We start from the raw sequence: 59,581 nt of genomic DNA, 5'->3' as shown, positions 1-59,581 counted from the left end.
CATCTAAGACACTTAAGTATAGTCCTTATCCAAGAAAAAGATGGAGGCAAGTTAACACAAGAGTTTTTGTTGTTGTTGTTTTTTTTTAAGATACACTAAAATGAAAATCTCTGAGAGCACATGTCTTCTTTAGGACATGAAAGGGTCTGTATGAGATGTAACAGAACTGTATGTATGCTGAAACCTCTGTGCACCTATGACTGAGTTCTTACCTAGGAGTGAATGGAGGATTGGGGCTATTTCAGAGAGAGAGAGAGAGGGAGAGAGAGAGAGAGAGAGAGAGAGAGAGAGAGAGAGAGAGAGAGAGAGAGAGACCACAAAGGAAGGATGAAGGGAGGGAGAGAGGGAGACACAGAGAAAGGGAGGGAGCAAAGGAAGGAGGGAGGGAGGGAGGGAGGAGAGAGAGAGAGAGAGAGAGAGAGAGAGAGAGAGAGAGAGAGAGAGTATGATCAAGACAAATGGAGCTCTGAGTCCATTTTCCTATGGTTCTCCAGGCCCTCAACAATCAATCAATATACTTCAGGAATGCACCAGAGGGACTTGATAATGCACAGTACCACAGACTTTGACTTGTTAAACACCACCCCTCCCTTGCCCCTCTGCCTTCAAGCTTACTCCCTAGAGTAGCACAAGCAGGGACACCCTATGTATTGGGAAGAACCTCTAACACTTTTCCAGGGTAGAATTCTGGCTAGTCCAAAAAGTTCCCTTCTTTTTAAGGGCTGCAGGAAACTAAACAATGCAACTTTATCTAATATTGGCAGCATTTATTTGGAGCAAATTCAGCTCCTGGAGCTGGATGGTTGAGTGAAGGAGGAGTTCTACCAATTGCTCTAATTCCTTCCATTGTTGCAGCTTGACTGAAATGTTTGGTTATTGGTGGGGTCAATCCCAGGGTCCCATCAGGCATTATATCGGCAGATCCTGGAGGAGCTGGAGTACCATGTGGCACAGGAACAGGGGACATTTCACCCCTATTGTTTATGTCCATATCTCCTCCCATAGCCATCTGGCCCATCTGTATCTCTTGTTCTCTCATCAGGGAAGGTTCCCTTGAATCCTTCCTGCTGTTTTCTCATCATTTCTTCTTCTTGTCACTGCATCTCTTCCTCATGGCGCCTGCATGCCTCTTCATGCCTGAGCATTGCATATTCTTATCTATTATAATAAAGTTTATTAAACTATATTATTGATTAGACTCCAATGTTCCTGACTCATAATTCTACATAGTCTTTGCAAAATGGCATTTTCAGGATTCTCCTCTACCTCTGTTACTCAGGCACCTGTATTCATGTGACAGATCCACTAGAATCACTTATTAATTTTTCAAAACTACATTCAAAATAACGTTTTAAGTACTGCTCAAGCAATGGAAGTTGGAGGGATTTTTTTGACCAAATACTTCCAGATTCTCACCATAAAACAGTACCCATGGCTAAGACTCAACTATTTAGTAGTACAATTAAATCAGACTCACTCTTGTGCATGGTAGCAACACGTTTCTTGCAAGAAATTATATTCCCATTTCTGTGAAAAGGTACTGTAGAAAGTTATTTCCATTATGAAAATATAGCTCATTATTTGAGGGCTTGTGTATACAGGAGTTCTGATGTCAGGAGGTTGGAGCTAGTGAAGTCATTCTAGTTGAGAAGCAGAGGATGATGAATGTTCATATTCAGTGAGCTGCTTTTTTTAATACATTCCAGGAACCGTGCCTAAGGAATAGTACAGCGCAGTTATACCATTTGTTTGCCCACATCAGTTTCTTAAGCATAGGCAGAAACTAATGACATTAAATATGCCCAGAGAGTTGTGCCCAGAATCCTTTGTGATAGATACAGTTCTAAATAAAATTCCATTGACTATCAACAATAATCATCACATGATAAAACTAGATGTGAATGACAGTTCCAAGAATATAGGAATGTCCTGAAATCATAGTTCAGTGACTGAAGCAATTGAAATACAGGATTTGTGACAAGAATTAGGGTCATCACTTCTTATATTAACAAAACAAAACTAGGTATTGTAGCACAAGCATTTCTAAACTAGAAGCTTCTGTGTGGAGATGGGATTTGCAGATCAGAACTGATAGATATTCCTGGCAGGTAGTTCAGTAGTAAACAAAAGAGAACCTGTATCAAAAAGAGATAGGAAAAGACCAATACTTGACTCTGTCCTCTAACATAAATAAGCTCAAAGCTCTAAGTATATTGACACTGACCTGCATATCATTCAGAAACAGATAGAAACACACACATGCACACACAATCACACAGATCATATACATTTGCATGGTTTGTCTTCCTAGAAATGGTCTGTGATACAAACTAGAGATATGGAAATCGTAGAGAAACCCCCAGTAAAGAAATTCTTAACTATCACATTATTTTTAGAACCCTCCTGCACTTCCATTAATATAAATTCTAAATGTTTCTTTTATTGCTATTTTAATTTTTTATTGAAAATTGAATTATAGCACTGTGCCCTCCCTTTTCTCCCTTCAGTCCATTGCATGCGCCCCACATTCAAATTCATTGTTTCAATATTATTATACCTGTGTGTTTACTTGTTTATGTTAGTATCTATAAAACTCTAAATACAACTTCAGTCCACCTTTTTGTGTTTATGATATGGCTTTCCAAGGTTAGCAGTCTTCATTGGACAATCCATTAGAGTATCACCTGTAGAAAAGGCTAATATTCTGTCTGCCAGCTTCAGTTACTTGTAATATTTTGACACATGCCACTTGCATTAAAATTGCATTAATATTGCCATCATTTTGCTTTTGCACCCATTTTCTGAGACCTCAAAACAGCCTTTCCGGTGTGCTGGCTCTTATACTCTTTGTAGTCCCGCTTCTGTAGTGTTCCCTGAGGTATACACACTGGTGCTATGATGTACATGTATTCACTGGTGCTGCATTTCCTATAATCCACTGATCTCATCATTGTGTCCAGTTTTTGTGGTGGTCTCGATTTTTTGTACAAAGAGGCTGCTATGGTGAGGATTGATGTCTTCACTTTTTTGTCAGTGCAAGAATAATTTTTAGAATGCTTGTGGAAGGAATTGAGCTGATCTAGTAAACTTATCTGATAAACTTTCATGTCCACGACATTACTAGCTTCAAAAATCAGACTAGATTTATACTGCTGGCCATGATTTCTTTCAATCCCTTTGAGTGCAATCCTTCCAATTGATAATGTATTTCAAATTTCTTCCCCCAAAATACTGATGTTTCACCTAGCCTTTTGCTTTCTCTCAGGTTTAAGGGGTTGAGTGCCTTTTGCCAAATAAATCTTACAGGGCTGTCTCTGAATTCAACTGATTCTAGCAGGATATGAATTAGAAGCCTCTAACTTGAAGTTGAGTTTCTCTGGTACATAAAACAGTAGGCAAGTTGACATGCTAGGGAAGTAATTATTTGTACCTGCCAACCTGCAACACCTATAAAGTATGACAATAATTAGGACAGCCAGGTATCAGAATAGGTGCAATAAGTGACACCTCCATGTCAGTGGTATCCAAGAGGCCTTTTTAAAGACTTAATTTTATTTTCTTTACCTCATGGTTGAACATAGTTTTGAGTCTTTCATTTGGTTTCTCAGGAAAAAAAAAAGTTATTCTGAAGAGCCCAGTAATGGTCAACCATTTATGCCTTATTTGTTTGTAGGATTATCTCATTCAGGACCACTTACTTGAGTAAGCCACACATTTTCACTCCTCTCTGACAAGAGAAATTCATAAAATATAAAATAAATAAGATAAAACTAAAATATAAAATTGCTTCCTTTTGTGTCTAGTTTTATTTTCTACTTTCCATGTCTTCAGTTTGCCTTAATGAACTATTGTCTGAAATGTTTAGAATTGAAATTTCTAGTAATAAAAACGTGCTTACCTCTAACTTCTCTTTGGGGACCCCATGATCAGTTCAATGGTTAGCCTTGAGCATCCACCTCTGTATATACCAGTCACTGGCAGACTCTCAGGAGACAGGTATATCAGGCTCTTGTAAGCATGCACTTCCTGGCATCTACAACAGTGTCTGCATTAGGTGACTGCACATAGGTTGGATCCCCACTTGGCCCAGTCTCTGTTCCACACTTTGTCTTCTTATTTCTTCCTGTGAGTATTTTGTTACTCTTTCTAAGAAGGACTGATGCACCCCAACTTTGGTCTTTCTTCTTCTTGAGCTTCATGTGGTCTGAGAGTTGTATCTTGGGAATTTTGAGCTTTTTTGGCTAATATCCAATTATCAGTGAGTGCATACCATGTGTGTTCTTTTGTGGTTGGTTTACCTCACTCAGGAGGATATTTTCTACTTCCATCCATTTGCCTAAACATTTCATGAATTCATTTTTTAATAGTTGACTGGTACTCCATATAAAAATGTAGCACATTTTCTGTGTCCATTCCTCTGTTGAAAGACATCTGGGTTCTTTCAGCTTCTGGCTATTGTAAAGTAGGCTGCTGTGAACATAGTGGAGCATGTGTCCTTTTTTATATGTTGGAGCATGTTTTGGGTATATGCCCATGAGTGGTATAGATGTGTCCTCAGGTAATGCTATGTCCAATTTTCTGAGGAATCACCAGACTGATTTCAAGAGTGGTTGTACCAGCTAACAGTCTCACCAACAATGGAGGAGTGTTCCTCTTTCCCCACATCTTTGCCAGCATCTGCTGTCACCTGAGTTTTTGATCTTAGCCATTCTGACTGGTGTGAGGTGAAATCTCAAAGTTGTTTTGATTTGCTTTAGGTACTAATTGGCCATTAGAGTTTCTCATTTGAGAATTCTTTGTTTAGCTCTGTACCCCATTATTTAATAGGGTTATTTGAATATCTGGAGTCTAATTACTTGATATCTTTGTATATCTTGGATATCAGCCCTCTATCAGATATAGGATTGGTAAAGATATTTTCCCAATCTGATAGTTGCCAATTTGTCCCATTGACAATGTCCATTGCCTTACAGAAGCTTTGCAATTTTATGAGGTTCATTTGTCAATTCTTGATCTTAGAGCATAAGTCATTGGTGTTCTGTTCAGGAACTTTTCCCCTTTGCCCAGGTATGCTAGTGTCTTCCCATCTTCTCTTCTATTAGTTTCAGTGTACCTGATTTTATGTGAAGGTCCTTTATCCACTTGGACTTGAGCATTGTACAAGGAGATAAGAATGGATCAATTTTCATTCTTCTACATGCTGATCTCCAGTTAAACCAGCACCACTTGTTGAAAACGCTGTCCTTTTTCTACTGGAAAGTTTTTTCTCCTTTTTCAAAGATCAAGTGGCCATATGTGTGTTGGTTTATTTCCAGGTTTTCAATTATGTTCTAATTCATTGTCCTGCCTGTCCTGTACCCATACTATGCAGGTTTTGTTTTGTTTTTGATTTGTTTTTTTTTTTTTTTTTTTTTTTTTTTTTTTTTTTTTATCATTATTGCTCTACAGTATATCTTGAGGTCAGGTTTGGTGATTCCCTTAGAAGTTCTTTTATTGTTGAGAATAATTCTTGCTATCCTGAGTTTTTTTTTGTTATTCTAAATGAATTTGCAAATTACTCTTTCTAACACTGTGAAGATTTGTGTTGGAATTTTGATGGGGATTATTACATTGAATCTGTAGACTACTTTAGGAAAAATAGCCATTTTTACTGTATTAATCATGCCAATCCATGAGCAGGGAGATCTTTCCATCTTCTGAGATCTGTTTCAATTTCTTTCTTTAGAGACTTGAAATTCTTGTACACAGCTCTTTCACTTGCTTGGTAACACTCACACCAAGGTACGTTAAATTATTTGTGACTATGATGAAAGGTGTCATTTCCCTAATTTCTTTCTCAGCCTGTTTATCCTTTGAATAGAGGAAGGCTACTGATTTGTTTGAGTTGATTTTATATCCAGCCACTTTGCTGAAGTTGTTTATTCTGTTTAGGAATTTTCTGGTTGAAGGTTAGAGGTCACTTAAGTATCCTATCATATAATCTGCAAACAGTGATGTATTGATTTTTTTTTTTCTATTTGTAACTCTTTAGCTTTCTTTTGTTGTCTAATTGCTCTGGCTAAGATTTCCAACACTATATTGAATAGGTAGAAAGAGAGTGGGCAGCCTAGTCTAGTCCCTGATTTTAGTGGGATTGCTTTCATTTTCTCTTAATTTAGTTTGATGTTGGCTACTGGCTTGCTGTATATTGCTTTTATTATGTTTAGGTATGGGCCTTGAATTCCTGATTTTTCTAAGACTTTTACCTTGAAGAGGTGTTGAATTTTGTCAACTGCTTTCTCAGCATCTAGTGAGATGATAATGTGGTGTTTTTCTTTGAGTTTGTTTATATAGTGGATTATGTTGATGGATTCCTGTATATTGAATCATCCCTGCATTCCTGTGATAAAGCCTACTTGATCAGGTTGGGTGATTGTTTTGATGTGTTATTGAATATTTTTGCAATATTCATAAGGGAGAATGGTCAGATGTTCTCTTTCTTTTTTGGTCATTTTGTGTTTTAGGTATGAGCATAATTATGGCTTCATAGGACCAAATGTGTAGTGTTCCTGCTGTTTGTATTTTGTGGAATATTTTCTGGAGAATTGGTATTAGGACTTTGAAGGTCTGATAGAGTTCTTAACTAATACCATCAGGTCCTTGGCTTTTAGTGACTCGTATTAGTTCAGGCATTATGGGAATGTTTACATGGTTTATCTTATTCTGATTTCACTTTGGTACCTGATATCTGTCTAGAAAATTGTCCACTTCATCCAGATTTTCCAGTTTTGTTCAGTATAGGCTTTTGTAGTAGGATCTGTTGATTTTTTGAATTTTCTAAGCTTCTTTTGTTATGTCTCTTATTTCATTCCGGATTTTATTAATTTGGATACTGGCTCTGTCCTCTGGTTAGTCTGGCAAAGGGCTTATTTATCTTGTTGATTTTCTCAAAGAACCAGTTCATAGTTTTGTTTATTCTTTATATAGTTTTTTTGTTTGTTTGTTTGTTTCTAATTGGTTGATTTGAGACCTGAGTTTGATTATTTCTTGACATCTACTCTACTTGCAAGTATTTGCTTCTTTTTGTTCCAGAGCTTTCAGGTTTGTTGTCAAGCTGCTAGTCTATGCTGTCTACAGTTTCTTTTTGTAGGCACTCAGAGCTATGAGTTTTCCTCTTAGCACTGCTTACATTTTGTCCCACAACGTTTTGGTATGATGTGCCTTCATTTTCATTAAATTCTAAGAAGTCTTTAATTTAGTAATTTCTTCCTTGATGAAATTATCATTGAGTGGTGCATTGTTCAGTTTTCAAGTGTAGGTGGGTTGTCTAGTGTTTTGTTGTTGTTGTTATTGTTTTTTTGTTGTTGTTGTTGAATACCAGTGTTAGTCAATTGTGATCTGTTGGGATGCATTGGATTATTTCAATCTTCTTGTATCTTTTGAGGCCTGTTTTAAGACCAATTATATGTTCTATTTTGGCAAAGGTACCATGAATCAGGTGCTGAGAAGAAGGTATTTTCTTTTGTTTTAGGATGTAATGTTCTATAGATAGCTATTAAATCCATTCTGTTCATAACTTTTGTTAGTTTCACTGTGTTCTATCTAGTTTCTGTTTCCATGATCTGTCCATTTCTAAGAGGGGGGTGTTGAAGTGTGCCACTATTATTGTGTGAGGTGCAATGTGTGTTTTGAACTTTAGTAATTTTTTTGTTATTGTGGGTGCCCTTGCCTTTGGAGCATAGATGTTTAGAATTGAGAGTTCATCTTGGTAAATTTTTTTCCTTTGCTGAGTATGAAGTGTCCTTCCTTATGTTTTTTGATAACTTTTGGTTGAAAGTCGATTTTTGTTGATATTTGAATGAGTATTCCAGCTTGTTTCTTGGGTCCCTTTGCTTGGAAAATTGTTTTTCCAGCCTTTTACTCTGAGGGAGTGTCTTTCTTTGTCTCTGAAGTGAGTTTCCTGTATGCAGGAAAATGTTGGGTCCTGTTAATTTATCCAGTCCCTTAGTGTATGTCTTTTTATTGGGGAATTGAGTCTATAGATGTTAAGAGATATTAAGGAAAAGTGATTGTTGCTTCCTATTATTTTTGTTATCAGAGGTGGAATTATGTTTGTGAGCCTATCTTCTTTTGGGTTTATTGGAAGAAGGTTACTTTCTTGCTTTTTCTAGGGTGTAATTTACCTTGTGTTGGAGTTTTCTATAGATTATACTTTGTAGAGCCTCATTTATGGAAAGATATTGTGTAAATTTGGTTTTGTCATAGAACATGTTGGTTTATCCATCTTTGTTAATTTAGAGGTTTTTCTGGGTATAGTAGCCTAGGCTGGAGTTTGTGTTCTCTTAGGGTCTGTATGACATCTGTCCAGGATCTTCTGGCTTTTATGGTCTCTGGTAGAAGTCTGGTGAAATTCTGATAGATCTGTACTATCTGATATATCTTGTCTTACTGACTGGTGTTTTGATCATTATGTGATAGGAAGTATTCCCTTTCTGGTCTAGTCTACTTGGATTTCAGTAGGCTACTTGTATGTTCATGGGCATCTCTTTCTTTAGGTTAGGGAATTTTTCTCCTATAATTGTGTTGAAGATATTTACTGGGCATTTAAGTTGGGAATCTTCACTCTCTTCTATACCTATTATCCTTAGGTTTGGTTTGCTGGATTCCTGGAATATATTGCGTCCTGGATTTGCTGTATGTTTTGGGTTAGGAGCATTTTGCATTTTCTTTAACATTTGTGTCAATGTTTTCTATGGTATCTTCTGTAGCAGAGATTCTCTCTTCTATCTGTTGTATTCTGTTGGTGATGCTTGCATCTGTGCCTCCTGATCTCTTTCCTAGGTTTTCTATCTGCAGGGTAGTCTCCCTTTGTGAATTCCTTATTGTTTCTGCTTCCAGTTTTAGATCCTGGATGGTTTTCTTCAATTTCTTCGCCTGTTTTATTGTGTTTCTTATAATTCCTCAAAAAAAGTTTTGTGTTTCCTCTTAAAGGGCTTCTACAAGATTTACCTGTGTTCTTCCATGTTTCTTTGAGGGAATTATTTATGTCCTTGTTGAAGTCTTCTATCATCATCATGAGAGGTGATTTTAAAACAGAATCTTTGTTTTCTTGTGTGATGGAGGTATCCAGGACTTGCTATGGTGGGAGAACTGAGTTCTGATTATGCCACATAACCTTGGTTGCTGTTGCTTATGTTCCTGGGTGTGCCTTTTGCCATCTGCTTTTCTGTAGGACTACATGCACTTAATGTCTTTGATTGACACCTGTCTGTCCAGTTATCTTGGTTGTGTCAGAACTCCTCAGAGTCTAGCTGTCTCTGGGATCCTGAAATCCAGGTGTGACCAAGCTCCTGCGATCCTGTGATCCTATGATCCTATGTTTCTGAGTGTGTTAGAGCTCCTGGGAGTCCAACTACCCCTGGGTGTTGTGGAAGTGGGTCCAGAGCTGCCACCCAAAGTCTGCTCAGGGCACTAGTGCAGACCAAAAGGAACCTGTGCCACTGGCCAGGTTGGGGTTCTTGAGTCCCTGGGTGTTCAAGATGTCCCAGTTGCTCTCTGTTTGGAACAGGTTTTACAGCCTCCTCACATATGATCTTAGGTATGTTAGATCTCCTGGGAGTCCATACTCCTCTGGGTGTTGTGGGATTAAGTGCACAGCTGGCAGCCAAGGTCAGCGGAAGGCACCAGAGCTGACCAGAAAGCAATGAGAGTGCTTTGATTTTGGGCATCTCTGTCTGGGCTGAGGAAAATGAAAATAAAAACTGTTATGAGATTCTATCTTCCAATAGTCAGAATGTCCAAGATTAGTAAAAGCAAAGGGTCTCAAAATTATAGCAAGGATGATGGGAAAAGCAAATGACTTATTTGCTGTTGGTAGGAGTGAACACTGGAAGAGTCTTTGTGAAATTCAATGTGGAGTTTTCACAAAAGGAAGAAAATAAAAAATGCTAAATAAATAAAATAACAGCAATACCAATATTGGGACTATGCAATTGATACTCTATCTTACTAGACATGTATACTTACACATATTCAGTTCTGTTTCATTTATAATAGCTAGAGGTGGGATACTGTCTAGGTGGATCTCACCTGAAGTATAGGTAGTAACAACACGTCACATTTACAAAATCAAACAGTATTCATCTACTAAGAAAAATGAAATCATGATATTTGCAGGTAATTGGGAAACACTAGGAAAAAAACCTGCATAAAGTAGCTGTGATGTTGGCATGAAAATTGCCCAAGGTATCTTCTCTGCTTGTGTTTTGAGACAGGAAGGATACAGCTTAATTTACACCTACAGAATTTGCACATAGAGGAGAAATCCATGTTCTTTTACAGAAATAGTACAGTGTCACTAGTAAATGTTGCTACAAACCAAGGGATAAGCCAACATAATGAATGCATTACAAATATGTTCCAAAAGCATTGAACTAGATATAAATTTTGATGGCCGATTTAACTTATTCCAAATGTGACAAAGTTGGATAAATTTTGACAAAGATATTGTATATTATTCTAATGTATTATACAAGTAAAAGACTCAATTTTCTAAAAAGAGTTTTGCTATTGAGTTATATATAGAAACAGAGAATCCTGTAGATATATGCATAATTAACCCTAAAAAACCTCTATCAAAAAATATTTATTACAAATATATATTAAAATATGAAAGAAGAAAGCAACATATTCTCATTTATGCATCAATGCATGATAGGATTACCTCAAGTATATTATGTAAGTACAAAATTAAGAACTGATAACCAAGGCTGAAAATTTGTTGAGAATAAGTATTACAAGGCAACTCAAATTACAAATTTATTAAAGGGGATAAGCAGATGTTGCAACATTCATGCAAATATGACAATTTTAAATGGCTATTTAGAAAACCTCATCTTTATCTTTTTTCCTTTTTTAATTAGATATTTTCTTTATTTACATTTCAATTTTTATTCTCTTTCCCAATTTCCTCCCAGAAGCTTCCTATTATTTTCAACCTGTATTTGCTTCTATGAGGGTGTTTTCTCAGACACCATTCCACTTCTGCCTCCAAGCTCTGGAATTTCCCTACACTGGGGCATCAAGCCTTCACAGGATGAATGGCTCCTCCTCCCATTGATGCCTTGCAAGGTCACATTCTGCTACATATGCAGCTGGAGTCACAGGTCCCTCCATGTGTACTCTCTTGTTGGTGGTTTAGTCTCTGGGATCCCTAGAGTGTCTGGCAGGATGGAACCAGAAAATATCATCCTGAGTGAGGTAACCCAATCACAAAAGAACAACATGGTATGCACTCACTGATAAGTGTATATTAGCCCAAAAGCTTGGAATACCCAGACCACACGAAGTTCAAGAAGAATGAAGACCAAAGAGTGGATGCTTCAGTCCTTCTTAGAAGGGGGAACAAAATACTCAAAAGGAAGAAATACAGAGAAAAATGTGGAACAGAGCCTGAAGTGAAGCCCACCAAAGAATGCCAAAACTGGGGATCCACTCCATGTACAGACACTGAACACAGACACTAGTGCAGATGCCTAGAAGTGCTTGCTGACAGGAGCCTGATAGAACTCTCTCCTGAGAGGCTCTGCCATAGAAGCAGATGCTCAAAGCCTACATTTGAAATAAGCATGGAGTCCCTAGTGGAGGAGTCAGCGAAAGGACTGAAGGAGCTGAAATGTTTTGCAAACACACAGGAAGGACAACAGTGTCAACGAAACTCATTTTTATCTTCACATTATTGACTAAAATTTCTTTGATATAGTTCATAAAGCAATGGTTGCAAAAGGATATAGGTAACCACTTCTTTATAGGATAGTGATGCCCTTGTAATTCATATCCAGAGTGAAATGACTCATTCTTTCCAGAGCTCACTTTTAATTTTATCATTGGAACTTCTAGTGTTATCAATTCTAAGATACTAATCAAATTTATAAAAATGTGTATGAAGTACATTTCATAATATATAAGAGAATCAGTATAACTAAAAGGTGAATTGACATTGAAAATCTTGTTTCTGTTACAATACTCATGCATTTTATTACTAGACCTTATACACACTTTCAAATCTTAATACCATCTCTGCAACTTCTTGTTTGTGTTACCAAGGTTCTATTATGTTAAAAAAACTAAAACCACTTGAGGAATAAGGTTTATTTCAGCTGACTTTTGCAGTCCAGCATGACAGAATGTCAGTACAAGAACTCAAAAACAAGAAACTGGAGGCAGCAGCTTAAGTAGAGACTATGGCAGGATACTGTTAATTGAGCTAAAACCTGATTATCTCATTGACATCAGATAAGGCCATCCTCTGCTACCTATGTATCTAGAGGCATGGCTCCCTCCAAGTCTACAGTTCCATAAGTGGTTAGCTTTTGGAAACTCAGGGTGGTCCAGTTAGTTGATACTCTTCTTCCTATTGAGTTGCAAATCCCTTCAGTTCCTTCAGTTCATCCAATATAATATGCAATAATTGAAAGATATTAACTTTTAAAGATACTCTGGAAATTTAAAGACAATATTTTAGAGAGGGTCAACTTTGTAAATGACTCATGTATTTTAAAAAGACAGGTCCTAAAATGTTTTGATTCATAGACTTAGGGAAAGGCACACAAGATTGCATCCTAGACAAATTATTATAGGAAATACATGTCTTGCCAAGATGGAATATGTGAAGAAAGGCCAATGGTAGATTTTGGTGTGGGTACAGCCTGAGATGCAGTGGAAATCCCAGCTTCTCTTAGAACCAATTATCAGGAGAGGACCACAGGAATAGCAGAAGCTGTGGATTGAGCTGCCTATGCTTGGGAGATGAATGGCAAAGCAACAGAAGTACACTTGTCTGGGCATTACAAAGACCAGTAGTTCCAGAGTTGCAGATGTTAAATATTAAGCCATTACTCTTTTGGATTTGGGATTTATTATGATTATGACTGTGCCTTTTCTCTAGCTTTTAAAGGAAGAGACTAAAAAATGTTTGCATGGGTTTGCCTCTGATACATTTTCGATATAAAGGGACATTGGATTTGTAAACATAGCATGGACTTTAAAAGTACTGATCACAGAGACTGTGGAACTAAGAGATATAATGTCTATATTATATTATTACTATCCTAATATGAAAGTTGGGGATGAACAAAAGAGGAAAGTCATGGATTTATGGAGATATCTGTGTTTCAGATTGACAGGAGATATATTTTTCTGTTTTGTTTTTCAAAATGACTGAAACTTGAATATGTCTATTCTGGGGAAATTTCAACCATGACATTGCCTTCATAAAATTGGCCTTTAGACTACTCTGCAGGGTAGAGTTTATTTTGGACAATAATTAATATAGGAAAGCCCAGAGAAGTATAATGGTGCCAATTCCAGGCAGGTGGGTCCTGGATTTGTAAAATACAAGTTGAACCAGAAATCAGGTGTATGCACCATTAACAGTACAAATTCATAATCTCTATTTTAGCTGCTGCCTCCAGTTTTTTGTTTTTAAGTTTTTGTATTGATATTCCTTCATGCTGGACTGCAAAAGTCAGCTGAAATGAACTTTATTCCTCAAGTGGTTTTAGTTTTAAACATAATAGAATCTTGGTAACACAAACAAGAAGTTGCAAAAATGGTATTACGATTTGAAAGTGTGTACAACTTTCATATACATATGTATGGTTGTTGAAATACATTATTCCTTATAATGTCTTATGTTTCAATGACTTTTAAAAAATAAATTTGAAAGTCCATAGGTATAAGGAGAGGCCATGCATGTGTCACTGTGTCAGATGGAATGAGCCATAGACTAATGACATCACAATGGCCATTCAGCCTGACTGCTGCAGAGGCCTCAGACTTCAGTGGTTTCCCTGCCAACTACAGTCACCAGTTTGGTGATCAGGAGTAGGAGGGCAAAATACAATTTTAAGTCTATTGACAATTTCTCCCTTCCAGGCTCCACGGAAAAGGTATCTTTATAAATAAGTTGATTCTCATGATAGACTTATTGTATCAGGAAGTGTTTTCTCTTCATTCCTACAGATCATATGAACTAACTCTCAGCTCAGCAGTGGTTGCTTGAAAAGGTAGTCATTTTAGGAATATTTATTATCAATCTTCTATAGAAACATTTCTGTGAGGAGAGCTATGCTTTGAGCATACATGAGAATGGTTTCTGTAAATCTTAAAAAATGATCTGTCAAAGTTATGAGGATTATTTTGTGTGCAACTCAATTGTTGTAACCACCCTGACTACAAAGATTTTTTTTTTTAAACAATTTGGTCTGACTTCTTTGGTAGACCCCAAATTTCTGGTTTTCTTCAAATTCTTATAGTTTCCAACAGATATTTTGTTGTTTCGAATATTTCTGAGTATTAGACCATTAGTTCCAATTAGACAGGTACTACTTTCCTGACATGTTCATTTATTTTCAATTTTGTTAATCATGAAATTGGGTTGGTATTATTTTTTAACTTATCAGAAATCATTGTTTGAAGTCTATGATGATAAGCCTTGTGTGCTGTTCCTCCTGACTCTGAATCTCATTGGTCTTAAATGCTTTCTACCTAAAAGCTGTTGTCTTTAGATATTCTTTGAAAGATGTATCATATGTTTTGGGCAGAGTGATATTTCCTTAGTGTTAATATTTTTATTTTATGAACTGGGTAGAGTAAAGACACCACAAAACAGTAGCTACTCTATTATTATAGGGAAGCAGGTTATTATGGATAAGATAAAAATGTTCAGAGGCATCTGGAAGTATTTACATCAGAGAGAAGCTAGGTTTTACGAATGCTGTCTCTGAAAGAATGGAGGATACCAGGGTAGAAAATTCGAGATAATTGGGAGAGAAACCTTGCCTTCATTAAAAGAATGGTAGTTTTATAACATTTTGGGAGTTAGCTCAATACAGAAGTTGATGGAGATGTTTTGAAAGAAACGTAAATGTAAGTGAGATATATAAGACTTGCTTTTACTCCCTGTTCAGTTAACAGGAGTAATCATTGTGGCTCTTGAAGATCCTGGTAGGAGTCACAAGTCAATGGATTGCCATATGTTTCTTTTGCCAGAGGCAAGGGAAATGACTCTTTTTCCTGAACAAGTCTTAATTTTTAAACTAATGTTTGGTAAATACTATTTTCAGTTTGGGGCTTTATGTTTGCTTGTTTCTTTTTTATTGGATATTTTCTTTATTTATGTTTCAAACATTATTTCCTTTCCTAGTGCCTTGCCCCGCAAAACTCCCTAACCCATCTTCTCTCCCCTTCTTCTATTGGGGTGTTCCCTGACCCACCCACCCATCCACTTACACCTGCCTCCCTGTCCTTGCATTAACCCACACTGGGGCATCAAGGCTTCATAGGACCTGAGTGAGGTAACCCATTCACAAAAGAACACACAAAGTATGCACTCACTGATAGGTGGATATTAGCCCAAATGCTCAGAAAACCCAAGATACAATTCACAGACCACTTGAAGCTCAAGAAGAAGGAAGGCCAAAGTATGGATACTTCAGTCCTTCTTAGAAAGAGGAACTCATGGGATCAAATAGGTAGACAAAATATAGAGTAAAGACTCTTTGTTTCTAATCAACAGTAATCCATCTATACTCTATCTTGAGACGGACCAAAATTGGCATTTAAGAACATTTGGACTCCCTGAGAAATAACTAGACTTAATCATTAGGAAAACTTGATTATTTTCTTGACATCAATATATGTTAGTTTACAAAGAGTTAAGGCATTTCAACACATACATTTCACTCACATTTTTTTCTTTACCATAATGTAATGTATCAGTCATTTGAAATAAGAATTATGCAGCAGAAAATCTATGAAGAACTTTACAGGTTGGTAGACTTTTGCTGTCTTAATTAGTACTGTATACTTGCACATATCAGTGAAACTCCACTGTTTTTAGAAGGCACAATTCATAAGTGTTCTTATTTACATGGTATTTCCATAGTATTTATTAAATACTATGTATTTAATTCTGAGATTCACAGATTATCTCCTATGTTGTTTCATTCCCAATTCATTTTGCCTGTAGGCTTTTTTGGCACTCATTTTTCATAATAATTTATTTTTTGTCATTCTTTTATTGGATATTTTATTTACACTTCAGATGCCATCCCCTTTCCCCATTCCCCACCCCTTAGAAAGCCCCTATCCCATGCCCTCTTTTCCTTTTTGCACTTATACATTTTTTAAATAATGTTAATCATAGGCTTTATAAGTTTGGGATTGTTCAATCAGAGGTGTAATCCACTGACAACCTAGATATAACAACTATCTTTGACTGGTGGAGATACATGAACATCTGCCTCCCTGTCTCTCCCCTCTTTCTCTCTCTCATCACCTAGCTTCTCCTCTCCTACTTCCCCTCCTCTCCTTACTCCTTCTCTTCCTCTCAGTACTCCACCCACCTAGCTCCTCCTACATATCACCCTTCCTGTTAAAATAAAACTTTTCTCTCAAAATACAATTAGAGCATAATTATGCCAATTTGTACCAGTGAGGTACAAGATAGTCCTAATACCCAGTCCATCATTTTGTTGACTAACCAGAACCTCTGTCATCTATCCTAACTAAAACTCTTAGTTCTGAACCTGGCGTTTTCCTTGGCTTTAGAATTAATGTCAGCTGAAGACCACCACTCAAATCTTTTCTCTCAAGGTAAATAGCCAGGATTGGCTATGAGGCTATAAGTTTTCAACCCCGTCAGAAATCCAGAATGACTGCTTTAACTATAATTGTGGGAAGCACAAAGCATAGCTTCTAAAACTTAGCGAATTATAGAAACCTCTGAACACCTGGACACTCCCTCCACTCCAAAACGATGATCTTTCCAAGACTTTTAATATGAAGGGATGTTGAATTTTGTCAAATGCTTTCTCAGCGTCTAGTGAGATGCCTATGTGCTTTTTTTCTTTGAGTTTATTTATGTAGTGGATTACATTGATGGATTCCCGAATATTGAACCATCCCTGCATTCCTGGGATAAAGCCTACTTGATCTTGATGGATAATTGTTTTGATGTGCTGTTGGATTCGGTTTTCGAGAATTTTATTGAGTATTTTTGCATCAATATTCATAAGAGAGATTGGTCTGTTGTTCTCTTTCTTTGTTGGGTGTTTCTGTGGTTTAGGTATGAGCGTAATGATAGCTTCATAGAATGAATTGGGTAGTGTTCCTTCTGTTTCTATTCCATGGATTAGCTTGAAGAGGATTGGTATTAAGTCTTCCTTGGAAGTCTGATATAATTCTGCACTGAAACCATCAGGCCCCGGATATTTTTTGGTGGGGAGATTTTTTACTGACTACTTCTATTTCTTTAGGAGTTATGTGACTGTTTAGAGGTTTATCTGCTCCTCATTTAACTTTGGCACCTGGTATCTGTCTAGAAAATTGTGCATTTCAACCAGATTTTCCAATTTTGTTGATTATAGGCCCGTGTAGTAGGATCTGATGATTTTTTAAATTGCCTCTGTTTCTGTTGTTATGTCTTCCTTTTCAGTTCTGATTTTATTAATTTGAGTACTGACTCTGCACCCTTTGGTTAGTCTGGCTAAGGGTTTGTCTATCTTGTTGATTTTCTCAAAGAACCAGCTCCTGGTTTTGTTGATATTTTGTATAGTTCTTTTTGTTTCAACTTGGTTGATTTCAGCCCTGAGTTTGATTATTTCCTGCCGTCTACTCCTCTTGGGTATATTAGCTTCTTTTTGTTCTAACACTTTCAGGTGTGCTGTCAAGTTGTTAATGTATGCTCTTTCCATTTTCTTTTTGTGGGCACTTAGAGCTATGATTTTTCCTCTTAGTACTGCTTTCAGGGAGTCCCACAAGTTTTTATATGATGTGTCTTCCTTTTCATTTAATTCTAAAAAGTCTTTAATTTCTTTATTTCTTCCTTGACCAAGTTATCATTGAATAGAGTATTGTTCAGTTTCCAACTGTGTGTGGGCTTTCAGTTGTTTTTGTCCATGTCAAAGACAAGTCTTAGTCCATGGTGGTCTGATAAGGTACAAGGGATTATTTCCATCTTTTTGTATCTGTTGAGACCTGTTTTGTGACCAATTATATGGTCTATTTTGGAGAAGGTACCATGAGGTGCTGAGAAGAACGCATATTCTTTTGTTTTAGGGTGAAATGTTCTATAGATGTCAGTTAAGTCCAATTGGTTCATAACTTCTGTTAGTTTCATTGTGTCTTGGTTTAGTTTTTGTTTCCATGATCTTTACATAGCTAAGAGTGGGGTGTTGAAATCTCCCACTATTATTGTGTAGGATGCAATGTATGCTTTAAGCTTTAGTAAAGTTTCTTTTATGTATGTGGGTGCCCTTGCATTTGGGGCATAGATGTCCAGAATTGCGAGTTCCTCTTGGTACATTTTTCCTTTGATGAATATGAAGTGTCCTTCTTTATCTTTTTTTAATTACTTTTGGTTGAAAAATGATTTTATTTGATATTAAAATTGCTACTACCGCTTGTTTCTTGGGAACATTTCCTTGGAAGATTGTTTCCCAACCTTTTACTCTGAGGTAGTGTCTATCTTTTTCACAAAGGTGCGTTTCCTGAATGCAGAAAAATGTTGGGTCCTGATTATGTATCCAGTCTGATAGTCTATGTCTTTTTATTGGAGAATTGAGTCCATTGATATTAAGAGATATTAAGGAAACGTGAATGTTGTTTCCTGTTATTTTTGTTATTTGCAGTGGAGATATGATTGTATAGCTACCTTCTTTTAGGGTTGTTAGAAGATTACTTTCTTGCTTTTTCTAGGTTGTAGTTTCCCTCCTTGTGTTGGAGTTTTCCACCAATTATCCTTTGAAATGCTGGATTTGTGGTGAGATATTGTGTAAATTTTGATTTGTCATGGAATATTTTGTTTTCTCCATCAATATTGATTGAGAGTTTTGCTGAGTATAGTAGTCTGGGCTGGCATTTGTGTTCTCTTAGGGTCTGTATGATATCGGTCCAGGATCTTCTGGCTTTTATGGTCTCTGGTGAGAAGTCTGGTGTAATTACTATAGGTCTGCCTTTATCTGTTACTTTACCTTTTTCCCTTACTGCTTTTAGTATTTTTTCTTTGTTTTGTACATTTGATGTTTTGACTATTATGTGGCAGGAAGTATTTCTATTCTGGTCTAAACTATTTGGAGTTTTGTAGGCTTCTTGTATACTTATGGACTTCTCTTTCTTTAGGTTAGGGAAGTTTTCCCTCTATAATTTTGTTGAGGATATTTACTGGTCCTTTAAGTTGGGAGTCTCCCCCCTCATCTATACCTATTATCCTTAGTTTTGGCCTTCTCATTGTGTCTTAGATTTCCTATGTATTTCGTGTTAGTAGCTTTTTGTGTTTTGCATTTTCTTTGACAGTTGTGTCAATGTTTTCCATGGTATTTTCTGCACATGAGATTCTTTCTTCTATCTCTTGTATTCTGTTGGTGATACTTGTGTCTATCACTCCTGATCTTTTTTTTAGGTTTTCTATCTCCAGGGTAGTCTCCCTTTGTGATTTCTTTTTTTTGCTTTCTTTCTTATTTATTTATTTATTTATTTATTTTTGGTTTTTCGAGACAGGGTTTCTCTGTATAGCCCTGGCTGTTCTGGAACTCACTCTGTAGACCAGGCTGGCCTCAAACTCAGAAATCTGCCTGCTTCTCCTTTTTGATTTCTTTATTGTTTCTACTTCCATTTCTAGATCCTGGATGGTTTTGTTTAATTACTTCTGTTTGGTTGTGTTTTCTTGCAATTCCTTAAGGAATTTTTGTGTTCCCTCTTTAAGGGTTTCTGTCTGTCTACCAGTGTTCTCCTTAAGTTCTTTAAGAGTGTTATTTATGTCTTTCTTAAAGTCCTCTATCATCATCGTGAGAAGTGATTTTAATTCTGAAATCTGCTTTTCTGGTGTGATGGGGTGTTCAGGGCTTGCTGTGATGGGGAACTGGGTTCTGATGATGCCATGTAACTTTGGTTTCTGTTGCTTATGTTCTTGCGCTTGCCTTTCTCCATCTGGTTAACTCTCGTGCTGCCTGTACTTGCTGTTTCTGTCTGAAGCCTGCCTTTCCAGTTATCTTGCTTGTGTCTGATCTGCTCGGGGTCCAGATGTCTCTGTAATCTTCTCCAGCTGCACTGAGTACAGTGGTACCTCTAGGATGCCTTGGGATATGGTTCCTCCAAGGTCACAGTCCATCTAGGTGTGTGCTGTTTTGGGTGCTGTGTCTCCTCTAGGATGTCTCAGGATAAGGTGCCCACTAATCTGAGTGCAGTGGCTCCTAATAAGTATGTGTCTTCTGCCACATACTACAAATTTTCCTGTGATTTTTTCAGTTACTAGACTCTAAGGTTCACAGTGTTAATGAAATCTACATGTTGTCTTTTTCACAATAACTCTTGGTAGGTTGAAAAAATTTAGAAATTGAGAATCTTTGGAGATGAATATATATTTCATAATATTTTACACAATATTTTTCCTATTGTTGCACATATTATTGTAGTAATCTATCAGTCAATTAATCTATCTACCTATCTATATGTATATCTATTGTGAAAATATGGTAATTATTACAAAAACTTATGGTTCAACAACTATCAAAAATAAATTTGAAAGTCCCTAGGTATAAGGAGAGACCATGCATGTGTCACTGTGTCAGATGGAATGAGCCACAGACTAATGACATCACAATGGCCATTCCGCCTGACTGCTACAGAGGCCTCAGACTTCAGTGGTTTCCCTGCCAACTGCAGTCACCAGTTTGGTGATCAGGAGTAGGAAGGCAAAATACAATTTTAAGTCTATTGACAATTTCTCCCTTCCAGGCTCCACGGAAAAGGTATCTTTATAAATAAGTTGATTCTCATGATAGACTAATTGTATCAGGAAGTGTTTTCTCTTCATTCCTACAGATCATATGAACTAACTCTCAGCTCAGCAGTGGTTGCTTGAAAAGGTAGTCATTTTAGGAATATTTAGTATCAATCTTCTGTAGAAACAATTCTGTGAGGATAGCTATGCTTTGAGCATACAGAATGGTTTCTGTAAATCTTAAAAAAATAATCTGTCCAATTTATGAGTGAGTATTATTTTGTGTGCAACTCAATTGTTGTAACCACCGTGACTACAAAGATTTTTTTTAAAACAATTTGATCTGGCTTCCTTGGTAGACCCCAAATTTCTGATTTTCTTCAAATTGTTATTGTTTCTAACAGATATTGTGTTCTTTAGAATCTATTTATGAGTATTAGAACATTAATTCCAATTAGACAGGAACTGATTTGCTGACATGTTCATTTATTTTCAATGTTGTTTATCAAATAATTGTGTTGGTATTCTCTGTACACATTATTTGAAAGATTCCATTGTTTTGAGCAGGTCCCAATAAGAAAACCACAACAAGATTTCAACTTTATTATTACAGGGAAAAATTTCATTATGGATAAGAAAGGAAACATGTTCAGATGCAGCGGGAAGAGTTTAGAGTAGAGAGAAAGAAGGAAAAGATTTGGTGTGGCCAAGGCTGGGTTACAGGAAGAAAGAATATCAGGGGAGAAAAATGGGACTAGCCTGAGTAGGAGAAAATTTACATTTATAAGGATGGATAGGGGACTCTATAGCATAGAGTTAGAGATATGTTAGCATAGCATAGGAGTTGGAGAGGTTTGGAGAGATACAGATAACTAGATGGAGACTTTAAAATGTACAAGTATTTTTAATTCCCAAAATCACTGTTGATATCCTTATAGGAGGCACAGGTAAAGAGGCAAGAGAAGTGACCCCTTTCTCTAGAAAAGACCAAATTCACAAATACTTTTTGAATGTTGGAGTTTTTTTTCTGAATTGACAGGGATCTATTTTATATAACAGTTTCGACAGGTCAGATGAACATCAGGGTCACAAATAGAGGTCAGTGGCTTCAGTTGTTTAGAGTAGTCCGATTATACCTTCAGAAGACAATATACACCAGCTGCTCATTTCTAAGTTTTCACATTCAAGAGAGTTGCGATTTTTTATTATTGCCTCAGTAGCATATCATTTAAGTTAAGAATTAAAATTATCTTTTAATATCATATTTTAATTCATTTTTTAATTTCATACGTATACAAAATATATTAATTTTATATATTATATAATGTATACTATATATAATTATATTATATACTATATAGTATATAGGATGTAATATATAATGTATAAGTTATAATGTATAATATATAATATATAATATATAGTATATAATGTATAATGTATAATGTATAATGTATAATGTATAATATATAGTATACAATATATAATGTACAATGTATAATTTATAATGTGTAATCAATAATATATAATATATAATATATATTATAATATATATAATATATAATATATATAATATAATCAATAATATATAATATATATTATATAATAAAATGATATAATATATAATATAAAATATATAATATATAATATATAATGTATAATATATAATATATAATGAATATATAATATATATAATGTAAAATATATAATATATAGTATATAATATATAATATATAATATATAATATATAATATATAATATATAATATATAATACATAATACATAATACATAATACATAATATATAATATATAATATATAATATATAATACATAATACATAATACATAATACATAATACATAATATATAATATATAATATATAATGTACAATGTATAATTTATAATGTGTAATCAATAACATATAATATATAATATATATTATAATATATAATATATATAATATATAATATATATAACATAATCAAAATATATAATATATATTATATAATAACATAATATAATATATAAAATAATATAATATATAAAATAATATAATATATAATATAATATAATGTATAATGTATAATGTATAATGTATAATATATAATATATAATTTTTAATATATGATATATGATATATGATATATGATATATGATATATGATATATGATATATGATATATGATATATAATATATAAGACATAAGATATAAGATATAAGATAATATATAATATACAATACAATGTGATATGTAATATGTGGTTTGTAATATATAATATGTTATATGTAATATGTAATTTGTAATATATAATATAATATATAATACATAATACATAATACATAATATATAATATATAATGTATAATATATAATTAATATATAATATATAATAAATATAGAATATATAATGAATATAAAATATAATATGTAATATATAATATTATATAATTATCTGTATTATATAATATATAATATTTTAATATATATTATAAATGCTATAATATTCCTCAGATCTGCTCTTTCAACTTTATTTACTGTGTTTTAATATCAGGAACCCTTTAAAATTTAGCATGAACAATGGTCTTCTAACATATCCACTGAATATTGTTCTGTCAGGTGGAGACCTGTACTGGAGTGTTTTATATTTTCTGTACGGAAAGCCTTGTGATGGAAGACAGAGGAGGAATGCATCGTTCCTTGCTGTGCCAAGGCCCCGCGCTAATCACCAGTGACAAAAAAAAGAATAAAAGACATCTATCCTTATTTAATGATGTCTTGGTTGTATCTAGTAATCTGTAAGTATGTGCAATATGCATTCATTACTATGAGAGGCCACACTTTACTTATACCTTTTTGTTAAAGCTGACTTATGAGTATTGAAACTTGTTGGGATATGTGGACTGTGCAGTGAGACATATTGTCAAATAAAATATGTAAAATATGAGAAGCAGGTATCCTCTTACTCATTGTTTCCAAATAGACTGTAGAAGCAAGAGGGGTAATTCCTGATTATGATCCTTGCATGCAAATGACAACACATGTAAGCTTCTTCACCTCATAGTTTCCAAATTAGAATGAAGAGAGGAGAAGCAGCCACTATCCCTACTAATAGCAGCTACTAATCAGGGGAAACTGCAGGTACCAAGAAGTTCCTGGTTGGTGTTTCTGCATATACTTGAGAAAACTGCCATGATTAAATGAAGCCCTATACATGGTTGCATTGTAACTTATAACTATGGAGGTGTTTTCTGGGACCAAATCACATATAATCTCCACTGGCCATGATCATAGCCTTCATATTTTTCTAGAAGGTATGAAGTTGGCACTGTTATTATCAAGTAAATAATTTAAGGTTTGTTCTCATAAGTTCATAACTGGTTTGTGAAAAGACATCAATAATATAGTTTATTCAGTCTGGAGTATAAGCTTTGTGCTCATCAATAAAAAATATTCCTAAAGATCCACTTCAATAATTGTGAGACAATGAAGTTTTCAGAAGAGAATTCTTCTACATATTATAGATAAAACCAATGGGGTTAATTTGGATTTGAACCCTGATCAGTATTTGTAAACTCCCAGCATAGAAACTGCTAGGTAGTGTCTGACAGAAGCTGGTTCAAAATTAGTGAATGGCCTGTCTGTCTATCAATCTGTCCATTCTTCTTGTCATTTCTCCTCAACTCAACTTCAGTCCACAGATGGAAATACATTTTTTAAGAGATAGTAATCAACCCATTTGAATTACAATGTATATATATTGATATTGTACTTTTTAATTGTAGTTGGTGTACATTAGTGAAATTCACTTTGAATTTTGAAAGTGAAGAAAATTAAAATGAATCTTTTTCTTGAACGACTATATATTTGTTCCACCTCTGTTATGTAGTGATGATAGTTAAACCTATTTTGACATTGTCATTCATATTATGGAAAAAGCATTATTAATCTCATAGGAGATGATGTTCTTAATTTCCATTTTCAAGCAAGTTTATCTCTTATTAGACATATTGAAATTTGAAGCTTATGTTTATGCATTTCTTCTGAATTTTTGGTCAGATATATCCATATATATGTGTGTGTGTCTGTGTGGGTGTGTAGAATTAGATATATTTAGGTAGAAAAAATATAAGTACAGATATTTTATATGATTTAGACATATATTTGAATGTTTGCCTGTGAGTGTGCATGTTCTTTAGTAAATATTACATAATATGATTGCATCTTGACTATTACGTGTTCCATTAGATAGTGTGGGAAATCTTTCTCTATAACATCATGTTTCAAGAATATCACTCATTTGAAGTTTAGAAAGACTTATATATAATATTTTGTATCAGAGTTTATACTTGTGTCATAATGTCCCCTGAATCTGAGAGAGGTCTAGTCAGTGTGTTCAGTTTCGGACCAACATATTGGTTTAACAGTGTCCTTGGCAAAGTTGCATACCCAAGTACACACACACACACACACTCACACACACACACACGCACACAGAGTGAAGTAATATTCAGTCTATCATAAAAAAATAGAACAGTCATGATGTCATGATTTTGGGGAAGGAGTCTGTCAAAAGATAGAAGGAAAGGAGAGAGCAACAGAAAAAAAATATAATCTGAACACTTTGTATATGTATGTGAATTTTAGAAAGGACAAAATCTGTGTAAAAGGAATGATGAAAGAAGGAAATGAATGCTTCCAAGATTAATATTTCCTATGAACACTTGATAAGACAAGAATGCTTGATAGGGAGACATACTTATAATTATTTGTTTAAATTTTGGGGATAAATAATCATCTTTTTTGGATACTTGTATGAGATATACTTTGTTCATGTACTAATGGAGCCATCGTAGTGAGCTAATGTGACTTCCTAGTGTACAGACAAGGACAATGGAAAATGAATTTTATTTAGTCAGACAATATTTTTGTATTAATTTTAGAAAGATTATTACAATTAATAACGTAAAATACAAAATTTTAACTAATATTTTTGGAATGGACATTATGGGAATAAAACAAAATGGTTACCAATTAACAAAATAAGGGAAGAAATCTTGATACACATTGCTTAGTAAAAATGCCATACAACACATATGCACACACACACACACACACACACACTCATAGTATACACATTCTAAACATTCTCCAATCAGAAAACAATCACGGTAAGTCTATTTGTATGCATTGAGAAGCTCGTATCCAGTAACTACTTTCAACACATTATTTGTTGAATTCCATCTACCATTGCTTGAACTGTGCCTGGGTGATAAAATGGAGGAGTCCTCTTCTAATCTAGGGCAGGAAGAACTGGATATTTCTACAAGCAATTCCAACTACAATGCAAATCAAACTAACAGAGACACTTGATTCTCTTTCTAGGAATAAAAAGAAGTTTAAAATAAAATGTATCATACCACTGAATTACTTGTGGGTCATGGATGCTGTGGACCTTGATGAAAACTGCAGTTCCAAGACCCTTTTTCTGTTCTGGGCAACTGGAAATTTTGTGGTGACCTTTCGGTATGACCTACAGTTTGGATTTGTATTCACAACAGTATTGCTATAGAAGTTGTGGGCCAATTATATAATGTTTTATAATTTACAGGTTAAAACAATTAATCAGAATGTTGGCTAAATACAAACTCATTTTATTCTGATTGTATACAGGTTGACAACTCAAATTTCCACTTCTATGATGACACTAGTTTGTCAATAATTTCCACGTGTCAGAATATCCCTTAGTTTTTGATCTGTGAAGTTAATCAGGACTCCAAAAGATTCTTAGGGCAGAACAGAGGTAAATTGTCTTCTAGGAAGACATGAAGTCTTCTATGTAGGATGTCCATAAAACAAGAACTCACCATATCCTCCACATTCTTTCCCTCATAATGTTTGGTATTATCTAGATTTTGAAAGAATGCAAACGGATTTCTTTGGAATAATATTGTATAGTATAATTAAATTTGACCAATATCCACGATCCTTCCCGGCTAATTTGCTTAAAACATAGTATTTAATTGAACAGAATAAAAATAGTTACACGTAAAATGCTCACGTTTTTAGCCAATAGCATTTTTATCGATAAATATAGTCCAATTTGGGAACAGGACCTTCAGTGTTTACATGCAGATCCTTGTCAAAGCATCAGAAAGAACCACATTATATCACCAAGTACCCACGAGGTTTCCTGCTATGTCATTTTTTATTTTAGTGATATTAGATGTGTTGACTATATATATGTATTTGTGTAGGATGAGGAGAACAGGCATCATCCACCCTCCTGATAAAAATGGTTGTAGGCAGACTATACAGTGGGTAAGCAGTTAATGGGAGAAACAAGAATGTGCTGGACTTTGGTCAAGAATCAGTCCATTGTTTCACAGGAAGTTACCGAGAATATTAATATGAATATTCATCTTAACAGTGCTGCATGTTAGAACCATGACAAAAGAGAGTAGAAAATTCCTTGCTGAAATGCCTTTTCAGCATGGATAATTATTTTCAGAAATAGTAAACAATGTACATATTAGCTTACAGATAGAAAAAGAATACCTGATATAGGGTTGTGAGCATGGGGAAGAAAAATAGTTCACTGGGTAAGCGTTGCTGTTTGGATAAGAAAAACACTGATCAACAAGATAATGTTGGCGACTGTAAGACAGTGTGAATGTGTGAAATATCAATGAGGTCTAACTCATTCAACATAAAATCACAGTTACAAAGCATTTGCATTCTACAATCATCTTTAATTCGTCTGAGAGTATCACATGCCATAGTGTAATAGTGGTGTGCTTATTATTAATTTGTACCAGGAGAGTTAATAAGATGACTCACAGAAATAAAACACTAGTTTCTACTATCCCCATTCTTATATGCGGATTCTGTAACTCACACGAGAAAATAAACAATTTTTTTCTTAAAAGGTATTTTCCCTGAATTAAGTGTGTTTTAACAAAACGTCATATACCTTACCTGTATTTTAGTGTGAATAATGATCCCTTCTACGTGAACCTGAACTCATGCCAAGAGGACACTGTCTTAACTATCGTTTTATATATATGAAACTGAAGCTAGGAGAAGTTGTTGGCCCAGTCATAGTCACACATCTCTTGGAATATAGTCAAGTCTTGACATTCCCACTTAGCTTCCACACTATTTTTAACTCCCTGTCATACAAGTGTCCCAGTGAAACATGTCATTCAGAAGGTCAGTCATGTGAGGAATACCATCTACCCCAGAACTCTCCTGGTAGCCATTGGCTTATAATAGTTTTTATGAGCAATAATCTTCAAAGTGTTAGCATTGTCAAGACTCTAATCCTGTTTTTCACATTTAACATTACAGTTCGAAAGAACAGAAAGACCAGTGGTACTATTTTCTCAAAAGGTATTTTACTTGTGATACTTTAATTTTGCACTGATATGGGAATTGTAGTTTGTGCTTCATTTCTTTCCTAAAAGTATATTGGCTAGATTGTCTCTAAGTATGTTCATTAGCTGATCACTGGATACTGCTTTAGATTCTTTTATCTGTTGCACATTTCATTCAATTTTGAAGAAGTTCTGCACTCATTGCCTCCTGTTTATATTGGAGTAAACAGTACTCTTCAGTCTTACTTTAAAGTTTATTCCACAGATGTTACTCTACCATGTCCATTCAAACCATCTGCGACTTCCTCCTTTGAGGTCATGTAGATTTTTTTCCTTTTCCTTGTGTATTAGTTACAGAACTTAGTCTAGAGCTATGGAATTTATGGACTGTCTTGATATATCAAGAGAATTTATAGTAATGAGTTATTGTTTGTAGTTCAACTAACCCAACAATGGGCAGATTTGAATGGGAGGTCAAAAAGTTTAGTAATTGCTCAGTCTAAGAATTACTAGTGGGTATTGGGCTACCATGAAGCGAGTTTGTTTCACCTGGGCTTCTAGATAAATTGGAATCCAACAGATGGGCTGACAGTAAGAGCAGAGAGGCAAAGCATGAGTCTTCCTTCTTCCAATGTCCTCATGTAGGCCTCCTACAGAAGGAGTGGGTAAGATTAAAGGAGTGTACCATTATGCCTAGATGTGGAACTTGCTTTGTCCTGGCTGACCTTTAACTCAGAGATATAATTCCCCCAGTCTCTAGGGGTTAATGGTGGGTGTGTTTTACCTTGTCTGGGCCTAAGTTTTTATGGCCACTATGCCTCAAGGTTTCCATGTCAAGGTCCAAATCAGAAGTCTGTGTCTTCCACTCTCAAGATCTGGATCACAGGTGTCCACTCTAGTTCTGGATTGTAGTTAATTCCAGATGTAATCAGGTTGTCTACAACCTTGCTAAAACAAGTTCTGGCTGTGCTTCCTGGTTCTGGTCAATGTGCTATTACCTGACCAAGGCTTTGGTTCTGAAAAATTTTAAATATTTCCTAATCCAATAATGTATATTGCTAAGCTGATTGTCTTATATTCAAGGCTAAGATGATACTTATAAAATATTAATAGTGATTAGCTTAAAATAAGCTACAAGCAAATTAATTCTACTACATTGTGTGTTTTTATTGCATTTGAGCAGATCCATTAAAGAAGCCAAGAACGGTATCAAGACAAATTTTTCTCTGCAGATATTCACTGAGGACATCCCAAGCTGTGATAGTGTAAGTGAATACAAAATCAAAACTGAGTAGAAGATAAACAGGCAGTTTATAGAATAATGGAAGATGGAGACATAAGAAGAGTGTGGAGGGGAGAGATGAGGGGATAGATAGTAAGAATATACAAATATGAAAAAGCTGTATATGTATGGCATACGCACATGTATCTTTTATATGTGATATGTAGAAAGCAATATGAAGCAAGATTGAGCCATATGCTAAAGCAACAAAAATATTTTTCCTTAAATGACTGAAAATTATGTCTTGTAGTTGCAAGAGCTCTCATTGCTAAACCAAGTATTATTATTATTATAATTATAATCATTATTATTATTTATTAAAGGAAACATTTTTCCTATTTTTACCCATTACTCTAGTGTTTTCCTATTTTATCCTGCTATAATTATTGAAAAGTTTTGTAGTTCAAAACCTTGGTAATGGATTCTTTTTATCTTTTCTTTATGTGATATGTTTATTTCCCTTTTGTCCTTGAAGAGATGCTTTTAGAGCATAAAAACATTCTTCTAATTTACATAAATAACTCTGTTGCCTTTCTCAATGTTCTCTAGTGAGTATTCAGCAATGATCCTTCCTATATTTGTCAATTTTTTGTTGGTTTTTTTTGATTTTATGTTTATAGTTTGGCTTTTATCCTTAAGAGTTTTTTGAATCATCCATGTATTTAATTACAGTTATGATAAACCTGGTTTTTTCCTACTATTAATTAGGAAAATATTTTTGCTATTCTTACATAAAGATTTTTTCTCTGAATTTTTCCTTTTTTTTTTCTTTTTAATGGATTAAATGTAGATCCCTCAGTGTCTGTATATTTTAAAATACATAGACACAGATGACTTTAGAGGCTTCTTTATTTGACAGTTTCATATCAGTATGGAAATCTACTGCCAAATCACCTGCATGAATCATAAGATATCCCCAAACCTCTCCCTAAGTTACACATGTATTCTCCTACTCTTTACCTCAAATACATAGAATACTGTCTTTTTGACTTAATATTGTAGAGGTAACAAGTTCCTGTACTGTCCTCATGAGTCATTCCTTATGCCAATACTGGAGAACAGCATTTTCCTTCATGCCTAAATGCCTTCAAGTAATCTGTTTTGAAATTCATACCTTGTTAGCAGCAATAGCAGCAACTCACTGTTTCACATTTAGTTTATTGATATGTAATTTCAAAATTTACAGGTTTTTATTTTCTATCTTAGGGTATTGTTCATTTTTCTACGTTAAATTATTAATATGTATTATTTAACAATTATTAAAAACCTATTATTCCTCGTAGTAGGAACATGTTATCTACTATAAGGTTGATATTCTCTGCTGAGAATTACTTACATATTCCTGGTTCAAGTAACCTGGCATGTTATGATAGGGTCTTGGATGAATCTTCACCAAAATACACACACACTCACATAATCACACATACACATGTATTTACACACATACACACACAAAACACACACACACACACACACACACACACACACACACACACAATTTTTCATGGTAATAGGTTATGCCCAGTGGTTAGAAGACCATAAATAAAAACTCTGTGAAAGAGATGGCTTATTAAGTGGTTTTCTATTGTCTTGATTCAAGGTTGGTTTTGGATCCAAGGGGGCAGTTGTGCTGTTTTTTATTTAAGGCAATGTTTCATAGATAACTATAATGCTTCTTGCAAGTAGCTGGTGCCATAGAAACACTCTTCATAAACATATACCTCTTGACTCACTGTCATACACTGTGGTAATGTATTAGAATATCAGTATATCAGTCTTATTTTCTCAGATTCCTAACATTTGATTTCATGCTATTTTCTTCTTGCTGTAAACCCAAGTCTCTGGAGCAGATTCTAAATGTGAGAGGCAGTAGAGAGCAAATAATACAAGAATTTTGATTATTCTTGGAGTATTAAGTAATGGAAAATTCTAAAATATTTATTTTGTTTTCCTAGTTCTATCACCATTACGTATTTCAGTGTTAGAGTTCTGAATATCATCTAACTATGTACAGAGCTTGATAGGGAGACAGTACTCACTCATCTTTTGTTTTGTTTTAAATTTTTTTGTTTTTGTCTTTTCTTTCCTTTTATAAATTGCGGATGCTATTTATCCTGATTTTCCTAAAACTATGCATATGATGTGCATGAAAGTAAGGGTGTAAAATGATGGAAGGCTAGGTGAAGAGGAAGCAAAACGATGTGCTCTTGGATAATCACCCTCCTTGCCTGTCTGCTTCCATAATAAAAAAAAAAAATAAGGATGCTGAGCTCCTGTATCCATGACTACTAAGTCTTCCTTTACAAGACACAACCTGTTAGAGTTATGTTTGAATTCCAAGTGCCCCCATAGTTAATTTTGTGATAAAGATGGTAGACTGACAGTCTTCCAGAGTTATGTCAAGAGAAGAAAACAAGATGTTTATTCTATATTAAAGTTGCCATTACAGACTGTAGATTATAAGTAATGGTTAGACAATAACTAATTTTGTAATCATTAGCTTCAAATTTATTTTATACCATTCTTCTCCGTATTTTCCATAGCCTTTATGTGTAACAGCAACAAACATCAGTACAGTGAATGATATAATTGAGAAGTTACGACCAATGATAAGAGTGACTGTAAGTTATTTTCAAGTTACTTTGAGTGAAAATTGAATTTTGTTTTTGAGGTCCATGTATGTGCAAGTGTGTATCCATATAAATAATACAGATGATACTTAATTTTGATAAATTTACAAATCATATCTTAGTATCTACTCCCTTGTAAAGTCATGTAAGATATAGTAATAGGCGTGAGAGAGACTTTTTCTTGAATTTTTTGTTTGCATTTCCATAGAAATGAAACTCATAGCTCAATGGTATTGAGCTATACTTTTACTATCACTAGACATTAAGGATACATTGTAATAAAGTGAGATTAATTATTCATATGCACACACCTGATTTAAAGGTTGCCAATCATACAGGCAACAAGATCTCTCTCTCTCTTTTTGTTTGTTTGTTTGTTTGTTTGTTTCTTTTTTCTCTTCATTAAAATATTATTGCTCTTCCTTTATGGTACATGAATTCTCTCCTCCCCATTCCTCCTTATTTTCATTTTCCTGTGTGTGAAGGTGTAAATGTGCATGTTCTGGTGTGTTGTTGTTGACTTTAATCTTCAATAAATATGTTTGTGTATTCCTTTCTGTGTTCTGTTTCTTTGTATACATATTTGTATATTTAGTATTTCTGTTTTAAATTGTGCATGTGTATCTCTTTGTAATTCTCTCCCTCTGTGTGTGCTTGTATGTGTATGCCTATGTGCTTTGTGTATGTGTTCTCTGCATATGTGTATGTGGCTCTCTATCACTTCCTGCGAGTTTGTATGATGACTCTCTGAATTTCAGTCTGTTTCTCTGTGTCTATCTCTCTTTCTCTCTCTGTCTTACTCTTTCCAATCCTTGTGTGTTTGGTGTGTGGAGTTATGAGTGTCTACCGCTGTGGAGTTTTATCCACTAGTGTAATACTTAAGAACTCTATGGAACAATTCCTTGGTTTTAATTATGAATCAACATGGAAGTAGAATAAATGATAACTCCAGTTAGAGTATATTATCAACTTAATCACTACTGGATGTTGCTATTTCAACAGAATGTTCTATTTATATGAATTTTTAAAAATCACTCTTGTTGTATTTATATGATTTTTTTCAAATCCATAACTGCATACAATAATTATGTTATGAAACTTTTTTTGAATATGTGTCCTACATCTTCGTCCCTTCCTCAGACTGGCCATCTCTGAATGAAAGCCAATAGTTGTGTATATTCATAGGCATTCTCAAATCCTCTCTGTTTTTGTCTATTTTTCTAATGTTGCTGATGTAACCATAGCTTTCAAATATTTTTTATCAAGTCATCATAATTACTGTGAGTATATGACTCTGTGGGTTCTAGGTTGTGTACTCTTATAAAATTAAAGTTCAATATTCCACTACAGACTGGAGAAACCTATGTGAGTCATTTTGTAATAATATTGTCTTGGTTACTGTTGATGGCTGAATGCAATTTCTTATTTTACTGTGGATAAATAGACCAGGGTTCTCTCAGAGAGGAAAGGCAAGCACCCAAGGGTTGTCTCCTGAAATCAATCCTGATGACTCAAACCTGTGGTCAGAACACATGACATTAATACTGGTCCTAATAATCTCCCTGGTAGAAAGCTGGAATTTATAAATAAAGAAAATGATTAGAGTTTTAAAGACAGTACTGTCATTTTATTTGTGATGGTTTGTTTTTTTGGCTCCCAGAACATTGAAGATTACCAACTGTGGTTCTGTCCTGGCCACGAGGAAGCTCCAAGAGCACTCCAAGGTAAGTCACAGGAAAATCTCAGGAAGGACTAGCTGGGTTCTGTGGTCTAAGCCAGAAGACTCAATGTTTTTTATTATTTAGCCTTAAATATATATACACACTAAAATAAAATAAATAAACAGTATTTCATGCATTAAATTCATAATTAATAACTTTAATTTAGCCTTTAGTCCCCTGAAAACATGTCATTATGAAAGAATCTGAGGTCTGTTCATCAACTTTAAAAGGCAGATACATCTAACCATTAATCTGATTAAAGGTTCCCAATGGAGAAGTTAGAGAGAAGACTGAAGGAGCTAAAAGGGTTGGTGGCCCCACGAGGAGAGAAATTATACCAACCAACCAGAGCTCCCCAGGGTCTAAACCACCAGCCTAGGAGTACATAGGGAGGGACACATGACTCCAGCTATATATGTAAGGGAGGATGGCCTGATTGGGAATAAGTGGGGGAGATCATCTTTGGTCCCATGAAGGCTGAACACTGAGTGTGGTGGGAATCTGAGGGTGGCGAGGGGGGAGTGGGGTTGTAGGTGGGGGCATACCCTCATAGGAGCAGGAAGAGAGGGGAATAGGATAAGGAGTTCCTGGGTGGTGGTCGTAATGATGTAAGGGGATAAAATTTTAAATGTAAATATAATATCCAATAAAAAAAAAGAAGGAAAAAATTTTCTGTTAATTCCAAACTATGTAGGTTCTGTTTCATAATGAAAATTGTAAATGTATACCTATCTCTGAGTCCATGTGGAATATTCATTTCACATCTCCTGTGACCAGCAATTCCCTCACTGATTGAGATGTCATATTCAGATTCTTGGAGACTTCTAGACTGAATCACCTGCTATTCCTTCTATTGCCTTTTAAATAAATTTCTCATTAATGAAATTAGTGCTGAATAAATAATAGTAATAAAATGATCATAAGAATTTGAATAAAATTTTAAATTCTGAGATTATCAAGTATATTTGCAAAGTGATCTTTTAGAACGTAACAAAACAGTGAAGTATTAAGGCATTAAATGACCATCAGACAAGTGACAGTAATAATATATTTTTGAGATCAGAGTACATTTTTATTCATAATTTTATCATGTATTATGAAAAGAATCTGTGGGGATATTCTTGATTTTTTGAAGAAAACTGAAACTGGACTACTTTTATTTTGCTTCTATATTTATTTTAAGGGTTTTGATTCACTAGAAAATGAGCATGGCAAACTCAACCCACACAATGGACTTTATTTTCCTTTGAGCAACAGAGTATTGCTATTGAGTCCAGGCAAGTAAGGAACTCTCAACCCTTACTGTTTCAAGCAAATGAGTGCTGAAAATAGAGGCATGTGCAAAAATCATCAGGAGTTTTGCTTTTTAAAAAGAAGACACAATAGCAGTACTCAATCAGTGATAAGGCAAGAGCAGAGTGCTACTATCTTAAATAAATTTATTGATTGAAATTTGTCAACTTGATAATCTTTTAATTTTATGGCTTGTAAGTGCTTTGTACTTCATGGATGCTTCAGAAGTCTCAAGCAGTTAATGCTACTATTAGTTTCTCAGCATCATTTTGAATGTATCTTTCAACCCACAGGCCATACCCATTTATATATCCCTCAGATCTAGATTTTTCCATATTGATAACTTGGAACAATCTGGAGAATCTTTATCTCAGTGTTGCTGTAAGTCTTGCTCTGATTGCAGTACTGACATTCTATCATTGCCAGAAGGAAAGGCAAATCAAGACTTTAATCATATTGGTGATTCATCAGAAATGGACAAACTAAGGTTTCATACACCTAGAACCCCATATTCACAACAGAGCACATGCTCTCTAACATTTCCTTAGAGAAGAAATAATACATGGGAGAGCACATCAAGCACCTGGATTAAATTTCAAATTTTTCTATGTATTTCTGGTGCAGAGTCACTGTTTGTCAGAACAGTCTAAAAATTGTGTTGTGAGAAAAGAATTATTCTTACTGCATGTGAGAAATCTTCACACATACAAACAAGAAAAAAGTCTTCTGATGAGAGTTTCCTTAAAGACACTGAATTGTTCTTTGAATGTGTTTTCAAGCTCTCCCTTGGTATAGTAGATAGAAGAGAGTTTACATCAATGGCTGTTGTTCATATGCCTCTATGTACAAACATGTTTTGTCAATCCAGCTTTGTGATTGTGTATATTCCTCTGATGAGTCTTCTTAACCCTCAGAGTATAAATTATCTGATGTGATGAGAAAAGTTGTCTATTGCAAACAACTTCATCCCACATCATTATTAGGTCACATTCTTCCTGGTCCATGTCCCAACTAGAGTACTAAAACACTGTTTTGTGTCTAGAAGGTGTCCTGTGTTTTCCACAGCATGCAGTGTAAACCTGACCATTGTCATGGAGTCCAGCAATGAGAGGAAGCAATGGTCATTCCCTTTCACTGATTCCAAGAAACCCTGTCCTCATACTGTGAATGGAAATGGACTCTTTATAAATGTGGCTATCATCATAGGAGAAAAAACATATTGGACATTGAAGTGCTTGCCATGGCTAATAGAATTACTTATAGAGTGCTAGCATCCATCTTATGAGAATACATTTTCAGAATGTTTGGAAGCTAGGATCTTATAAGTAATTCTAATATATATATATATATATATATATATATATATATATGTGTGTGTGTGTGTGTATATATGTATTTACTGATATATATGTATATATATACATATATCATTAAAATATGTAAATTGATGAATATAAGTCTAGACATATAAGTAAGTTTCTTATGATTTAGAAATCTTGTTGATATCAACACTATAACAAACATGTCTTAAGGCTGTCAATGTAGAACACAGCAAAATCTGCCAAAGTGCTCCAATTGGTGTATATAAAGTGATCAACTGAAATTTTTCTCCTCGATTTTTACAGTTCTCAGCATTCATATCCTTTCTTTATCATAATATCCTTGTAAATCATCTAGTCCTTAGGTGTATAGTCTACATTGTCCTGAAGAAGAAGGAAACATGAAAAATAGCAATGCAGACTAAATCCCATTAGAAGGTTTCCTCACACTCATTTGTTTCATAACATCTTCTTATTTTCTTTTCATAGGCTATGAATATCCACATGATATTATGATGAACAACCTTCAAAAAAACTTCAGTAGTTTAAACTCAAGAATTTTCACTGCTTTTCCCCCGTTGCCTGGGCTTCTTGTGAACGACCTGTACTCGGATTCACAGGGACAGTTCATATTAAAACCCATTGACTCAGCAAGGATCCAACAGCCAAGTGAGTCCTACACCTTCCTTCAGATACCAACTCAGTTCCTTTTTTGATTTGGCATAAAACATCAATTCATGTGTTCATTTATTTGCTTGAGGGAGGGGCAGTGTAGAAAACAAACCAAAAGGAAAACAATGTGCCCAGGTCCATCTTGAGATCTCTATATTGCGATATCCAGCTTGATTATAGGGAGAACATTCCATTTGTTCCACAGATAGTTGACATAAGCTGGTATGTCAAGACACCACTATATGCACATGTGTGTGTGTGTGTGTGTGTGTGCATACACATCTTTTGTCCTGTTAGAAGATGATTTCACAGAGTTTCATGATCAAAGCAGAAAATGACCTTTGTATTTACTTAAAATATTGTATTGTGAGAGACATAGGAAAGTGATATGTATGAAATTGAAGATGATCTGTTTCACAGTAGAGTAGAAGTTACCTTAATCTCCTAGCTCAGACCCCAATCTTGGTTCTATTCACTCAGAAAGCATATTTTTGTGTGTTCTTTCCACCTGTGCCTGGATTTCAAATAGAGCTCATACTTAGGTTTTGGGACTTTTGAAAAATTTTAAAGTAACTTTTTTTACAAATAACAGCATAATTTCATTATTTTCCTCTTTACTCCCATGTGCTATGTACCCTTTTTATGGCACTCAAGCTATTGTTTTTCTAAAAAATTTGTTACATATATGCATATATATTCTATATTTATACATGCATTTGAATTCATGTGGATGTTTACACATACATACAAACACACACAAACAAACTTATGCATCATATTCAGTCCTTATCATATTACTTTGTTATCAGGCCTGACTCTTTTCTTTTAGACAAATAGTCAGTATGTTCTACAGTAAGAATTACTGTTTATTTTATATTTTTATATGACTCCTTTGTATACATTTAATGCTTGTGTTTTAAGTAGCATATATAAGATTTCTTTATGGATCAATTTACGACAAGACGTCTTAGAAGAGGAAACTAAACTTTGATCCCAGATTTTAACACAGAATGCTGGAAATAGGGTCCACAGTTCAACAAAATATTCATGTATATATTCTCATGAAGGAGACATAGTAATGAAGAGAGAAATTTAAAAATGGTTCCTCTAAAATCACAAGAAATTCAGGATAACATTTGAAGACAATAGAAAACTGATTGATGTGAATAAAAGTGAGGGCTGCCATGAAATCAGATATGATTACTGAAGCTATTGCGGGTGCATACTTCAGGAAACTTGTTCAATTAGATATGATGCAAGTTATGATGCAATTTGACTAAGACAGCATCATCTTATGAGAATTCCCAATGGCTCAAGTCTTAGAGAACACTAGATTATGTCTTAGAGACATTATTAAAATTACTAACAGTGCAGAATATAGGGGATAAGAATATATAGACACTACAGGCTGACTAACCCATTACAGTAGGGACATTATGCAATTGAAATTTAGTTTTCTAAAAGAATTGTATTAATTACAGTATTCCAGGTAATGATCTCCTCTCCTCCTTAGATGCAATGGAAAGACCTGATAAGAAAGAAAGACCTCCTCGTATAACATCGTGTTTCCATAGGGGCTCTGTGCCCCAACAGGACCAAGGGTGCACTGTCCCTAGAGTTAATAAGAGTGGAAAACTCTTTGGAAAAGAGCTCAGTTCCATTTGTCATGCTGGCAAAGTGCCCACAGCAATTCTGGTATGTCTCATATGGTTCAGTTTTGGCCTTCCCATGTAAAATCTAATAAAAATTACTTACAGCCTCACATTTCAGTGTTAATATTATGGTGGGATGTGTACAACAAAGGATTGAGGCACATAATCTGATTTTTGTCCTTGATAGCCCATGCACTGCACCTGTGCACACCATCGGTCTGATTCTAAAGAGCAAATAGTACTCTCTGCTGCATGAACTGTGACAGATATTTCTGTTTCTTCTTCTCAGGACATCCTGTCCCTAATAAATGAAAAAGGGCCCACAACCGAGGGCATATTTATCATATCTCCCAATGGGACAATGTGCAAAACTTTAAAGGAAAAGATGGATTCTGGGGAAGAGGTGGATATAAAACATCAATCAGTACATGTGGTTGCGTGGATCCTAAAGGTAGGGAAAGTCCTTGCATTATGTACCCTCAGCATTGCTGAGTCTACATGAGTAGTTTCCTTCATCATGAATTCCCGTGAGTGATAACAAATATGTATGAGAGAAATCTGGTAAGCTCCAAGGTTCCTCTGCTATTCACAATGTAAGGAATAGCAATTCAAACAAAAGTCCAGTCGGAATGAGCAGTAATGTAACTAAGTACGTTATATTTGACTTTTTTCATGTGTCCATGTGTAGTGTCACTTCATATGTGCAAACATGGTTCACCTGGTTGCATGCCTAGTCAGATGCATTTAACTAACAGTGTTCTTCATTCTCTGTCACTCTCTCTATTTTTTTTTACTAAGGGCCAGATTTCTCTTCCTCAGTATAGAGTATGTGATTCCTTCATGTATCTCTTTGTTCCATATACCAAGTAGGATCTCATGATCTGCTTGTCTATATCTCATGAAATATTGGTATCCAAATGCACGTCCTCATATCTGAGAAACAAGTATTCTTAATCACTCTGCCATACCTTTAGCACCATAAAATTGTTTTCTATATTATTATTAAAATAAAAATTCAATTACATCATTTCTCTCCTACCTTTCATTTGCTCTAAATGTGTTTCCCCTCCATTCCACATGCACTATAATACATGGCCCATTTTCATTTAATGTTATTATTTGTAGATAAAATTGAGCCCATAAATATGTTCACACAACCTAAAAAGTCCATTATTCTTGGTAGTATACAGGTTATTTCTGAGCTCCCAAACTGTGATTGGCTTAGAAATTAGGGGTCTCCCTGTGGGAAGTACTAATTTTCTCATTCTTTATAGTAATTATGTGCCTGTAGTTATTCATCTAGAAGTTAGTCTTCACAAGATTTACTCATTCCCAGTTAGTGTTACTCATGTGGAAGATGTTTTGTTCATAAAAAATTATTAAAAGGATAATATATTGTTGGACTATCAAAAATGAAGCTTTTGCCACAATTCTTGGAGGCCCAATCTCAAAGCAAATTTCCTGATCCTCTGATTTTCAATCATTCTAATGCTTTTATCGAGTGTTTGGAGCCCAAGGTTCACGAGTTAGTGTGTAATATGTAGGCAGTGGGGGTTGGAGACCAGAATATTTTGTTCTCTGTACCTTGAATAGCTGTGGTTTTCTGTAATAGTCTCCACCCATTGGCAAGAGAACCTTCTTTGATGTATGAGTATGGGCTACATTATCTATAAACATTGGCTTACATATTTATAACAGTGTTGGGAATCTTGTTCCTTTAGTGACATGGTGATAGGGCCTTCTCTAAGAGCCATGACCTCACGTGATTTCATGCTTGAGTAATGCACATGATTTGCTGCACCTCAGAAATTAGATAAATTACTGTGGTTATCTTTGTTGTAGTTACCATAATTGTGTATTTCTGGCATTGAAAAATAGTCTTTGATCTGAGGTGTGATGTATGTGTGCTAGTTTGCACAGTTGTCCACTAGAGGCACATTGAGGTAAGAAAAGATTTTTGTGCAATCCAAGCACATCTGAAAATCTGCTCTTAGCTTTACCGTTTTGATGAACGAAACTTACTGAGTGTTCATGTCAGTATTCTAACTAGGGGAAAGTTTGAGAGCTGTGAAAAAGTTGGAAGTAAACTCAATTTTAGAGTTGACTATGTTTGAGTAATCTCCATAACATATTTTTTCTGCAATATATTTTTTTCTCTCTCTATAAGGAGTTTCTGCGGTCCATCAAAGGAACTCTGCTGACTCCTCAATTTTACGACCAGTGGCTTGCTGTTACCCAAATGGTCACTGACGAAGAGAAAGTAACAGCACTGCAGAGGTAATGAATGGATAATTGTGTGAACAGCATCAACAAAATTAAAGAAATATTGACTTATACACATTAGACATTATGTATCACAGGACTAAAAATACTGACAACAAATGGTTTCAATTGTTAACCAACATGGAAGAAATTTTCAAGCAAAGGTGTGATTTGGGTCACAATGGACCGTGCTTATAATCTCATCTTTGTATTCCAGTTAAATTTGTTATCTTTTCCTCTGAATCAGGGGAAGGAAACATTTCAAGCAATATTTCAAGTATACATTCTTATTTTCATTTGAGTCATGGATGTCCATACATAAGATACAACTACTCTGTTCCCTTTCTTTATATTTACAAATTGAGTAAACTTGTTTTAAAATAACTGTCTCTTTGTTCAGTCTTTTAGAAAAACTGCCACAACCAAATGCTGCTCTTCTGCGACAAGTTTTTAGAATATTGCATAAAATTGCAAGAAACTCTTCTGTTAACCAAATGTCACCTTACCATCTATCAATTGCGATAGCACCATATATCTTATGCCTTCCTAGCTACCCCAGTGACGTCCTGGATAATGATATTGCCAAAAAGGTAATTAGACATGAACTTTATGGTTACATTTTATAAGGCTTTACAATGGCAAAGAAATACAGGATTATCCTGATGGTTTCGGTTATTTTGTTCTTGTTGATGATGGTTTTGATTTTGTTTTCTGTTGTAAAATATACATACCTTTGAATGATGTTCTTCTGTAGAGGATGAATCATTGGTGCATTATAAATAAGTAAAATATAAATGGGTATTTGACCTCACTAACTCAGTATCTTGAAATATTGTGATTTAGAATTTCATTAGAGTTATCTAGTGAGAACAAATTCTGTGATATGATAAAAATAATCCTGGGTACTCAGGTCAGGAATCAAGACTGAATTCTGATGTAATCAGTGTAGAATGTGTGAAATTCTAATTGTTTTCAAGGTAGTTTCCTCACAAAACAAATGCAATGGAATCTGGATTGTGTTTATCACATATGGTCATTATAACTCCTGATTAGTATGATCATATATACCCTTGACCTCTTACTGCTGGTCATGATCTGCCTTTCACATATTTTAATAAAGTATCCCAACTTCTACAATATTTGAATCAAAGGTTATTTTGATGCTCAGAATATGAGTTTCTGATTCATTATTAACTGACCAACTGCCCTGGGACCTGTAAAAATATTTCTCATATTGTATAAGATCAAATATCAGAAGGAAAAAACAGGGTTCCAAAGAACCTTCCAATGCGTTCCAAGACTATCCAGTTTCCTCCCAATAGACATTATTTTAAATAACTTCAAACATAGTAAACCTGAGGATCAAATGGTTACCATTACCTATGCAGAGCCATCAGAGACTTGTGACTGGTACTTCTCAGATGGAATTGCCTGTCTCTTGCTTTTTAGACAGACCATGGGTACTTTTAATAGTGGAGTGCCCAGATTCAGAGGTCATTTTTCCACCTTAGTTGTGCCTTTCTATAAGCATCCCCACCAGTATACACAGCCATTAACGAGTCAGCAGCAACCAAAGTTACTCAGGTGGACATTATGTATTACATACTAGTACTGAAAATTTGAAAACTGGAAATTATCCTCTCATTTGCCATTGCACTGTGATGATCACAATTGAACATCTGATCTCACTATCATCTAACAAAAATTCTCCTCCTAATTTTAAAACAACTGACATTTTTTCAGTATTTTGAACTCATATTTTTTACCTTCCTCGACACATAAGTAAAATGTGACTTGCAACCATGAAAAATGACAGAGATCCTGTTTTTCATTTTTTTTTTTTTTGCAACAGATTTCTCTGGTAATGTTTATGATCGAAAACTCCCCCAAAATTTTCGGAGTTGACTTGGTTGTAGTTTGGTACGAAACTTCATTTCTACATCCATATGAGGCAAAGGCTTCATGTTCACCGACTCCCCCATCTGATGACGGGAACAGGAAGGAAATGGAAAATGAACTGAACAGCTGCCCTAGTGCCAAGATATGTACCCCTCGCCACAATTCACTGATGAAAAGTCGATCTGCCCCTATTCTCTATGATGGCATTGTAGGTGTGTATACATGTTCTACTACCATAATTTAAAATTAGAATCATTTAACAATGAAAATATCATTTATAACTAACAGCAATGAAGAATGTACAAAACCATGTGAAGGGAAACTTCACTTGTGTCTTATAGATAACTTTTTGTTGTTAGAAATTGCCTCAAAATTTTAGAACTCTTTCCACTGTTACTGAGTTTATATAAGAGGTATATCCCAGAAATGAGATTGATCAATAAATTAAGGATATATCACTTAATTTCCTATATGGAGTATTAATTTAGATGTGCATAATACATAGAATAGCAAATCAACACCAAATTGGGTTTTCTCTACATTAAAACTCAGGTTATCTTGAAACTTCCTTTGTAGACCAGGCTGTCCTCAAACTCACAGAGATCCTCTTGGTTCTGCTTCCAAGATCTGGGAATAAATGCATGTTTTTCTCTTATGCAAGTCTTAAAATATAGCATAATATACCAGTGTGTGAGACATAGACACTATGATCTTAGATTTTAACTCACAGGTCAGGGTTAGGAGGGAAGCCAAGTGCTGTAATAGAAGTGCAGTCAGATAAGTTGTGTCATGAAGTGCAGATACTGCTGTTAATGTACAGTTGCCTATGGCTGTTAAGTCAGAAATTCACACAGGTGGACTAAAAGTTTTGTACTATTTTATTGCTTGACTCTAATACCTATATGCATTTTTTTCATAGCAAAAAAAGAGTTCATTTTTATACCAGAAGTATTGGCCATATACAACTAGATATCCAGTGCCTTATGAAGCAATGTCATTATTATAAGTGCTAGAATATTGATTAGTTATTTTCTGTGTATTTGTAGTGATGCATAAGGCATGCAGGATATAAAATATGAAGGGCAAGCAAGGTCTAGGTGTGTACAATTACAACAAATAATTTCTCTCTCTCTCTCTTATTTTTTTAGAAACAGATAAACAAGAAGGCAACGTGTATACAACCCAACCAGCACCTTCTCCAGCACCAATAAAAGAACAAGAACTTAGTGAATTTCCATACATTGTTTGCTTGAAAAGAATGCTGCCTTCTCCTTTACTTGTGAGTTTCATTTTGGGTTTCTAGAGCTGTCCTAATTCACATAATTTCTGGGAACCTTTGTTTTAAGTCAATTATTTCATCAAACTGATGAATGTATGGATAACCTATTCATGAGGGTAAGATCCTTTTAAAATAGAAATTAATTTCCTTGAAATTTGAGTCTCAGAATTTAATGAAAAATGAAAAAAAAGAGAAAAGATATAGTATTCCCATGTTTTGTACTGATTTCAACAAAGACCCAAACTCACCAGCTTGTTGGATGAAAGGGATTGTTGGAAGTGCCCCGCTGATTCTCCAACTATCAATTCTTTCTGCTACATTAGGCTTCCATATTGCTCTAGAGTCTACCTTTATTTCATTGCCTCTGAGATTATTCAATCTTAAAATTAATATTGTCTATAGACTTTTATTTGGTTTTATCAGTGAATTAGATATACATATTGTTCTTTGCTATATATTGATCCTTTTGTCCTAGTGGACTATATATAATTGCTATGAAATATAGCTTAGCCTATTTTAAATATGCTAGTAGATTTTTATTGTAAATATTCATTTCCTGCCCAGCATCTATTTTAGCAGTGTGCCTGTACGAGGAATTCATGCTCTATGTGAACAAGTTTGCCATGTTAGACACAGGAAGATTACTACCCATTCCTTCGTTATTTTATAGCTGAATACTGTATTCATGTAAGCAATTGAAAGTAGAGAAAACATGGAGTAAGTCTGTGTATGGTTTAACAGATTTAAACTCTGGAAGAATGATTGATATTTGCTTGAGTTATATTTTTAGTGGATATTTTATTTATTTACATTTCAGGTGTCAACCCGTTTTCCCCCTTTCCTCTCCCTCTAACCTTCTACCACATCCTCCCTCCTTCTTTTTGCTCTTATACCATTTTAATTACATCCAAGTATTAAGATCAGTTCTAGTTTGAGGGTCTTGCAATATAATAGATGCATATAGTCAAGTAACAAGCAAGACAATAAACACAAATAGTCAAAGAACAAGCAAGGCATTAAACACAATTACATGAACACTCCTGCGATCACTGTTTCTAAGGTCTTATCAAGATGACCAAAATATCTGAGCTGACTTCCCAGTCTTAGCCCAAAGCCTTTTTCATGTCTGAAGCCTACTTCCTTGTTTTAGTCTATAATTTAGATTCCTGTCTGAAATTAGTTCTTTGTTCTAGCCTAGTATTTAGATTCCTGCCTAAACTTACTTCTTTGTTCTAGCCTAAGGTTTAGATTCCTACATGAAACTATTTCTTTTTTCTTGCCTAATATCCGATTTCTGCCTAAAGCCTACTTTCTTGTCCTTGGACAATATCATATTCCTGCCAAGCAGCCCATTTCCTCTTCCTTGGCCCAGGTCAGATTCTTGCAAAGCAGCCCTAAAAGCTTTCCCCCTCCCCCTCCCACCTTTTTTTTTTATTTCATTAATAAGACTGAGTCTGTCTTAGGTTGCTTTGACAAGAATGCTTTCCTTACTTGTCATGGAATATGCATTATGAAAAACAATGCACTTCTGTCTTAGGTTGGTAAGGCTCTGTGCAGAATTTTACCTGTCCTTGGCTTGCCAGCCTGTTAATAACTCTGTCTTGGGGTCCATTTTAAGGTTCAAGCCATGTACTTTGGCTGCCACAGTGTTGATGTTGTCAAAGAAAGGCCTTAACTCGATGAGCAGGAATAAAAATATTTCCAGGATAAAAAGGGCTAGCAGGATCAAGCTATCTATACCATTCTTGAAGCTTGACCAAAATAGAAATAATGACCTCAGGCCATATGTAGTTTTATCATCTGTATCTACTGCATAAAATTTAGTGGAGCAGCATTCTTTAAATTCATAAGCTCACTATTTAAAGTTAAAACATCCTGAGAGGTGTTATAATTATGCTAACTACACTGCAAGTGTCATTTAAACTTCTTCCCAATTATAATGACTACCACTGTAAATTGTAGAACTAACATAAATCCCATGGTGTTTGGTATGACACTGGAGATGCTCCTTACCCTTAAATTCTAAACCTCCTTCCAGTAATTTGAATAGGATAAAGAACATCAAATGCCTATCTATATCTTCTTGTATATTCAACATATTCATAACAATTTTTGCTAAATTATTAACAAGTAGCTATCTTCTTGTATATTCAACACATTCATAACAATTTTTGCTAAATTATTAACAGGTAGCTATCTTAACATCTTGTGTCACAGCAATTGCAAACTAGTGTTGCTAGCAATTTATGTAATTAAACCTGTTATACCAGCAATGGTCAACCTCAATTCCCTCTTGCTTCTGTTTAAAGCTTAACTCACTTCTTCTAGTACTTGCAAGCTTTTTACAGAAGACCAAGGCTCTGTGATACTCAGTGCAATAAAAGAAAAGCTGGCTGATAGACCTCTATAACAGACATGCTGGGTTTCAACACACTAACACTATTAGAAAGTGCACTATCAATGCAACTTACAATAAACACTGTAGAAGAAATGAAAGTAATTTTAACTTAAAAATTAAAGGAGCCTTAACACGTGTGCTAATATCTGTTTAAAATCCAGATTCTGCCCTAACTTTATCTCAGCTCAATCATGTACTGGTCTAGAAATCAATCTAATATTGGAAATAACAGTCTACATTTGGAAGGCTGGTTCTGGACATTTTCAGAGACATATTTGGAAGTTAGCCCATTGAATCTTTTGTTAGCCCCTGACATTTATTGGATTTTAGTGTCAGAGTCCAACATCCACATTTATTCCACATGATATGTCTGTGTGTGTGTGTGTGTGTGTGCGCGCGTGCATGTGTAAGTGTGTATCTGTTTTTGTGTTTGTGTTATCTGTGTGTATATGTGTCTGTGTTTGGGTCTTTGTGTATGTTTACAAAATTCAGAAAGTTGAAGATCGTTGATTTAAATCTAAGATACTTTGATTTTAAAATTATGTAATGATTTTATCCTCAGATCTTATTTCCAAATAAGGAAGATTCCTGATGTCAGTTCACATGTATTTGAGATGATGCTACTAATTAGTGTAGAAAAGAAAAAGAATCAATCTTAAGCCATAAGGGGAGTAAAAAATAAAAGCAGTGCTATTTATATTTAAGATGAGTCCCATACCTCCTGCTAGGGAGATTAAGATTGTTATGTCACATGTGAAAGTAAGATATAAGAATAGTTGCAGTATTTTTCTTAAATGTGACTAGTTATTCAGACTTAATCATGGACTGGTCTAGAAATCAATCCAATATTCGAAGCAATAGTCTTCATTGTAAAGTCTGGTTCTGGACATTTTCTGAGACAAATATGGAAATGAGCTTCAGTTCTCTATTATTTTATGTTAGCAAGAGATAAAGTTGGGGCAGGATCTGGATTTAAAACAGGTTTTAGCACATGGGTTAAGGCTCTTTTAATAGTCAATTTAAAAATACTTTTGTTTCTTCTACAGTATTTAATGCAAATTGCATTGATTGTACACCTTCTAATGTGTTTGTGTTTTGAAATCCAGCATATCAGTTATGGTGGTCTATAAACCAGCTTTTGTTTTAGTGCCCTAAGTATCACAGAACCTCGGTATTTTAAAAATAGCTTTCAAGTACTGGAATAAATGAGTCAGGCTTTAAGGAGAAGCAAGAGGGTAGTGGGCTTGATTACTGTTGGTGTAACAGCTTTAATTGCATTAATTACTAGCACCACTGCTTCTGCAATTGCTGTGATACAAGAAGTTAAGACAGCTACTTTTGTTAATCATTTAGCAAAAATTGTTACAAATTATTAAATATACAAGAGGATTTAGATAGGCATTGGAAGAACAGATTGATGCTCTTTATCCTATTCAAATTATCGAAAAGAGGTTTTGAAGGAGCCAAATACCTTATCTTAAGGGTAAGTAGCCTTCTTGGGTGTCATGCCAAATACCATGGGATTCATGTTAGTTCTACAATTTACAGTGGTAGTCACTATAATTAGGAAGAAGTTTGAAGACACTTGCAGTGTATTTGGCATAATTCTAACAGCTCTCTGGATGTTTTAACGTTTCATAGTGAGCTTATGAATTTCAAGAATGCTGCTCTGCTGAGCTTTGATGTGGTAGATACTGTAGATAAAATTACCCATGGCCTGAGGTCAGTATTGCTTGGGTTCTTAAACGTGACAGAGTCTTCAGATATAGATAGTTGTAAATAAGAAGTCACAGAAGAAGGATATAAAAGTCTCAGAAGTATACAGAAAAAAGAGAGCTTTCTTGAAAACACGAATGTTAGGATTCATAATGGAGGCCAGGAAAGACAGAAAATAAAATAATGATTTGATCTGTGAAAGATAATTGTCCCAATCATAACTTAGAATGGCATGCTTGAGAAATTATTCAAGGAAGAAAGGAGTAAGTAAGAGAGGAACATTTACCAAAATGCCTTAAGGAACAGAATTGTGATTCAATCTTGAGGATTTTCTGATTCCAAGAAAACCCTGATGGTTCAAATTAGGGAAAAGTATGTGAAAAAAAATATATTTCAAAGCTAAAAAAGAAAAACACATTCAATGTCTTCTTCATTCCTCTCAGTTGTAGCTCTTTATCCATGATTACCATGGCTCTGGTTCAACTTAAAAGACGTATTTGTGCTTTAGCTGTTTGGATCTGTAATAATAGAAGCTTGTCCTTTTCCCACACAGGATATGTTGTCGATAATTGCAGAAAAGGGACAAGATTCTGATGAAATATTCAGCTATGTAAAGGAAGAATCACACTCATCCCTGAGGGATAGAATTTACAATGAAGAACTGATTAATTGGAATGAGGAATCTGTGCTCACCATAGCTTCGGTTTTAAGGGTAAGGAAGGCTTTTTTATTTTTATTTGGGCCATGATCTGAGTTTTCCACTCAGTAGACTGTGAAGCAAAGGACTGAGACATCAAGAGAAAAGTTAAGGCTCTGAGAAAAGGCATGTATAATACCATTGGGCAAAGGTACTGGATGATCCCTCCATGGCTCTTGAGCCTGCCAAATGTGTCTGACTCTTCTTGCCAGAAACATGGGACCTCATCATGGGAAGGAGAGTGAAGATCAATAACTGTAGGTAGCCATGTGTATTCAGAGCAATTTAAAGGAACAGGAACACCTGGGAGTCTTCTATTTTTCTGATTTGCTATCACTGGTACATCATAAAAGTTAATTGTGGTATTTCATGAACAATGACAGCTTTTTGCCTTTTAAATAAGCTGCTGCTTACACTTAATTTAATTAGTTTAAATAGTTGAATATTTATACTTTTTAAGGAATGGGTATTAAACTGTGAGACCTTCTTACATGTAAAACAGGGTGCTCAAGTCAGAAAGGTCACCATTATTCCAGGTGGATGTTTAAGCAAGGTGTACATGTATATTTCAACTTTACTCTCTGTGATCTTAAAGTACTGATTCAACAAATTAAATAATTACAATGAGGCATTTTCTGCCCATGTCATTTTTTATGGTTGATTATTTTCTAGAAGACATTTTGGTTCTGTTTGTTTTGTTGGATTTTTATAGTTACTGCTTATTTTTTTACTCTTTTCATTATTGTGGTTATTATTGCTACCCCTTAATTGATTAATTAATTAATTAATTTTTCATATTAAATCTTGTGTGTTACCCCTACTTCTTCACACTTCACAGAGTCTCTTCTCTTCTCCTCTGAGCAGGTTAGGGCCCCCTGGGTTTTCCTTGCACCCTAAAACATCAAATGTCTTCAGGTGTATCATATCTTCTTCTACTGAGGCAAATCTGTGAAGGGTTTCCACAGTTGGTCAACAGCTTTAAGATTACCCCCGTTCTTCATTTTGAGGAACCCACATGGAGACTTAGCTACACATTTGTTACATATGTAGCATGGCACATATGATTCAGCTTCTGTATGCTTTTTGATTGGTGGTCAGTCTCTGATGGCTCCCAATGGTTCAGGTTACTTGACGATTGGTCTTACTGTGAAGTCTTTATTTCCTTTAGGGCCCTGAATCCTTTCCACAACTCTTCCATAAGAGTCCCTGAGTTCCATCCAATTTTTGGCTGTGGGTCTCAGTTTCAGTCAGCTGCTGGTTGAAGCTTCGCAGAGAATAGTTATAATAGGCTCCTAGCTGGATGTCCCACATAGGAGCTAGCCTCCTTCAAAACAGACAGAGACTCAGGCTGTAAAGTGGAGTGCAGAACTACGGTTGCAGGTTGTAGTGTGGACTGGAATCCAGGAAAGGTGATTCGAACAGACATTAGCTTTATGTCATTGATACTGCAGAAAGAACTCAGCTTCTTTGATTCTAGTGTTAGGTAAGATCTCATAAGCTCCTGCCTGTAGGTTCAACTTGTGAGCCAAGATTCTGGGTAGGTGCCACGTTGGGAATCTCTTACAGAAATAGAGTCTCAATAAGGTTCACTGGCTTCTAGTTCAGTGCCACTAATAAATTTACTCTTGCTGTGTTCATTCCTAACCATGACATCATTTTGCTCTTATTTCATAACTGGTATTTTGCTACTGTTATAAATTATAACATGTAATGTATGGAATATCTGATATACAAAATATATGATATGTGACCACAAAAAGATTGTGACACACAAGTTGAGCATCACTGGTTTAAGTGCTATTTTCTAACAAAAATGTTTCCCTAATACTTTCTACAAAGTATATTGACCATTACTAATCTTGTTTTTTTTTTTTAAATTACAAAAGGAGTTCATTGGAAATATAAAAGGAAGCTTAATTCCTTCAGACTTATATGAAGATTGGATTAGTGTTCCTGATCAGGAATCTCTGCTTGGAAAAATTGCCGCTATACAAAGGTAATGATAGACTACTCTCTTGGGGAACTGAACAAAGATAGAAGCAATGCATTTAGAAGGTACAAAGGCTGGTATTTACAGGATTATAAACTGGAATGAAGTCCTGTTCTGAGAAGTTCCCATTGCTCATACATGTAGAGTCACTTTACAAACAGGTGCATTTCTCAAGCCCAAGAGTTGTACCCTGTCTGTAATCCCACCATCCGGGAGTCTTCCAAATTATAACTGCCATGGTTTGGAAGACAGCCTGTATTACACAGTTGTGTGCAGGTCAGTCCAGAGTATTGGTTAGAGGTCCTGTGTGAGACAAATTAAAATAAGCATGTGTGTATAATACCTGTGGGTTATTTGCTTCCTAATATTATAATCAGGGTATTGTGAATATTGTACCTGTTAAATATATGTTATCCATTAGAACATGAAGGTATTACTGAGTTCGTCTTTCTCAACCACAGCTACTTTAAGAAGTCTGGGTCTAGTTAACTTTGACATTTTTGAATCATTTCCTGTATGATACTCCATAGAATGATTGCTTAGGTAACAGGAGACTTTGGCTCCCATTTCTACCCAGGACTCCAGAATCTATGCATTACCTATAGCAGAAGCTTTTCTAACTGTACTGTGCATGGTAACTAGTGTGCTCTTTGCCCCTTATGTTCCAGAGTGTCAAAAGCATGTTACATGGATTCCTACTGCATTAGATGTTAAATATGTCCCCATGTTGTCTAGCAAGATGGTTCATTGTTTAACTAAACTGTTTTCATACAGAGAACACATATGGACTGTAACAATCTTTTACATTCTTTTTCCAGAGAGCCTGACATATTCCTCTGAGTTTGGTGGGTAGCAGTTTTATATGTAGTATGCAGAATTTCACACATAATTTTTAAAATTTTCCCAGAATTTTATAGGGAGAAGTGATTTGCAGAAAATATTTTAGGCAATATTTTAGCTGTATATTCTTATTTCCTTTGAATTCTGATTATACTATAAGCTAGTCTAGATTCATTTACTTCCATTTATCTTTGTATTTAGAGTTTTGTGAGTAACGTTACTTGTAAGACAATCAACAGTAAAATTCTCTTGTTCTATGTATAGTATTCTACTGAAGATGCCACAACGAAACTTCCTCTTGCTGAAGCGTCTTATCCATGTGTTAGTAAAAATCAAAACATCTTCCAAGAATGACCTAGACACCTACATTTTATCTCTCCGCATAGCTTCTAAAGTGCTGTTAGATCCAAAATACAAATATTTATTATATAAAAGTGAACACTCAAAAAAGGTAAGGGGATCTGATTTTCCCTTTTGGAACAACATCCTCATTGTGATCCTGGAATTGAGAATAACTCAGCAAGGCCAGTGATGTTAAAGAACACCCTAGAATTGAGTTCTGCTGGATGGGAGACGCAATGATCTATTTCAGGAAGGACTGAGAGGGAAAATTGTTAATGAAGTTTGAAGGAAGTCAAACATTTCTTTTTGATTCTCTCTTTCTTTCCTTTTTCCCCCTATTTTTTCAGATATTGATTTTAGATATTGATGTTTTAGCCAACCAAATGCTGAATGTATAACAATAGTCCATGAGGGCTACAGTGAAGTTGAAAAAATCCCAATTACCTAGTTCGTTCTTTCTTTGTTTGTTTTTTTAAGGGTAGCTGTACTTTGGAGCACACGATACTTGTGCTTCATAGTGGCGAGACTATTATAATTATGAAATATTCATCCCAATTGCACTGCTAGTCATCTAAAAGCACATTACACACACACACACACACACACACACACACACACACACATATATATATATATATATATATATACAAGGTATAAAATTAATCATGATAAGAAAGTAGACTATGTTATGTAATATAGTTTTTGTTTTTTCAGCACTAACTCACATTTACATAAAAGAGAACAGCACCTGTTTGCATTATTTCATGTATAGTTGTTGTACCTCAGATTTTCCGTAGCTCTTCATTCTACTATAAACATGTATGCACTAATATTTTTCATGCCTTTACATGTTGGGGCCCGCACTAGTCCCACATCCGGGCGCCAAAAAATGTTGAGAACGGCACTAACCCAGGTTCGGGTGCCAAAAATGTTGCGGCCCAAGCAAAATGTTGAGGCCCGGGCCGACGCATGTTTGGGGGGCCACTGGATCCCCTCCCAAGCTGCCGCTCTGGTCTCCTGGTTGGGTTCAGCAAGAGCTAGAGTGAGGACAGACTCAGACCAGACAGAGTTGTAATTCAATCCCGTTTATTCTTCAGTCTAAATCCTAAGTCTTGATTTCCTAGTGCCTAGTCCCTAGCTCCTAGTCCCTCCAAGTTCCAAGTTACTTCTTCCAAGTTCTCTTCCAAGTGCCTGCTACCTGTCTTCTCTCTGCTGTGTCTGGTTCTCTCTCTATGTCTCCCTAATGTCTGATTCTCTACTGTCTGCCTCTGCCTTTTATAATGTCTTACTTCTAAGCCACGCCTCTAAGTTACACCTTTAATCATGCCCTTAGGTCTTGTCTCTAAATCTGATCTCTACACTTCTAAGTCATACTCTTAAGTCACACACCTTTAATCTCACACACCTTTAATCTCACGCACATTTAATCTCAAGGTATCTAAACCAAGATTATCGGAGTGTGCTCAGCTGTTGTAGGCTATTGTAATCCAAGTCACATGTCAGGGTATATGGCTCAAGATGGCTGCAAAGCTGATAGCCGCTTTCTGCTAAAAGTCAGCCCCCAACATTTACATAGTTACTTTATGACCTGATTGCAGTACCATCTTTAAGTCCTGTCCTTACAACCCCCTGTTCCTTCAGTTTACTTTTAAGTTAAACTTGATTTAATTTTTAATTTTTTAAAATTTTGGGAGGCAGTTACCAGGGGATAGGACAGATATGGAAGGACTGGAAAATGAGTGTTACTGGGTTGCATGATGAGAAATTCACAGAGAATCAATGAAGAATATACATTTTGAAAAGGAAAAAAGACAGACAACAAAAAGCCAACAAAAGTAGAAGAAAAAAAATCAAGTGTATATTTTAACTTGTAGTTTAGAGAAATAAGGTCCACAGGAAGTCAGTCATGGTGATGTCACTCACAATGGAGTAGGACAGCTCAGGGAATAGCTTGTTCATTTTAGAAAGTGGCTCAATTTGCTACTATTGCTATGACTAAACACTGATGAAAAGCAATTTATGGAGGACATGTTATATTTTGTGATATACTTCTAGTTACCAGTTAACTACTGAGAAATGTCAGGGCCCAAACTGAAGCAGGGCAGAAACCTGGAGGCAAGAACTAAAGGAGAAGCAGTGTAAGAATTGTGCTTCCTGTCCTTCATCTCATATCTTTCTTTGTCTGACTAATACCTCAAGGTTGTCATCATCTGGGAAATCTGGGCCCTACAATTTCCATTGTTAATCAAGACAATATCCCATAGATTTCCCTACACAATAGGCCAATCTGTTGGAGGCATTTCTGAGCTAAGATCCCTCTTCTTACCACCTTCTTCTCTTAGTCATTTTCTATTGCTTTGGTAAAACAACAGGACTAAGGGGACTTACAGAAGTAAATGATTATTTGGGACTTAGAGATGTAGAGATATTACATTTCTTCAAAGTCATGAAAGAGGAGCATGGCTGTAGGAAGAAGGACAACCAAACAGGAAGCAGAGACCTGGTGGCTCTTATCTTAGGCAGGACATGTGAAGCAGAGAAAGTACATTGCCAATGGCACCTAGCTGCTGTAACCTTAAATTCTAACCAATAACATACTTTCTCCAGGAAAGTCAAGCCACTTAAACCACCGAAAACCATATTGCGATGCCTGTAATTATACAGGCATTTCCTTCAAACCATCACAATGAAACTCCCCCTGCTCCCTACATCCCTGCAAAAAATGACAAACATAAGAAAACTTTGAACTCACTAACTTGATTCACTCACAGGTATTCTGGCAACACATCACTTCATTGTGTGATAGCACATATCTTACTTTGCTTTAGTGGTTTTCCATTGTTTGCAATATGCATGAAATTTTAACTAGGTTAAGCAAGGTCTAAAGAACTTATTAAAGCCTGCATTTTAGACAGAGACTTCATTTCACTGGTTGATATCTGCTCGTAGTGTTATTTTCTTCATGATTTTAGATACCAGTTGTTTTTAATGATTTCAATTTTGTAAGCTATGTGGAAAGACAGAGGATCTTGTTTGTGCCTTGTGTTGTTACAGTTTACTATTATACAAATCATGATTGACAACTATTTCGAAATATTTGGAAACAATGAGAATACAATCTCTAAAGAAAATCAAAAAAGTTCTGATGAATTAAGGATGTCACTAAATACTGCTGGTAAGTCACCTGTTATGGAAAAAGCCATAGATATCTACAGTGGGAAGACCTCATATGCTAAAATGCAGAATTAAAGATTTCATCTGCTCCTTCTCAGGAGGAAGGTCCTACATGTAAGAAAAGTTTTAATTAGTCATCAAATGAGTTGTAGGATGATATCATTCCCTGATTTCATAAATTTGTAAATATCAGAGCAGCATTGGGACATATCATTATGTCCTGCCAAGCAGGGCATTAAACAGGGATCCAGGAGATCACCTAAAAGAGAAGATGGGGGATAGGCAAATGCAAAGAAACACAGCTTGTCTTTAGGCTGATCAAACTGTAATTTTTACTTTTTCACACAGGGGTTGTATACACAAAAAGGCAGGATGTGGGGAAGGGGCATAGGTGTTAATGGGGAGTACAGATGTCTTCCAGAACAGAGTGTCAGATGGGTGGAAGTTCAGAGTACAAATCACTATGACTCCACCTATGATTCATTTATCCTTATCTAAGTTAGTACTATCCACCAAGGCTACCCAAGGTCTATGATTATCCACAAGACCTATGACTATTTGTTCTTATTCAGGCTGCTAAATTTCTACCAAAGCTGCCTGTTTACAATATCCTATAGCCATCTGATTCAGTGTTTTTCCACAGAGACCTAACACTTTGTGTAAGCAGGCATGTATGTCAGGCCTATTGCTGATTTTAGGCCTATGGTTGATTTTAGGCCTTCAGTGTATAAGCAGGACTGCCCCCGACACCATTATATTAAAATATGGGAAAAATTTTGTTATACATCACTTAAATTATATATGAATATTTTTATATACATATATATATATATATATACATACATACACATACACACATATAAATACTGGCATACATGTATATGTATACATGTATATATGACAGAGGGACTCCTCATTGAGCCTCTATAAGAATTTCAGAATATTACCATACACATTTCTCACCTTTTTTCCCACAGTCTCTAAGTCATGTAGGATATATTAGATATGAAATTATTTTTTAAAAGATCACTTAAAACAATTAGTTTATTTAAAAATCTTTAAACATACTATATGAAAGAACCTTGTGCTAACAAGCTTTGCTATACTTGTGCAAAACCACTAATGTTTGTTTAATTTCATTTGGGAGATAATCTTTCCAAATGCTTAGCACTTGGTATAAATACTAAGTTGTACAGGATCCATTACAACACACATGTGAAGAACAATAAAGATGCTAAAGCATACCTGATTTAACAGGTAACACCATTCAAAATCAGATATATTGTTAACTCTGTTAATTCTTTGTGTAATGTTCAGAAAATACCCTGAAAAGTAGTCTTATCTGAAGTGTAGTGAATCTATCATCTGAGAATGTTTGTCTAATGATGACATTTTTTTATTTCATTTAGCAGGGGACTGTGGAACAATTTCAACATATGACATTCCACAACAGAAACTTCTTCAGGACTGAAGAAGATTCCAATCATTTTATTTCAATGTTCTCTTCTACCTCCAAATTTAGCGTAGGAGGAGTGGTTATTAAGCAAAGTCTCTTCAGTTCTATATTTCACCATATTATTTGTTATAATTAGTTTCATTCACCATATTTATTTTATGTTGTGTATTGCATAGTCTTTTCTTAAGGCTTCAAATCTGTTTTAATAAGATGATTCTGCATACTGCTCCATGTCTCAGAAAAAATTTCAAATTGAAGGTATCAGGAACAAATCATAGTACACCATTAAAAATGCACAGCGTTAACTACCCAAGATAGGCAAGACTAAGAGCCATTCACAGCAACCCTCCCTGTTCCCAAGATTATACTAGGCCTATCAAGAAAAGCTGTGAACAGCAACATCAGAAACACTTAAGTGTAGTCCTTATCGAAGAAAAAGATGGAGGCGAGTTAACACAAGAGTTTTTTTCAGATATACTAAAATGAAAACCTCTTAGAGCAAATGTCTTCTTTAGGACATGAAAGGGTCTTTATGAGATGTAACAGAACTGTATGTATGCTGTAAATCTGTGGACATTTGTCTGAATTCTTACCTAGGAGTGAATGGAGAATTGGGGCTAGTTCACTAGAGGATGAGAGAGACAGAGAGATAGAGATGGAGATGGAGATAGAGATAGAGACAGAGACAGAGACAGAGACAGAGACAGAGACAGAGACAGAGATAGAGATAGAGATAGAGATAGAGATAGAGATAGAGTTAGAGATAGAGATAGAGATAGAGTTAGAGATAGAAAGAAGAGAGAGAGAGAGAGAGAGAGAGAGAGAGAGAGAGAGAGAGAGAGAGAAAGAGAGAGAATTATCAAGATAAATGAAGCTCTGGGTCCATTATCCGGATTCTCCAGGACCTCAACAATCAATCAATATACTTCAGAAATGCACCAGAAGAACTTGGTCACTCACTATACCACAGACTTTGACTTGTTAAATACCACCCCTCCGTTGCCCCTCTGCCTTCAAGTTTACTCCCTAGAGTAGCGTAAGCAAGGACACCCTATCTATTATAAAGAACCCCTAACACTTTTTGAGGGTGGAATTCTTGCTAGTCCAAAAAGGGCCTTCTTTGTAAGGGCTGCAGGAAACTAAACAATGCAACTTTATCTAATATTGGCAGCAATTATTTAGAGCAAATTCAGCTCCCTTAGCTGGATGGTTGAATGCAGGAGAAGTTCCACAAATTGCTCTAATTCCTTCCATTAGCTTCCATTAGCAGCTTGACCAAAATATTCCATTGTTTGTGGAGTCAATCCCAGGGTCCCACCTGGCAACACACCAGCAGGTCCTGGAGGAGCTGGAGTACCATGTGGCACAGAAGCAGGGGACATGGCACCTCTATTGTTTATGCCCATAGCACCTCCCATAGCCATTTGGCCCATCCATATCTCTTGTTCTCTCTCATCAAGGAAAGTTCCCTTGAACTCTTCCTGCTGACTTTGCATCATTTCTTCTTGTTGTCACTGCATCTCTTTCTCACAGCACCTCCGTGCCTATTCATGCCAGAGTATTGCATATTCTTATTATATTCTTATTATGTTCTTCTATTATAATAAAGTTTATCAAACTATGTTATTGACTAGACTCCATTGTTTCTGATTCGTGATTCTACATAGTCTTTGGAAAAATGGCATTTTCAAGATTCTCCTCTACCTCTGCTACTCAGGCACCTGTATTCATGTGACAGATCCAATAGAATCACTTATTATTTTTTCAAAACTACATTCAAAATAAGGTTTTAAGGGTACTACTCAAGAAATGGAAGTTGTGGGTTTATTTGACCAAATTCTTCTAGATTCTCACCATAAAACAGTCCCCATGGCTAAGAATCAACTATTTAGTAGTACAATTAAATCAGACTCGCTCCTGTGCATGGTAGCAACACTTTTCTTGCAAGAAATTATATTCCTATTTCTGTGAAAAGGTACTCTAGGAAATTATTTCCATTATGAAAATATAGCTCATTATTTGAGGGCTTGTGTATACAGGAGTTCTGATGTCAGGAGGTTGGAGCTAGTGAAGTCATTCTAGTTGAAAAGCAGAAGATGATGAATGTTCATATTCAGCGAGCTGCTTTTTTTTACACATTCCAGGAACCGTGCCTAAGGAATAGTACAGTGCAGTTATACCATTTGTTTGCCCACGTCAGTTTGTTAAGCATAGGCAGAAACTATGACATTAAATATGCCCAGAGAGTTGTGCCCAGAATCCTTTGTGATAGATATAGTTCTAAATAAAATGCCATTGACTATCAACAATAATCATCACACATGATAAAACTAGATGTGAATGACAGTTCCAAGAATATAGGAATGTCCTGAAATCATAGTTCAGTGACTGAAGCAATTGAAATACAGGATTTGTGACAAGAATTAGGGTCATCACATCTTATATTAGCAAAACAAAACTAGGTATTGTAGCACAAGCATCTCTAAACTAGAAGCTTCTGTGTGGAGATGGGATTTGCAGATCAGAACTGACAGATATTCCTGGCAGGTAGTTCAGTAGTAAACAAAAGAGAACCTGTGTCAAAAAGAGATTGGAAAAGTCCAATACTTGACTTTGTTCTCTAACATAAATAAGCTCAAAGCTCTAAGTATATTGACAGTGACCTGCATATTATTCAGAAACAGCTAGAAACACACACATGCACACACAATCACACAGATCATATACATTTGCATGGTTTGTCTTCCTAGAAATGGTCTGTGATTCAAACTTGAGATATGGAAATCATAGAGAAACCCCCAGTAAAGAAATTCTTAACTATCAC

At 35.2% G+C, this 59,581-nt stretch overlaps 1 protein-coding gene across 1 annotated transcript; it reads left to right on the top strand.

Moving 5' to 3' along the window:
• The first annotated feature begins 13,818 nt into the window (after positions 1-13,818).
• On the top strand, positions 13,819-56,871 carry LOC143441871 (rho GTPase-activating protein 20-like). The gene is made up of 19 exons (XM_076932078.1): positions 13,819-13,928; positions 23,379-23,557; positions 26,145-26,285; positions 28,110-28,151; positions 29,319-29,400; positions 31,961-32,038; positions 33,708-33,771; positions 36,870-37,049; positions 38,566-38,747; positions 38,994-39,155; positions 40,872-40,981; positions 41,367-41,556; positions 42,819-43,077; positions 44,014-44,144; positions 48,812-48,970; positions 50,842-50,951; positions 52,050-52,236; positions 55,182-55,302; positions 56,711-56,871. The coding sequence occupies exons 2-19, from the start codon at positions 23,430-23,432 to the stop codon at positions 56,770-56,772; spliced, it is 2,388 nt and encodes a 795-aa protein (XP_076788193.1). The 5' UTR covers positions 13,819-13,928; positions 23,379-23,429; the 3' UTR covers positions 56,773-56,871.
• The last annotated feature ends 2,710 nt before the right edge of the window (positions 56,872-59,581 follow it).

This window comes from Arvicanthis niloticus, chromosome 4, assembly GCF_011762505.2.
Source record: "Arvicanthis niloticus isolate mArvNil1 chromosome 4, mArvNil1.pat.X, whole genome shotgun sequence".
Lineage (NCBI taxonomy): Eukaryota > Metazoa > Chordata > Mammalia > Rodentia > Muridae > Arvicanthis > Arvicanthis niloticus.
Note: the sequence above shows the minus strand (reverse complement) of the source record. Positions and strands in the feature narration are given on the sequence as shown.

Coding starts and splice junctions, on each gene's coding strand:
- LOC143441871 (XM_076932078.1), top strand. CDS start 23,430: ATGGAAGACAGAGGAGGAATGCATCGTTCCTTGCTGTGCCAAGGCCCC. Junction 37,050..38,565: donor AGCAAGGATCCAACAGCCAA/GTGAGTCCTACA, acceptor TCTCCTCCTTAG/ATGCAATGGAAAGACCTGAT. Junction 55,303..56,710: donor GATGTCACTAAATACTGCTG/GTAAGTCACCTG, acceptor TATTTCATTTAG/CAGGGGACTGTGGAACAATT.